The 66,471-nt window shown below is 32.2% G+C and overlaps 3 pseudogenes; all 3 read left to right on the top strand.

Moving 5' to 3' along the window:
• Positions 1-42,746: 42,746 nt before the first annotated feature.
• On the top strand, positions 42,747-45,561 carry LOC134709987 (uncharacterized; annotated as a pseudogene).
• Positions 45,338-47,757, top strand: LOC134709877 (uncharacterized; annotated as a pseudogene).
• A 309-nt stretch (positions 47,758-48,066) lies between these two features.
• Positions 48,067-49,459, top strand: LOC134709985 (uncharacterized; annotated as a pseudogene).
• Positions 49,460-66,471: the final 17,012 nt, after the last annotated feature.

The raw sequence follows: 66,471 nt of genomic DNA on the forward strand, positions 1-66,471 counted from the left end.
TTTCATGGATTTCTATTCACGTAAAATAAAGTTAAAGTGTGAAAACCAATATTAATGTGTCTTCGGACGACGAAACGCAATAATCTTTTCAAGTATCTACATGTATGCAACATTTTTTTTTTAAATCACCCTCCCCCTCCCTCTTTTTCCAAGCTACCCAACTCCAATGTGTCATAACATATTACATTTATTGAACAATCTGAAGAAAAAACTCCAGATAAGACTGCGAGTGAAGCAAAGAATGAAGTCATATTCCAATTTGAAAATAAACACCCTCTTTATAAATGTTTTTACATAAATTTCTATTAATGCAGTTTAAGAGCTTAAACTGCAATATTTTGCAAAAGATCGCTTGCTATGGTGATAAAACTAAAAAAAATCCCACACATTTGTCTATTAAGTTTGGTAAAGTTGTATCCAAACTTCATAACTACAGTGCTAACTTTTCTGTACACATTTGCACTTTTCTGAAAAAAACACCAAAGAAAATTTGATAATTTCGCAAAATATCCCAATTTCAGAAAAGTTGAAAATATGCATTTTTTCGCAAAATTTATGAAAAAATTTACAAATTTGGTTGACATGCATTCTTCACTTAAATGAGACTTAAACCAAGTTCTATCAATGTTACCTATGAAATTTAATGAAAATTGCATGATTCTATTCATAACCAGGCTCTGAAATGTGGTGATTTAGCTAATTTTGAAAGATTTTACTGCGCTTAACAACCAAAAAATTGTGTGTCTGTTACCATTGCAACCATTCAAAATTATTTTTGAGCAGGATTCATTTATTGCTTCTACTAGGCCAATTATAGATAAAATCTGACACCCCCCATGTATCACATGTATATGGCACTAGGCCTGGTTCTTATAAAGAGCTGTACTTAATTTATTAAATGATACTTGTGTTTTCCCAAACAATCCTGTTAACAATTTCCTCGGTTGCCCAGGATGAACACTGAGGTTTCCTGATTAAATTTAAAATCAACTGCCCGGGATGCACGAAGGCTGAAAAAAGTGCACTGTGGTATCAATAAAAGTGGAATTATAATAATCCGGCGGCTACAAGCATATTTCGGAAGAATTGTGTACATCCTGTTACAACCATGAAATTTGGCATAGACCTTTCTCTACAATTACTCTTTTATTAAAGAAAGGGAGGCACTTGAAAAAATGTCTCACTTCCGGTAAAATCCAAAATGGCGGACATCATACTTAAATCAGCCTTATATCGAAGGATAGTATTTGAAAAGGTGTTATTATCATGTAAAAAGTAAAAACACAAAAATACCGAACTCCGAGGAAAATTCAAAAAGGAAAATCCAAAATCAAAAGGCAAAATCAAAGGTCAAACACATCAAACGAATGGATAACAACTGTCATAATATTGGGTATCAACCTTTGTTATATATACTACTTTTGGATATATGATATAGATAAGATTCTTCAAAACCCTACTTCCGGTTAAATGCAACATGGCGGATATATTACTAGAATAAGCTTATTTGTACAGAGGGTAATTGAAATGTGTTTTGATGTATTGATACTATCATTACATTGGGCAGGAACCTTTCTTTTGTGCTTTTCATGGATACAATGAAAAATTATAAGTCATTTCTCTTTAAAAACCTTACTTCTGGTAATATTCAGAATGGCGGTCATAGAATTATCAATTTTCTATATTAATATTCAAGTTTTTTTAGAAAGTAAAGAAAACGTTTTTTGTTGTTATTTTTTGCTTGTTATTAAACTATTGGCTTCTAGTTATCCTCAAAACCACTAATTGTATTATGTTGTAAACTTTTAAATCACACTTCCGGTGCTTCCGGTAAAAAAACCCCACCAAATATTGTGTAAATTTCAAAAATGAGCCTAAATCTATATTTTTTGTTTTAGAGTGTTAGAAAGATTGTTTAACAAAATGAAATTACTGAAGTACTAAAACATTTTTCAAATTATTACTAGCTATAGATATAGTTGGCTCAAAATACATGTTTGTTTTCAAAGTCACAACACATGCAAACAAAGCAGTGCACGGGAGACCCGATTTTCAACATTAACAACGACTGCAACATCCTCTTGATCTGTATCTGTATTTGTATCTGTATCTGTATCTATATCTGTGGTAGCACTCCACAGTTAGAAATTAAAATTAAAAATGAGCCACAAAATGTTTTGTCATCTCCTTTTCCTGGATTTCTAATACATTAACCTTACTGTTTGTGTTGTACATGTGCATATGTATGTAATCAGTATCTTCCATAGAATTGATTTTTCAAAGTTAAAAGGGTGAAAAATAATTCCTTTTATGTGTATCCATGGCAACATTCTGCATTTATTTACAATAAAATATTGCAAAAAAGGGGGTAAACATGTCACATATCCCCCCAAAATTTGGATCAAACTAGAATTTCAATGCCTTTGAGTGATACCTTTTTAGAAACTGTTTGCATAGATCTTCCTAATGATCAAATAAAAAGTGGGTGTCTTTCGCCTCATTTTTTCGTAAAATCTAATCACAAAGTTCGTGCCACAAAAAGTTGGAAATAAACATTACAATAATTGCCGGACCAATGTAGGGTATGGGCATGCACATACGGACTGTCATACAAAAAACAGCCTATATTACATGCATTACATAATCTTGATGTTCATATAAACCCAATACGAAGGCTATTTTAGTACTCAGCTATCCAAAAATGAATTTTATTTCACACTAGCTCTCATATTTTAAAAATCCACAGGGGCCAAAATGCGAAACTACACACCTAACTGTGGAGTGCTACCTTAAGGTGAAATTTTTCCCTTCCTGCCTCAATTTGTAGTGTATTTTCCATGTTCTACTAGCTGTTACGACTAAAATGGTACCTTAGTTTTTAAAATTGGTTCAGTAATAAAGATTTTATGAAGGTTAGCAGTTGATGTTGAAACGCGACAAAAAGTGATTTAAAAATAAATGCTGGATCATAGTGAAAAACTTCAAGTCTGTCTCATTTTTGGGGTAAAATTAAAAAACTTTTCCCTTTTTTCTGTTTAAAATCATAAAACTACATTGAAAGAAGAAAAATTATACAACTTTTAGGTATTTGAATGCACTTATATGTCAATTTTGCTGTAAATAGCATACCTAACCTTGTTTTAGAAGCTCACAGGCAGGGTATAAATTTCTAACAGTACTGGCATCATTAAATTTAATTAATGCCTAATTATAATATAAAATCTTGCTAAAAATGTTTATTTGACTTATTCGCATTCAAAAATTTAAAGCGATACATTCTGAGGATATCATATAAAGCGCAATATTTGGTTACAAGAGCGAAGCTAATGGAGTACAAATTTAAGACCGCAACATGTCTAAGTGTCAAAATGTGTATATTTGGTTTCTAAGGACAGTAAACAATAAAATAATCATGAATTGCAATCCTAGCAGAGTTTTTACATTCAGAACTAAAACAAGAACATAAAAGACTTAAGACTTGTGGTGAAATTTATCTTAAAAAGTGCATTTCTTTGCTTTCTGATGTGCCATAAGGTAGCACTCCACAGTTAGAAATTAAAATTAAAAATGAGCCACAAAATGTTTTGTCATCTCCTATTCCTGGATTTCTAATACATTAACCTTACTGTTTGTGTTGTACATGTGCATATGTATGTAATCAGTATCTTCCATAGAATTGATTTTTCAAAGTTAAAAGGGTGAAAAATAATTCCTTTTATGTGTATCCATGGCAACATTCTGCATTTATTTACAATAAAATATTGCAAAAAAGGGGGTAAACATGTCACATATCCCCCCAAAATTTGGATCAAACTAGAATTTCAATGCCTTTGAGTGATACCTTTTTAGAAACTGTTTGCATAGATCTTCCTAATGATCAAATAAAAAGTGGGTGTCTTTCGCCTCATTTTTTCGTAAAATCTAATCACAAAGTTCGTGCCACAAAAAGTTGGAAATAAACATTACAATAATTGCCGGACCAATGTAGGGTATGGGCATGCACATACGGACTGTCAAACAAAAAACAGCCTATATTACATGCATTACATAATCTTGATGTTCATATAAACCCAATACGAAGGCTATTTTAGATCTCAGCTATCCAAAAATGAATTTTATTTCACACTAGCTCTCATATTTTAAAAATCCACAGGGGCCAAAATGCGAAACTACACACCTAACTGTGGAGTGCTACCTGTATCTGTATCTGTATAAATATATTGTCGATACAAATTCTGGCTTTACGTTATGGTTTAAGAGAGCGCCGCCGATTTACTGACGAAGCGTAAGAGCAGATGTGACGCTCTCTACTGTGATGCGCGCACTACATTGTCGTCTAGCTGATTGGACGCGATCACTGTCTTTACAAAGAATGAGTACATGTAAGTTTTATGGTGTTTTTCTTAGTAAAATGTCAAAACACTAACAGTGATCCTTTACTTGCTTTTTCACAATATTTGTTGCATGGTATTCTTCGAACTTCTTGGTTATTATGTTTCTCTTAGGACGTGCTATGTTTTTAGAAATTCGTCTGGTCCAATAGCGGGAATCATCCCCTAATCCACTTTATACATAAATATCAACTTCTAGCTTGTTCGTCTTGCAATTGTCTGGGGGTCTTGTACTTCCAGTTTGGCAAACGTATTGGAGACACACCCGTCCTCTCTTGACTTGTAATTTATGGTGATAAATCTTGCCTATTGTATCCTTCCTAGCTTTTTTTTTTTTGTTACCATGTAGGGGTCACATGCTAGGTCCCCATTTTCCATCGTTGATCTACGAGCGAGATGTAAGCTTTTTTTTTAAATCTTGTGGGTAGTATTTCAAGTTTCTTCTTTCCAAGCCTAGTGTTGAATTTGCTTTCTTAGCCGCGTTTAATATGTGGGTGGTCCAGTTAAGGTCTTCCGAAATTTGAGGGCCTAGTTACAGGTCATGTTGACTTTTTGTAGTATGTGTCCATTTAAACTTTAAATTTTATGGCTTTTGTTTCTGATGCTTAGGATGTAGCATTTTTTTGGCATTGAACCGCATTCCCTAGTACATCCAAAAGGTACAAGCTTCTGACAAAATTATGAGGCCTTAAAAAGAGTTATTTAAAAGGTATCCTCTTTGTCCCTTCGCAATCCATTAGCGCCTGACCTTGGTAGCATAAGAGTCACATGTCTTGGTATATTGCACGTTTAACTAGATGGAAAGAACTAGACCAAGTTGAGAGAATACCCTCAATTAGTCTTCCATGGGCGCAAATAGTTATTTTCTTTATTCGTTAACCATGTTGATAAATTTGTGTGATCTTACATTCAAACCTCGGTGATTTAGGCTGACTAATCCTCATTTTTTTATGTCAAAGTTACATCTTCAAATGTCATCAATGTCACGCGCAGTCTTATCCTTCCTTTTCAAGCATTCAGAGAACCATGTCACAACTGGTAAAGACACGGATAACATAAGTTTGTGTTATCACTCATTGTCAGGTGCATTTGAAAGGTCATTGATATATATTTATCCACAGCGTTTTGCCCTCTCAAACACAATCTATAGTTCGTCTACCCCTGTCACGGGAATAGAGAAACAGTAACGACTTTTCGAATCATGACTCGTGCAAGTTCGTGTTTCATTGCATCAGACACATGCACCATGAGTCTATTTCCAGCCTCGTAATGTAAACACGGTGATAAAATTGAAATACATCTCAAGGTAAATAAGATAAAAAGAAAGAATATCCTGAGCATTTGTTATAAGCAGCAAGAGATACATTTAGGGGAAAAAAAATACACAGACGAATCTATACAAGATTACGACATAAGAAAGAACTTTTAAGTTTCCAATTGCAACAGCTTGCCCAATAGATTTTGAGGAAAAGTAGCAACAATTGTCAGGATGTTCTGTGATATCCACCATATAATGATGTTCCAAGCTTAGCAGTATGTTCACGCAAAGAGGCTGACACTTTAATCAAGATGCATATGTATTATGCAGTGAAACACAGATTTAACTGAGTCATACCTGGAACATTCGATACTGATGTTGCTGTCATTGCTGTTACGCTTTTCAGTGACCTACGGGCAGACAAACTTTGGCTTGCATTTGGAAGTGGAAAAAGCTTCAGATAGATATCTTTCCATGACCTTTCAAATACTCTAGGCATTGAGAGATAATATGTTTGCCTGAAAAGGAACTGCATTGGCGACATGGTTGGTGCTTAAAGATGTGATCAGCCAACAATACCAGATATGGATTTGACAATGTCATTGATAGAACAATACGTGGTTTTGTTATTAGATCGATCAAACTTATCAGATGGAGTTAGCGAAGCAAGAAAATGTGTTTTTGTGGAGGAAAATGCTTATTGAGGCTACTCCCACGACTCGCTCTAGTCTTTTAACGTAAAAGTAAAACGTGCAATTTACCCTTGCGAGTGCAATTGAGTAACAAGCTTGGTATTGATTCCTATGCTATCTTGTCCATCGCTAATGAATGGCAAAGGGGAAAATATGATCCATAGGAACCCTTTTGAACAACTCATTGTGATGCCTCTTCATCTTATCAGGAGCTTGTACATTACACTAGCTGATGTAAGCAATAATGCCACGATCTTTGTAAATTTGGAAAAATATGCTCTCCGATTGTGAAAAAACATGTATTTACGGCTATAATTAAGTCATTCTAAATTTAAAGATTGAAAAAACTTTGAGTGATTTTATTTTGTTTTAATCAATCTATCCAAAACTCTACATCGAAGATATGGATTGAGGACTCATCTTTGTAATTTACGCCATATTGATTTTTTTTTTCACTGGAAGTGTTAATTTTGTGTTACTAGTAAATCATAAAACAATTTAAAGCTGATTTAGGGGTTTTTAGGATGACTTAAAGCCAAACGTTTAATGACCAGCTAAAAAAAACATTTTATTTACATTTTGAAAAAAATTGAATATTAAAATGACAAATTATCAATAATTCTATGTCCGCCATATTGGACATCACTGGAAGTAAGGGTTTTAAAGATATATGTCTTATACATTGCATCCATTAGAAGTACCAAAGAAAGGTTTCTGCACAATATAAAGATACATGTAGTAACAATACTTTAAAACACATTTCAATTACCCTCCCTTAAAATCTAATTTGACATGATGGATTTCACCGGAATTAAGGTTTTTGAAGTCATCTTATCTCTATCATATACCCAAAAAGTAGCACAAAACAAAGGTTTGTACCAAATATTATGATAGTAGCATGTTTATAACACCTTTTCTCATACTAGCTTTGGGCTAATTAAAGTATGATGTCCGCCATTTTGGATGTAACCGGAAGTAAGACATTTTTTTTCAAATGCCTATCTGAAATGAAAGAGAAATAGTTGAGAAAGGTCTATGCCAAATTCATGCTTTTAGCAGGATGTGCATAATGTTTCACAAAGCTGCCGTACTATAATACTTATAACCTAAATAATATAACCTAATACATATAGTCGAGTGCACCTCTTAATCTTGGATTATCTAATACAAATTAGAGAGACACAAAGGCAGACCACATATCATCGTGACTGTTATCTCCTTCAAGGTTTGTAATCATAATATACAAAAAAATAGAAAAAAAATATTAAACATACTTATATCAGCTAACCGCGCCTCTATTAAGACCACCTCAACAAAAAGCTTTACATACAAATACGGATATTTCTTAGAATTTACGACAATCCTTTAAAAGTAACGGTTATCTTTTGAAAAATCACGGTCATCCTTGTTATATGTTACTGTCATCTTAAAAACATTTCAATAATGATAAAAGCGATTTTTTAAATTGAAACTCCTGTTTCGTGCACATTTCTTCTTAGTAATTTGTGATTTCCGTGTTAATCTTTTATAAATTTACATCATTCCAATGTATGCGTTGTGAAGAAAGGGATAAAGAAACACTTTGAGACAATACATCTATTGACCTAATTTTTCTTGGGATTATCGTGAATCGAGTAACGGTCAATAGCTTAACCCAGGTGTATATTGGTTTGTTTTAATGATTACGTCCTTCTTTTTATATACGGATTTGTTTTTGAAAAAAACAGGCATTTTTCTCAGGGAAATGGTGGATTTAACCTTGTTTTATAGCTAGCTAAACGTCTCAATTGATAGAAAAAGGACGATATGTTCTTTTATATACCCATGGTTCATTAACTTTCTGCTCAGACACTGGTGACATTTACAAATCTGAGTATGAGCTACAAGCTTGAATCTTGAATACATTAGCAAAGAATAGCCGATATGGAGGTGAAGTTGGGTATAGCTACTAAATTAGGTTAGGGAAATTGATCATTTCAAAATTTAAATCGTCTCATTTGTCATAGATTCTAGTACTGAGATAACTATGAAAATTTACAGAAACAACAACATACTAAACGAGAAAATAAGAAAAACATTTTACATCCTTTTTGTCTCTGAAAACTGACTTTGGTCGATCAATCACACAGTTTTTCTGCTTATGAATAGTACGCTCTATCAGAGACCTAATTATTTTGACCTAATCTGACCAAGTTCAACTTCTTTCTGTTTCGCCCATGCTTTATCATAGTCCTGAATGGAATCATTACGTAATTTCAATTGTAAGTTCCGATTCATGTGTTGGGGTTTTCTAAACTTAGGGCCAGGCTATATAACCTCTCGGAGATTTTCATGATAAATCATGTGTAGATCGTCAGTGAATTGAAATATAAGTTTCTTGTGTGTTTTTGTTAGTTATTGGAAGATTATATAATACAAAAAATTTAAGTCAAACTTCAGGTATATTTCTACTTCAAGATATTAAAGAGTTAAGATTTTCCCATTATTTTGATATACATGGACTAGTCCAGAATATGTTTCGTATTGTTTAAGACTGTGTCGTTAACACTGAACTTATTTATATTGCTAACTTTTATTTGAGGAAGGCTTTGTATGTGCCGAAAATTTGATGTATTATTATGTACTGATTAAAATAAACTCATTATAGATACCAGGACTAAATTTGAAAATACGTCAGACGCGCGTTTCGTCTACAAAAAACTCATCAGTGACGCTCGAATCCAAAAAAGTTTTAAAAAGCCAAATGAAATACGAAGTTGAATAGTACTGAGGACCAAAATTCCTAAAAGTTTTGCCAAATACATCTTAGGTAATATATACCTGAGGTAAAAAAGCCTTAGTATTTCAAAAATACAAAATTTTGTGAACAGTAAATTCATAAATATATCTCATGTCAGCACAACAGTTTTTGGTCTAAATATTTGCCACAAAAATAGTTTCCTACTATACATTTTATCATCAAATGTGTTTGTTTCATACTGCAATTTGCAAATGTTGGTCGATGTTCCTTCGTCAGATGTTGAACACATCCTACCCTGATTGAATCTAGATATTGTTTATTCTATTGCTGAAAAGAATATTTTTGGAAAATTATATACATACATATGAGTGAGTGCTGGTAGGTCTTTGAATGCCTCTGTGTGTATTGTTGTGATACTTTGAAAAAATAAATCACTGAAAAGAAATGATATGTGTGCTTAATTAAATGTATACTTCACATTGTCATAAGATTGACTAACGTTCATAACAGAATGAATTATTGGACCGCTCATTGCCAAGGTACGAGTTTTGTAAAATACTCAACGATATCAAATTCTTAAGATCTAACTTTGTATTCCAAGATTATAAATACTATAATCTTAAATTTCCCATCACTATGAAGTAATTTATAAGTACATTTCTGAAATGGAAAACAATAGAAATCACAAGTTTTATCAAGATGTTTTTTAATTATTTCTATATCTATCAAAGGTACCTGGATTATAATTTTATTTTTAGTTCAATTTAAGACTCATCAGTGACGCTCATATCAAAATAGTTATAAAGCCAAACAAGTACAAAAGTAAGAGCATTGGGGACCAAACATTCAAAAAAGTAGTACCAAATACACTCAAGGTAATCATTTAATATGCCAACAATGGATGCACATTCATCACATTACAATACACTCATGAAATGTGTGAATTAATTCGACATTTCCTGATGTTAATTCACAAGATAAGGATGTAATCGTATTCAGAAATCTGTGTTTCAAGCCTACAGACAAAAATCAATATCATTCTCTTCTGAGTATTCATTCATGATCATGATAATGTTACACCAAGAGCATTCCCGACAGCCAGGTCATTCAAATAAAACTTTGTACTCCACCAGTGATACAAGAACTTCGCTTTCACTTAAAAAGTATGGTTACATAATAAAAGACATTGCTACACTTCCAGGATGTCAAACACGCCTTTACAGCTACCTTTTATGCCACTACATAATAAACGGTATTCATGAAAATTATAATCTATCAAAACAGTGTTTGCCTCATTATTTCCAGAACAATTATTTTTACGCATATGTTCAGTAACGTTAAGATATTTACGGTATAAAAGGGACATCATTTGACCCTTATATTCCTCTAAGTGTCCTTTCGGAGTCATTTTCAGTATTGAAGAAATCAGTAATTTTGCTGTCATAATAATTTCAGTTATTTTGCGATACTAAAAAGTTCAGTAATTTTCCAGAACTGAAATTTTCAGTACTGCATGTTTATATATAATTGCCGTATTGTTTTCAAGAAAAGAAAAGATGAAACAAACTTCTTTATGACGCTTTCTGCGTCCGGAGTTTTTAAAATGCCTCTGATATTATGTTAACGGACAATACGACATAACAGGTCGCGATCGGTCACCAATATTTTGTGCTGTTGATTTATTTTGACAAACAAAATTCAGGGCATATGAATAAATGAAATATAACAAACAACTCACACACATATATTATTGTCGATGAAGTATACGGAAACCACCGATGAGAATTGGTAAATCTGTTGTTGATGTCCACTTAAGGATCTCCTAATTTGACATGACATGTTGCCAACTTTTTTAAAGGGAACTTTTATGCATGCTTAACCAACCTTCTTTATGATATTTGAGATCTCCTGGCCATAAGTACAAAGATCTTAATCAACTGATATAGCAACATTTTACTGTGTGGTGCAAAGGGGAACACATCATTCGATAAAGATAATGGAGAAGAAAAATTATAAATGTTGGACCAAATACAATCAATGGAAAAACCAAACTGATCTGTATTGCTGAGTATTTCAAAACAATATGGGGATACTTTAAATTTGTCAATACACATTGTTGTGAAATCCGCGTAAACGTGTTCTATAATAAAAATATTGTTTATGCTTATAAAGTACATCTGCTAGTCTCTTATTGAATGAAATAAAAAAAAAATGAATGTCGAGTTGTTATCGTTTTTCAGGTAATGTTCATCGAACTAATGCAATATGCATGTACATTTACTATTTTTGAACAACGATATTTGAACAAAGATGTTGTTTCAACAGACATCTCAAAAATATATTGATTATATCATCACGTAAGTGTTTCTATACGTCACACTCCACTGTACACATTGATGTCGATGTACATTCATTAATTATGTTTAAGTCAACAAATTCCGTTCAAGATTGTTTATTATTCATTTTTTCTGTCCAATAAAGAAATATTTCAAAACTTTATACATACATTTGTTCAAGCACTCTAAGGTTTTCAAACGCTCCACTTTGTATTGCAGTAATTCGATTTGAAATGAAATCCCTGAAATAGGACAATTGATGCTTATGTATGATAAGATGAATCGTAGTAATAATAAAGCCTATATGAGTAAGAAAATAACCGAATAGAAAATAGGCATGTACCCTAAAAGCAGCTTCTCAAATTGAATATAGAGGAGCATATTATTTTTTTTTAAATTATATGGAGTGGTTCACGTAATTTATTCAGGTAACCGAAAATTGTTGAAGAAAAATATTGATTTCCCCTCTATCCTGTATACATTCAATGTAATTGTGTACCCTTTCGAACCATTTTGAAAATGGCTTTTTCTCGGAAACGAAGTCGGTGACATATATTTTTTTTTTACATTTTCTGATGTATATTTTCTATGTGTAAATGAATTTTAATTTTGAAAAAAATCTATGGACTGGTGATTTACTTATCCTTGGCCTTACTCAAGACTTTATGTAATGCATTTCTTGCAAGAAAAGATAGTAAATATAAAAAAAGATGATGTGGTATGATTGCCAATGAGACAACTATCCACAAAAGACCAAAATGACACTAACATTAACAATTATAGGTCACCGTACGGCCTTCAACAATGAGCAAAGTCCATACCGCATATAGGCAGCTTTAAAAGGCCCCGATAAGACAATGTAAAACAATTCAAACGAGAAAACTAACGGCCTTATTTATGTAAAAAAAAATGAACGAAAAACAAATATGTAACACATAAACAAGGTTTAACTTGATACATACAATTTTTTGAGCGCTGGTAGGTCTTTAAACGTTCCTTGTTGTATTGTCGATATTGAATTGCCAGTAAAATCACTGAAAAGGAAGAATGGTAATTCTATTTTATAGGATTTACTGTAATATTGCAGCTACTACTCATACTTTATAAAACGTCAACAGTGTCTAAGAAGAAGGTTGATGACCAGGGTTATGTCAATGACCGTCTCGTCCTTTTTTAAGTAAGATACGAAGATCTTGCTTCTAAATATTCCGTATCGACGTCACAGATAGATCATAATGGTCTTGAAATATAGATGCTAGGTTCTGATGGGTTTTTTTTATGTTTGAAACTGTTCTTTTTATTTGTCTTCGTGTGTTATGATTTTTTTATATTTTTACTGCTTAGTTCGGTTTTTTTTTTGCAATATAGTGTTGGTATAGCTCATTCTGAAATGTGCGCACGGTCAACGCTTTTAAAACCATACGCTATTGCAAAAAGAAGCATTCAAAACTTATAATTACATTTTTGGCAATGCTCATGTAAACACGATTTCTAGCTTTTATTTACCTGTGCACTTTATTGTTGGACCTCGTGTCATCACAAATGTTACATTGCATGCATTGTGTTATAAAAGTTTACTTTTAGAAAGACACGAGATTGCTGTTAGCCAATCTTAATAACGTGTCATAGTAAACATGCATGCATTGTAAGTATGTATAGTTATGAAATGCAGTGCAAGCTTGCTTAAGTAAATATTGTCAAATCCATTACGATATTTTTTTTATTAGAAAAATTCAATCAGATATATGTATATGCAACATATAATTGAAGAATTCCAATCTCGAACTTTAAAATCAGTAATTTATCTATTTTAAACAATGCAAAGAATAGAAATATACATTCCTAATTGGGTACAGGCCTTCAATGAGGACAATTAGTCCAAACATGATTGCACAGCTATCTTTACCTCAAACGTTTACGATGAGCGTCACTGATAAGTCGTAAGTAGCTGAAACGTTCGTCTGTTGTACTTAATTATAATCCTGGTACCTCTGATAACTAGTACGACAGTTGTTTATAAAAGTTTATAACTCCGTGATATTGACATTTTTTTGTGAGCAACCTAAAAACGACATAATCGGTTATTGCAACAATAGTTTTATACAGAATGACAACAAATGAGACTCTGTGGCGGCGTTGTCTGAGTAGTTACTACAGTAATCACTAGCCAGTCAACACTGAGCTTTTTATAGTTCAAAACCCGTTCATGCTGGTGCACTAGACTCAAATCTTAATCAATTGACTTGGAATGTCAGTATTCCAATCGAAGATTTATGAATTTTCTCCGGGCTTCTTCTACCAGTAACAAATGGTAGTCATGAAATTACCCCAAAAAAGCGGTGCTTACAAAATGCGTTAAAATACCCAAAAAATCGCTAAATAAATCGGAATGATAATAAGAAAACCCACCTTCTGCTAGATACAATACCGAATAACAGCACGAGTCAAACGACTAAAATGGACAAAACAGGGAACAAAGTGAATTAATTGATGAACAACGTCAGGACCTGGAATCTATAACACAAAACCATTATAGTGTAGCTGTGAGGAGACCCATAATATTTCTCATATCTTAACTTTCGCCAACGTCTTTAATGTATTTGTATGTGCATCTTCTTTATCTACACTTATTTGTTTTACTAGTTTCCACAACATCTTTTTCTACTATACATTCTGCCATAAGATGTGTGATATCATACTGCAATCTGCAGTGAAGACATGTCTATCGATGTTCCCTCGTATGGTGTGTAACTGGAAAACACCCAACCCTGACTGACTCTTAATGTGGTTTATTCAAAAAATAAAATTGAAAATTAAAAGCGAGAATGGAAATGGGGGATGTTTCAAAGAGACAACAACCCGACCATAAAAAAGACAACAGCAGAAGGTCACCAACAGGTGTTCAATGTAGCGAGAAATTCCCGCACCCGTAGGCGTTCTTCATATGGTCCAGAACAAATATATACTAGTTAAGTGATAATAAACGTAATACTAATTTCTAAATTGTACACAAGAATCTAAAATTAAAATAATACAAGACTACAAGACTTGTATACATACATTACACTTAGTGATGGTAGATCTTTAAATGCCTCTGTGTGTATTATGGTTACATTTTGGATTGACAAATTTCTGAAAATAAACATGATAAATGATCTGCTTTAGTGTACTAAAGATTTTCGTGAAATACGTACATGAGCCAATGTATGAATCTAATCAAACAGCTTATTGCCAGGGTATGCATTTTCGTAAAATACGGAATATTTCAAGATTATAATTTTCATACACTAGAAATTCGTCAATATCAAGGGTTTTTGAAGTACATTTATTTTATGGAAAACTATAAAAATTAATGAGCTGATTATCACATTTTTATTTTTTTTTTATTTCTTTGTCATACGATCATACATATACACGTATCATGGATGTCCATTCTTTAATTTTTCTATAAATCTGTTTCTATAAGTTAATTTTAACGGAAACGTTTTCTGAAAGGATATTTTGCTGACAATTTTAGAAATATTTAATAATGTAAAGAAAATTACAATATACTGAACTCCGAGGAAAATTCAAAAAGTAAAGTCTATAATTAAAAAAAAGCGCAAACACATCAAACAAATGAATACCAATTGTCATATTCCTGACTTATAACAGAGGATTTGGTTGATTTTCAAAATTAGATATAAAAGTCCGGCAAATTATGTGTATTCAACAATCAAAGGAAAATAACAAAATTTCTAATTTTCCTGGAAAATACACGACGGAAAGTATCTTATCAAATATGAAAATCAAAAGCTCGAACACATCAAACGAATGGAAACAATTGATTTCTCTTAATTGATACAGTCATTTCCTAATGTAGAATAGGGTGGCTCAAACCGGTTTTATTGCTAGATGAACCTCTCTTTTGTATACCAGTCGCAAATACATATTGATAGCAAAACATGTAAACAGTTTATGATCCTTTTCGTTATGCTTCAGATGATGGAAATTTTTAAACGACCTTGACTGGCTACACAGCCCTATCACGGTCGGTTATGCTGTAGTGCAATATGCTGAAAATACTGAGTGCTATATGTCAAATATCAAATTTTCTTACCATGCCTGGCAAGACTAATACTTTACTTTTAGAAGATAAACATGACAGATTAGTAAAATTTCTCAGAATCAAACAACAATTTTGAAACCAGAACAAAATGAAGAAAACACTCGAGGGGACTTACGCGACCTCGATTCAGGTGAATAAGAAGAAGATATCAAAATTCAAAGTAAAAGAAAACAAAATGAATTCCTTAGCCCTCTATACAAAATACTTTAGCAGATATTTTTTATCAATATTGTAATTTATTGTTATTCGGAGAGGAATTCATAAGTATGGCTTACTTGTGTTCAATCCATTTTACTTTGAGTAAATAGCATATTTTTAAACTACACAATCGTTATACATTTCATATATACAATATTTTGCAAATAGTACACATGCATACTCTCACACATTATATTATTACGACTTAAATTTCTTTTTCTGTTTTCCTTTTTTTCTAATCTTCCATTTGATAGAAATTTAATAAAAACAGGGAAAAAAATTAACTTTAGAAGTAAAATAGGACGACGCTTTTTGACATACCCCTGATTTATCAACTTCCTGCTAAGACACTGTTGACGTTATACAAAGTCTTAGTATGCACTGCAAACTCTTGAATATCGAATAAGTCGGGCATGTGTATTCCATATGCAGATGAAGTTGGTATATTACTACTAAGGTGGGCGAAATTTATAATTTCAAAATTCAAATCGTCTTGTTGGTCATATATTCTGGTACTGATATAGCTGTATACGACAAATTCGAGGTATAAGTGTACAACTGAGGCGGCGGAAGGCGTGTCTGTTGTTTCTTTCATTTCAAATACTTGATGATATATAAATGGAGCGCAATCAGAAAAGTTCGGATTGTTAATAAAAGGAACATCATCAAACGACACTGTACACATTTTGGTGGTCGATGTAAATTCCTAAGTTTTGTTTAAGCAACCACTCTGTTAATGAACGACTCAAAATGGTTTTTATTCATTTTGCTGGCAAAACGATAATTCTAAAACATTATACATACATATATTCAAGCGCTGTTAGGTTTTCAAACGCTCCAGTTTGTATTGTAGTAATTTTATTGTAATATAACCTTCTGAAAAATAAGACAAATAATGCTCCTTTATGAAAAGATTGAACAATAGTGTTATGGAAAGAGCCGTGGATAACAACAAATTATTTAAGACACTTTCACTTTACATAATATCTTTAAAATATAGCCATTTTATTCAAATGTTTGTTTAAATAAATGCAATCTGAACTCAATAATTTGGGATTGCTTTCATTGCAATAGCAAATCGAAGAAATGTTCCTTATTGCATTCATTGGGGAATCTCAAATCAAAATCCTTAAAATCTAAGGATGTATGAGTAACAACAGAACAAACACTATCATGTCCATTATTTTGTTTTTTTTTCACCAACTGTAACTCGGGTCATTTAAAGTTAAAATCGGCTTTATTACATCAGATGATGTGTCTGTTTCATAGTTTTTGTAGCAAATGTAATGCAGTGTGTTTCCGTTAAAAAAAATGGAGCAAACCAATTAATTTGGTCGGAAACAATTTCGATTCTGACATCCACGTATCATTAACCTAACGCTGTGACGTCAGTCCATAATTTTATCGTGGTTTCTAAAATTAACGCTTTCTAAATCTGTCGTTGAAAATATCATTCGATTGTTTCTTTTGTGTAACAAAAGTCATGAAGTTCAAAATTGCTAATTTATAAAGTTCTCTTCAACAATGTAATCGACAGAAAAAAAGAAGATATGATGTAAGATAACTCTCTACAGGAGACCAAACTGAATCAGAAATTAACAACTATAGCATACTGTACAGCTATCAGCAATGACCAATTACCATACAGCGTAGTCATTCATTAAAGACCCGAAATGATAAATGTAAAGCATATCAAACGAACAAACTAACGGCCTAATTTACGTAACAAAAGTTAACGAATAACTAACAAATATAAAAACGACAACCACAGAACTAACTGCTCCTAACCTGGGACAGTTGTGTAGCAATACAACTTAATAACGAACTATAAAAGTCAGTTGAAATAGTCTTTACTCATCAAATGGATACAAATAGAAAAACATCTAACAAAAATACATATTGGATGTGGCCGGTTAATTGTATATTCCAACAACAAAACGACACTTAATACTGATCTGGGAGTACTGGCAGTTGTTGACAGCTAGTTAACAGCAACGAACAATTAAAAACAATCAGGCATCTAACACTAAATAATCAATAAGTACGCTTCCAACAATTAAGAGTTTAATGAAAAGACGTCATACACGTGCAAAGTCAGATAAACACATGACATAGTGCAATGCCAAGATACAGGTATCAACATATTATAGATCCATGAATGTGTGTTTGCATATATCAATAATATTCAGTGAGCTTTTAATTTACTGATAACAAAATCAATAATATTTAGTGTGCTTTTAATTTACTGGTAACAAAATCAATAATATTTAGTGTGCTTTTAATTTACTGATAACAAAATTAATAATATTTAGTGTGCTTTTAATTTACTGATAACAAAATCAATAATATTTAGTGTGCTTTTAATTTACTGATAACAAAATTAATAATGTTCCGTGTGCTTTTAATTAACTAATAAGAAAATCAATAATATTCAGTGTGCTTTTAATTTACTGATAACAAAATCAATATCAAAACCAATAAACTAATATATAATGATCTTATTACAGTGTTGGATTTGTAACCTTTTAGAATCAGTTTATCTAAAGAGTCTATAAGTTTACCAGGACCGTTTCTAAATTCAGAGCATGGTAAACAATGTTTCTGTAAAAATTTAGAAAGTGCTATCCCGTTTGAAATAAGCTTTCTACAGGTACGAGAAAACTTCAAAAAATATTTTTATATCTATGGAAGAATTCAGTAAAAGTTTTAACTTATTTGTAATACCGAAATTCATGGTTTTGGTTTTATAATTTTCCAGTAATTCATAGATTACGTTCGATAAAATCAAAAACGTCGCAAAAGACATGGGCATAGCGACTTAGTTGTGAAATATAAACCGTGAGATTGTAACAAGGGAACATCACCATCCAAAAATTTAAAATTATCAATAGGGAACGAAATTTCTTAGTCTAAGACAGGACAGTTATTACCGTTTACATTTGATTTATTCAAAGTTAGTTCCTTTAAGTAAACTTCGGCAATATGTTTATAAAATTTTGATAATTTAACGGAAAAATATCATCAAGAATACGGTTAATGTTGTTGAATTGGTCAATTAACTGCAACGTAGACGTGTCTGTACTTACATGTAGTTTGGTCATAGATTAAAATTCATAAGAAAATAAAAACAAGTCTGCAATTGAAGGGACACAATTAGTGCCCATTTAAATAGATACAACATGTCGATAGACTTTGTTGCCGAAACGTACATGAAAATTATAAGAGAGAATATAAACAGCTGCAATCATCTCATCACTTATCCAGTAAGTATGTCTAGCATATACGCTTTTCTCATTAAAGAGGAAGGCTTAAAATGAATTGCATTCAGAATACCGAACGACGATTTAGTCAAATAGGAAAACTTGTGTTTGATAAGATTGTGAAGAAGTGTAGAGTTAAGAGTAAAAAAGTCAAAACTATCATCAGAATCAAAAAGACCATCAAAAGCACTTAATTTATCTAAAACATTTAGAGATTTTTGTACACTCCAACAACAGTAAATTCCACTTTTTATACATTTTTTACAATAGTTAATGATTAGTTCCTTGATAGTAGTTCAGGAACTTGTTAAAAGGTCTGAAAGACTAGTTATATAACAGTTACTAGACACCAAGGTGAAACAATATTTTACTGGTTTTGTTTGTGTAGTTTAGGTAACCAAGACGTAGTAGGTACGTTCTAATGTTTACAAGAAGCTTTAAGCTCTGATGTGGTTATTATATGATTCTTAAATTTATTTCTTTCCGAAGAGAGCATGGACTTAAATGTACATGATTTAAAAAATTATTCTTAAGAATGTCCGTGTATTATTTACGGCAAAACACTACAACATTGTTGGCTGCTTTGTCAGCCGGTAAAAACACGTACCGCTTTGAAAATCCTTTAAGTTAATTTCTTATTCTGTGATAGGGGTATTATGTACTCTTTTGTTGATAATTGTTTCTGAATTTATTTTCAAAACGAGAAATTATATTATCTTCAACATTTATACATTTATTTAAAAAAGAGTTTAGAGATTTTTTATCAGATTTTCCCTGCTTACACCATTTTTATGTGACCTGACGACACTGTTTCCAATCTATTATAGAGGGTGGAATTTATTTTGGTTCTTTTTTCTAAAATGTTTTTTTTTGTCCTGGTCGTTATTAAGGTCCCCGTAATAACATGGCCATAGGAATTATATCTAAAATTTTGACCATCCACAATCTCAAGTGTTATTTTCTACATTGACGGCTGAAATAAAAAAAAAGCAACCTCAGCTCGGCTTTTTGAATGTGTAAAAAAAAGTCGGTTCTGTGTTAGCAAAATAGGGAGGTATAAGGTTTTGAACTGTACAGTCATTGAATATACTCGATAAGTTAATACTATCAATACCTCAGCTAATATATTCAATTTTAAGAAAGTGCCATTTATGATCTTCAGGTTTGTCAATACGCTGGAACAGCCTTTGGTCACCAAACAACTGTAATTCTACGCGTATATTCATAGAATTGGCTGAAGAAAGAGATGGTGCCACACTACTTGAAAACATCGTGAAATTTACTAATCGGTATTGGACCCATATTACTTAATTGGTTTTAAATATAGATAGAGATTATCCAGTGTGTAATTCGTAGATGTTTAATTTGTTGATAACGATTGATACGTTTGCCATAACACCTATCATTCCATTGTTTTTGTCCACAAACTAATTCATGCCTTGTTCAAGTATATTGTCATTTAGACCAAGGGAAAAAGCTGTCTGAAGTCGTTTAATCCTTGACATTTCGATAATTTTACGGGAATCTTCAAATTGTTCATGCGATTGCCGTTGTTGTTTCTGGATCGTTTCGAGTGGATGAAATCTTATAGATTCAATATTTTGGTTGATCTTACAGTTGGTTGACGTCCAAATCTCTGTTTTCTCTTTTTAGTTATTGTATACTTTTTTTCTGTTTTTTTCTGATCGTCTATGTTAATGTAGATACTTTTGTCATCACACTCTGTTTTCCCGTTTTGCGTCGGGCTATTTTGTGATATTTCACTTATTTGACAAGATTACGATTACATTCTTTTCCCCTAATTTTATATCATATCTATTTATTATGATTTAAGCTGTTCTACAACATATCTGTAAACATCCATATCGAAACAATTGGTATCGTTTGTCCTTTTGTTTGTAGTAACGTGTTGTTAAGTTGCCCTCCGTCTAATGTTTGCTATAACTACACTCTTGCTATTTTTCCAGTATGAAACAGTCACTTCAATCTGATCAAAGCCTCATTTAAGGTCAAGTTACAGTAAATGAGCTATGTCACAGATTTCAGTAAAATTTTGCATACAAATCTGGCTCGTTAAACTTCAACTGAAAATCGGAAATATAATGCATTTATCTCAATTTTCGTTTGAAATATTACTGATTGAATTCTTAAAAAAACGGTCGGTGACCCTATGATTATTTTATATCATTACAACAGAAATGTATGTGTCAAAAATATATAGTTTTTTAAGAAAAATCTATGGAGTAGAATTAGATATTTGGCGATTTTTAGACAAATTTTAGAAGGTTTTTTGCCGATTGTATGTGCTTTCTATACAAATATTCACCCATATTAAAAGAAATCAATCTGCATTTTTTCAGGAAATAAAAGAGGTAAAAGTATTATTTTTTTCGATTTTCAGTTGTACATAAACGAGCCAAGGTTGTATGCAAATTTTTAGCAAAATCTGAGACATAGCCCATTTACTGTTCCTTGACCTTAATGTATTTCCCGCAAGAGAAAGAACGTTGAACATCGTTATCAAATAACGAGACGCTGTTTTGATCAAAATGGACAGTAGGCAATCTAATCCGTTCGCAGTGTTCAGTTATTACATGTATTAATTACACGAGAAATAAGACGGATTGTTCAATTGTACATTTGAAAGTTGATCAGATATTATTCAGAATAAAACAGCTACTTGCATGAAAGTAAGCAAAGCTTTGAAGACTATTTTTTTTTCTCAGGTCTTTACAAATAATTCAGTATACGGGCGTAAACAAAATTTATGGTTAATTATTTTTTTCTGTAAATATGTTATGTTCTTCTTTTTCACACTTTTATTTTTAGAAAAGGGGTGCATGGCTAAATTTGTGTTATTTCTAACTTTTTTGGCGAAATTTCGATTAAGCTAATGTTGTCCTAAAAAGAATTAGAGGCTTTAAAGAGCCTGTGTCGCTCACCTTGGTCTATGTGAATATCAAACAAAGGAAGAGGATGGATTCATGACACAATTGTGTTTTGGTGATGGTGATGTGTTTGTACATTTTAATTTACTGAACATTCTAGCTGCTTACAATTATATCTATCTATAATTAACTTGGCCAAGTAGTTTCAGAGGAGGAAATTTTTGTAAAAAAATACTAAAATTTACGAAAAAATGGTTAAAAATGACTATAAAGGCAAATAACTCCTAAAGGGGTCATCTGACAATTTCGGTCATTTTGACTTATTTGTAGATCTTACTTTGCCAATATTTATTTGTTTTACAGTTTATCTCTTTTTATAATAATATTCAAGATAAAAACCAAAACAACAAAATGTCCTTAAAGTTACCAGTTCAGGGACAGCAACACAACAACAGGTTGTCTGATTCATCTGAAAATTTTAGGGCAGATAGATCATGACCTGATGAACAATTTTAACACCTGTCATATTTGTTCTAAATGCTTTGGTTTTAGAGTTATAAGCCAAACCAATTTTAGCTGTGGCGACCATCTTGGTTGGTTGGCCGGGTCACGTCACACATTTTTTAAAACTAGATACCCCAATGATAGTTGTGGCCAAGTTTGGTTTAATTTGGCTTAGTTGTTTCAGAGGAGAAAAATGGTTGAAAATTGACTATAAAGGGCAATAACTCCTAAAGAAGTCAACTGACCATTTCGGTCATGTTGACTTATTTGTAAATCTTACTTTGCTGAACATTATAACTGTTAACAGTTTATCTCTATCTATAATAGTATTCAAGATAATAACCAAAAACAGCAAAATTTCCTAAACATAACCACTTCAAGGGCAACAACCCAACAACGGGTTGTCTGATTCATCTGTAAATTTCAGGGCAGATAGATCATGATCTGATGAACAATTTTATCCATTTCAGATTTACTCTTAATGCTTTGGGTTTTGAGCTATAAGCCAAACAAATGCATTTTACCCCTATCTTCTATTTTAGCCGTGGCGGCCATCATGGTTGGTAGACCGGGTCATCGGACTCATTTTTAAACTAGATACCCCAATGATGATTGTGGCCAAGTTTGGTTTAATTTGGCCCAGTAGTTTCAGAGGAGAAGATTTTGTAAAAGTTAACAAAGACGGAAACCGTATGTTTAATGCATACAACTTGTTTAATTGGTGATTAAGTCATTGACCATTTAATTTTCGGGGGGTGGATTTTTATGAGGAAAGTTTGTTTTGAAATAATCTTATTTGCAAAAGGTGACCTTTTTTAAAACTCAAGATGCTGTCCAACTGTTAAATCTATTTCATTTAGTCAAACTCAGGTCCAAAAATATTCACCCCCCCCCCAAAAAAAAAAAGTCGAATGATCCGTGCCTTAAACATATATACACTCCTCATAGAAACCAGGACTAAATTAAGTATATACGTCAGACGCGCGTTTCGTCTACAAAAGATTCATCAGTGACGCTCGAATAAAAAAAGTTCAAAAGGCCAAATATAGTACGAAGTTGAAGAGCATTGTGAATCTAAATTCCTAAATGTTTTGCCAAATACAACTAGGGTGGTCTATGTCTGAGGTAGAAAAGCCTTTAAATTAGTATTTCAAAATTTGTGAACAGCAATGTCAATTCATGTTAGCACTAAAAGTGTTGACTACTGGGCTTGTGATAAATGTTATGTTAGAATGAAAACAATAATATAACTATCCGACTGAAATCTGAAAAGCTGAAACCGGCGCAGGGAGACAATTCAAACTATTTTGTATAGGTCCGTGTAGTTGAAAGTTTAAGTTACTTGCGTTAGTTCGTAATTTTCGTTTGAAACTTAAATTTTTCTAGTGACACTGATGAATCTAAGAAGTAACGTTCATGTAGTATTCTATTGCATATTTTGGTTTTGTTTATTCATTATATTGAGTATAGTGTGCCTCTGAATAACTAGCAGATTATTATTATTATTCTTATTGAACAAAAGTTTAAGTTGACACTTACACATCATAGAGCGCTGGTAAGTCTTTAAACGTGCCTTGTTCTATTGTCGTTATTTGATTTGCCAGAAAAATACTGAAAAAGAAGACATACATTAATAATTTTATTTCATAGGATTCAATAAAGCATTCTTTCATTAGAAATCTGTTTGCAGTTACCAGGTTTTTAATTTTTTTCAATTTAAAGGTTTTCTGTTTGGTTGTGTGTCTAATTCTAAATGTATTGCAGTTACCAAACTGTTTGGTGTAAAGCCTTTTATTCTTGAAACCAAAATTTGTGTTTGTATTTTCAACTTAAGGTTTCAAATTCCTGATACCATAGGGACATTCAAACTCATAGGTCAAAAATAAATTGACAAAGGCATGGCTTAAGAATAAAAGACAAACAGACGTACAATTGTAGACAAGATACAACATAAAACTAAAGACTGAGCAAAATGAACCCCACTAAAAACTTTAGGCGGCTTTCATTCATTTTCTAAGTAGTGTTTTTGCTAGGGAACATGCACATTGGTTATTATTGTCTCCATGAATCCTTGTGGGTAACTTCAATTATCCTTTTTTTTAAACACTCTCTCTCAATTACATTGTATTCAGTTCAGTAGATGTCGTTTTCAAATATGTCGATCGAAGTTCTTCATAAAACATTGTAAAATATTTAACTCTGAACAAACCTCACTCATGCAAAGCTCTGATTCCTTTCACGGATTTGGCTATACTTTTTGGACCTTTTGGAATATAGCTCTTCATCTTTTATATGAGCTTTGGATTTCAAATATTTTGGCCACGAGCATTACTGAAGAGACATGTATTGTCGAAATGCGCATCTGGTGCAAGGAAATTGATACCGTTAATTTTATTACTCCTGATTGACTATATAAAATTATGTTGTTTATATTGCTACAGAAAATATATATCAAGTTGTCTCGATATTGACGACTTCAAGTCTAAACCTCCTGATTACACTTGTGCTAGTTCCCAATTCACATATAATCTTGCTGGCCACGTTATTACCGGTGACCTTAACATTGTTAATAACACTTCTCTACGAAACGTGTTATCGAAAGGTCCGAAATATCGTGAGCCTAATTCCATCAATTGGAAATACAACTTCAATATTTTGATGGATTCAGTCGAGGATTATGCCGGGAAATGGGCTAAGCGCGAGAAGGAAGACGTAGACACTATAACCTATACGTAGATGTTATAGATAATGCATATTTTAAGGTTTTTCTTGTCGTAGAACACCCCGTGGGGTGTCAGGATTGATCAAATGAAAGACCGACCGGAGGGAGGTCTTTCTTTGAACATACCTGACACCCCAATGTGCCTTAAAATATGCATTATCTGACTTACATACCGTCAAAAAATATTAATTTTATAAAGATTTGTAGAATTTAGTATCCTTTTTTACCGACAACACTAAAGTGGGATATTCCTTTCTAATGCGTTCAGGTTTTAATACGCCCTGTGGCTCATTTAGAATGTGAAATAAAACTCACTAAATAATTTAGATATAAACCTTTTAAAAATTGTTATCCATACACAATATAAAATATAACTGTATCTGCATAAAGTAAGACACAAATGTATTGTTACAATCCAATAACGGTGTATGACAAATACAAGATACATTGTAAGGTATTTATTGTACCACTTAGCTTATGGAAAAGGGGGAGGGGTATGTTTTTTTTTTCTATTTGTTATGTTATTTCTTTCGCAGAAAAGTTGTTATTTATTTAACCGTTTTACTTGAATCGAATGAAAAATTCAGAAAGATTGTCTTTCGAATAGCAATACATTTTATTAAAAGATAATCAGGATAAAATTATAAACCCTCCGCATCCGACCCTTCCGTGAGTTACGTTAATGTTATTCAATAGAATATAAGATTATATTATTAGTTGATCATTTGATAGAGTAAAAGGTACACATAAATTTAAAAAAGTTAAGAACTGATACGAAGACGAATATAAATACATGCAGGTCACAGTATGAGTTCCTATTAAGTGAGTATCGTTCTGAACATGCATGAAATATTTGCCACTGGACGTCAAACAAGCAACCAACAATTAATCAACCTATTCAGTTTGACTCAATTAGATGTTCGAAATCTCACACACGAATATGTTAAATTTGGATTTATTTTATGAAAGTCTATATTAAAATTCATTTGACATATATGATAATGTTTCTTTATTATAGCGATAAATCAACAAAACTTCACGTTATTTGTTTCTAAAATCAAATTGCGGGTCTACGATGACGATTTCTTTTACATCTATCATCGGTTGAACTTTAAAAAAAATCCAAATCGGCAACAAAAAACTATCAGACAAATAAAATTTTGAAGTAAATCATAGATTGCTTGTTTATCAAGGAAAATAATGACCTTACACAGGTCAATATGTAATGCCTTGGAGCATATACAATTGAAACATGGTATCGTCCGGGTTGATTCTGAAAAAGAATGACCTGACGTTCTGAAAGAAAAGAACTCCATATAGGTATATAAGAGGAGATAAGGTCTCTACGCTATGCTAGACGATGATGTCGTAGAAATTAGTAATAACAAGTAAAATTAAGAATGGAAATGGGGAATGTGTCAAAGAGACAACAGCCCGACCAAATAAAAAAACATCAGCATAAGGTCACCAACAGGTCTTCAATGTAGCGAGACCTTCCCGCACCCGGAGGTGTCCTTCAGCTGGACCCTAAACAAATATATACTAGTTCAGTGATAATGAACGCCATACTTATTTCCAAATTGTACACAAGAAACTAAAATTAAAATAATACAAAACTAGCAAAGGCCAGAGGCTCCTGACTTGGGACAGGTGCAAAAATGCGGCGGGGTTAAACATGTTTATGAGATCTCAACCCTCCCCCTATACCTCTAGCCAATGTAGAAAAGTATAACAATACGCACACTAACATTCAGTTCAAGAGAATTCCGAGTCTGATGTCAGAAGATGTAACAAAAAAAATTAAACAAAATGACCATAATACATAAATAACAACATACTACTAGCAGTCACTTGACATGCCATCTCAAGACTTCAATTAAACTGACTGAAAGCTTATGATTTCATCATAAGAACATCAGGCACAATCCTTCCCGTTAGGGGTTTAATATCATACTATCATAACATATATGAGAAGAACATAACCCGTGTCATGCCAACAACTGTTTTAAAAATAAATGTGTTTAGTTCCGATGCAAAGACCTTATTAGTGACTCAATATTAACGCCAAAATATGCAATCTTTAAAGACTTCACAACAGTATCGTAACTATATCCCTTCTTAATAAGTCTATTCAAAGTTTTTTTTAGTTTCTGAGGTGAATACTGACACGTTTGTGCTTCATAAAGAATATTTCCATAATAAGTCTGCATGTTGAGCTATATTTACGAATGATGTCCTTATACCGATGATAAAATTTAGAAAATGTTTTAACTAGTTTGTGGTATCAAAAACCCTGTTGTAATAAATTTTCAGTAATACATAAACTTCTCTCGTTAAAATCTAAAACATTGTTACATACACGAGTGAATCGTACACGTTGAGTTACATAAACACCGTAAGATGGTGACAAGAAAACGTCACCATCTAAAAATGAATAATTGACGATAGGAAATGAAAAATCGTCTCTTTTATAATAAATTTAGTATTCAGCTTTCCGTTAGTGATATAGATATCAAGATCGAGGAAAGGGCAGTGGTCATTGTTAGTATTAGCTTTATTTAAAGTAAGTTATTATTACATAAAGCAAATACTAAGAATGACCACTGCCCTTTCCTCAATTTTGATATCTTTAACGGGAAGCTAAATAAACAAATTATGATAAAAGAGATGATTTTTCATTTTTTATCGTTAATTATCTATTTTTAGATGGTGACGTTCCCTTGTCACCATCTTACGGTGTTAATGTTGGGTACACTTTTGGGCGTTTATTTTATGATGACTGAATAAAAGTCAAAGACAAATCGTACGGGGCGATTGATTATATAATTATGATGCAGTACACCTCGAAATATAATATATCACATGTCTATAAGGGTACATAAGCATAAAATAACAATAAAATAACGAATGTTAGATATTTCAGATAACAGATATCCTTCATTATATAGAAAAGAAGATGTTGTATGATTGTCAATGAGACAGCCATCTACAAAAGACCAAAAACAACACAAACATTAACATATATAGGTCACCGTACGGCCTTCGACAATGAGCCCGAAAAGCCCATACCGCATAGTGAGCTATAAAAGGCCCCGATAAGACAATGTAAAACAATTCAAACGAGAAAACTAACGGCCTTATTTATGTAAAAAAATTTAACGAAAACCAAATATGTAACACATAAACAAACGACAACTACTGAATTACAGGCTCCTGACTTGGGACAGACACATACATAAATAATGTGGCGGGGTTAAACATGTTAGCGGGATCCCAACCCTCCCTCTAACCTGGGACAGTGGTACAATAGTATACGTACAACATAATAACGAACTATAAAAATCAGTGGAACAAGGCTTAACTCATCAGATAGACAAAAAATACAAGTGGACGTGGCCGGGTACTTATACATCCCGACACAAAAAGACACAATGAACAGATCTGAGGGTCCTCGCAGTTATCTGACAGCTAGTTCAAAGCCACTAACAACTTATAAATTAACAACTAATAAATAACTAATTAGTATTATTTTAATGTAAAAATGAGTCATATCAAGCTATTCTTATTATAAAAAAAATAAAACCCGAACATCAGAGACGCTGGTACAATTTTTAAATTTCAAACACGACGCGAAGACTGCAACGATATGCCAAAATAAAATTGAAATTTACGATAGGAACTGGCAAAACTGTAACATTCCAAAGGAGACGACAGCTTAGATGTTTCAACTACTACGTGGAAAATCAGTCCCAAAAACAAGGTTCTAACCGATCTAAGTTGGTATAATATATCAAATTTGACATCGCTAGAGCAATTGCAACAGAGACTGCATATGTTAGCCTCCCAAAGAAATAGCAGTTTACTATTGATTAAAAAACAATTTTATTAACTGAGGTAACAAAAAAATGAACGTGGCTGCGCATGCGTACCTGGGTATTCATCACAAATAAATGAAGCCCTGTAATGCACATGATATAAACTGTAAATCCAGTACGGAAACCGGAGTTATTGGAAACAATTCAAGTGGGTAAGAAACACAGTGAGTGATGGAAGGGAAAATGAGTGACTGGTTTTATGTTTTTTTATTTATTCCCTCTTGGGAATTTTTTCTAGTCCAAGTTCTATTCCGAGCAACACTGTCGGCCTTCGACCAGCCATCGTTGTGGTCCATGATCGGGATGATCAGGTTTTGGATATCAGGTTGGGCGTGACCAGATGATCTCAAATGACGATTTACGGGGTGGTAAGGCTTGCAAATGTAGTCACGTTGATGACCAGTCTTGCGTTTGTTGAATGGCTGTTCTGTCTTACCAACATAAGGCATGTCAACTTGACACTGAAGAAGGTATACGACTTTCTGGGTTTTGCAATTTGCATGACAAAATACAGTGTACACAGACCCAGTGGAGTGGCAAATACATGTTTGAGCATTTTGTATTTGTTACAAATCAACAAACATCAGTACCTTTCTCCCTAAAGCTATCACCCAAACCACTGTACAAAACATATCCCGTACAGTCACGCCTTCAGAGTAATGTTGATTTGCTCCTCTTAAAAAGCTGTTACTACAAGTACTTATCATAAACGGTTACAGGAACTTCTAAGAATTTTAACCAAACGAGGTTATAAAAATTTGAACACAGATAAGGAGTTTGCGCTTGCTAACAATAACACTCGCAATGACACCAAAAAAGGCGCAATAGTTCCATTTGTTTCATACAATCCCGCCTGTGCTAACCTTTCACGTTTGATCCGTGCAAATTTGCAAAGTATTGGCAATCACCGAAATTATCAAAAAAAATTCCAATCCTCCTGTCTTAGCTTTTTAAAGACCAGCAAGTCTGAAATACTTATTTGTGAGAGCTGACGTCTCCTCAAATAAAAGCTGTTCAAATGCAGAATGGTGCAAGTCGTGAGGAATCAGACGATGTCTGACTTGACAATAAATACTAAATATTCAAGCATTTACGTTCCACTCCACTGGGTCTTTGTACACGATATTTTGTTATTTTGCCAGAATGTTGTATACCTATTTTAGTGTCAATGTGGCATGCAGTTCATTGGCTCGAAAGAACTGAAATTTAAAACTCTGGAATGGTCATCGTAGTGACTACAGCTGCAAGCTTAACCCCGATGGGGGGATTTCAGGTGCTCCAGAAGAGTAAGCAGATCACGCTCCACTTGTGACCCCTGTCGTATTGCGTATGTTGTTACACACCCAGTCAGAAGTCTTATTCGGTTGAATTTTTTAAGGGCTTAATTGACTAAGCTTCATGCAAATAGTTGTGATATACTAGTATAAATTTGCATAAAATGGCGTGTCATGAAAACATTCCATATGATTCAAATAGATATCGATGATCAATTAAAAACAAAATAATGTGTGTTAATCACATGGTGTTTTGTTCACTTGATCCATGTTGGTTGATACAAAATTGAGAATGGAACTGGGGAATATGTCAAACAACATAACCAAATGATAGATACCAACTGAATGCTACCAATGGGGTTTAAACGCAGCGATAAATGAAAATTGGTTCTAGTTCAGTGAATATGGACGTCAAACTTAACTCCAAAACATATAAATGAAATATTGTTTTGTGACATCTCAACCCTCCCCTACACGTAGTCGAGCGTTTTTTTTTTGGTTTTCCCATTTTGTATGGATTGCCCCTTTTGATTAAACTCAAAACTTTTGTTTTAATTATATGTTCTAGATCTGTCAGGTATTTTTGTGTTGATAATCTGTTCTATATGAAGAAAAAGGAGATGTGGTATAATTGCCAATGTGACAACTCTACACAAGAGACCAAATTGACACAAATTAACTATATGTGACCGTATAGCCTTCAACAATGAGGAAATCCCATACATCATAGTCAGTTATTAATTTGCCCCGAAATTACATGGTAAAACAATTCAAACAAGAAAACAAACGACTTTATTTATACCATTATACCATTATTATTGGAGTGACTTAACTATCATTTACCTGTAAGAATCAGTTATGGTACTTTCAGCTGTTCAATATTTTTAAGAAAGAAGAGGGCTATTATTTAAAATTATTGACAGCTAAAGGTAGCATTATGGTTTCTTACAGGTAAATGTAGTCCAAGTCACTGAAATAAAGAACAGGTAAAACAATAGAATGACTTCACAAAAATGTTTGAATTAGAGAAAAAAATGTACATTTATGTTGATATTTTCATGTTTTTAGAACTTCTGATCTGTTCATCGCTGTTAGTTTATCACAGCATTCATTAAATATTTCTAGAAAATAAAACATACTATTATCTATGTATGTGCCTGTCACAAGTCAGGAGCCTGTAATTCAGTGGTTGTCGTTTGTTTGTGTGTTACATATTTGTTTTTTTTACTTAAATAAGGCCGTTAGTTTTCTTGTTTGAACTGTTTTACATGGTCTTATCGGGGCCTTTTATAGCTGACTATGCGGTATGGGATTTGCTCATTGTTGAAGGCTGTACGGTGACCTATAGTTGTTAATGTTTGTAGATTTTAGTCTTTTGTGGATAGTTGTCTCATTGGCAATCATACCACATCTTCTTTTTCATATTATAAAAAAAATAGGACGAAATTGATAAAAAATATATTTTCTACAATTATGATTATTATTTTTTGAATCCGTACATTTTATCAATACCTGTGTGTTTCCATAATTCAATCTGCAGTGTACTAGTTTGAGTCGATGTGTATTCATAAGATATGTAACATGCAACATATCCTACTCCCAAATTACCCAGCTGTTTATAAATTTTTTTTATTTTGCCATATATTACGAATATTTTATACATACAGACTTTGAAGACTTGGTAGGTCTTTAAACGCTCCTTTTTGTATCATAGTTATGTTATTGTAGCTCAAATCTCTGAAAAAATAAAACTATAATGCTTCAAAATAATGTTATTTATATTAGTGCTTATCTCCTAAACTTGCGTGTATTAAAGTAATAGCAACTTCAAAAAGTAGAACATGTTTTATTTACTTGAATTGTTAAATTTTACTCTTAATGAAGTAAACGTGAACCTTATTTTAATAGAACACTAATCATATCACCAAAATCTTCATACATGTACCGATACTGAATTATTGACTCCCCAGACACTTATTCGCTGTAATTTTCCCGTTTGCAGTGACCATATATTCGAAACATATCGTTAAATTTTCGACCAACTTTCAGCCAAAGTGCGAGGGGAAAATCGTGATGAAGAAAATAAACACACGTGCTCTTGGATGTATATGGAAATAACAGATCCAGTTTCTTAAAGATTAAATTTAGTACAACAAATCATTTAACAACAGTCAAGGATAGTTTCATCAAATTATAGAAATTCATGTAAAATATGATAACACAAATGTCGTGTTTCTTTCCATACGCTTATCTGTCTGGTTTATTAATGTCATTATCCGGTAAACATCGACACAAATATCGAAATAATAGAACCAATGCATGCATATATGGTTCAAAGGTGTTTCTCGTTGCTCGTTTCTTGTTGTTTGTATGTATACTACAGTTGGTTTTCCTGTTTAAATGGTTTACATAAGTAGTAAATAGGGACCTCTTATAGCTTGCTGTTCGTGTGAGCCATGCCTCCGTGTTCAAGACCGTACTTTAATCTATAATGCTTTGATTTTATAAATTGTGACTCTGATAGAAAGTTGTTTCATTGGCACTCATACCACATCTTCTTCTAACTATATATACTAAACCAAGTCCTACATGCACCTTTTTTTTATGCGTTTCAACTCTTTAACTTATTCATGTTATTATTGACAAATGCTAGTCGCAAACTACTTAACTTTCGATTTTTACAAATCCGGGTATCAAACTTAAACTGAGGGAACTAGTTATCAACGGTACAAGAATTATAATTTAGTACGCCAGACGCGCGTTTCGTCTTCATAAGACTCATCAGTGACACTCATATCAAAATATGTATAAGGCCAAACAAGTTCAATGTTGAAGAGCATTGAGGATCCAAAATTCAAAATACGACTAAGGTAATCTATGCCTGGGATAAGACAAACCTTAGTTTTCGAAAAATTCAAAGGTTTGTAAACAGAAAATTTATGAAAATGACCACATTTCAACACCAAAATGTTAACTTATGGGCTGGTGGTATCCTCGAGGACGAAACGTCCACCAGCAGTGGCATGGGCCCAGTGGTGTAAATATTTATCAAAGGAAACATATCAAATATAAGAGGAGAACTACGGCACGACATAAACACATTATTAAAATGTAACACATACATAAACGAACTATTATATAACAATAGCCATTTTCTTGAAATTTTAAGAAAAAAATAGGGGGTGAACCTGGTTTTGGTGCATGCCAAACCTCCCGCGTTTATGGCTATTCTGAATTTAACATTTAAATGACAACATTAATGACAGGACTACAATACAAATTAATGGGAGAACATGTAGGACAGAGAAAACATGGTTTGAAATTATAATACACCAGACGCGCGTTCGTCCACACGAGACAAACCAATGACACAAGAAGAAAAAAGTTTGAGAGCCAAAACAAGTACAAAGTTGAAGAGCATTAAGGACCAAAAGCTACAAAATGTTGTACCTAATACATCTAGGGATTTCTGCATCAGTCACGATCAACCTTATTTAGAATTAAAAACCAATTGTTCAGACACCAAAACAATGTATTTTAATATGAAAGTAGTAAAATTAAGTTTAAATTGTCATTTCAATCGTCAAATGAAAGCTTATTGTACGCTGACTCCAATACATTTTTTTTTAAAAGGGAGATAATTCGTTACTTCCGTTTAGAAAAATAATACTTCCCATAATATTTGAATATTTCCCTTACATTTATTCCAAAAATATCTGGTTTTATATACTTTTACGTTAATAAAGTACAAAAATTAGATATTCCGGTTTACACAAGGTTACTCTCGGTTTTTTTTGTTAAGTTTTAAATAGTTTGATACCTATTGCCAAAAGTCTCATGGCTTATCATGTATACATATGAGGTAAAAGCAAAGGTCAAAATATAGAACGTCAAATTAAGCTATGACCTAGAAATCAATTTCAAGGTCATAAACCAAGGACCTCAAATCAAAAGACAATAGGCCTTAATTATATTTGGTTAATGCAATACACCATAAGCCATACACCATACGCGTATTTTTAAATATGAGAGGGTAGAAAACTTCCTGTTACGTTCACTGTACCCTTGCAATTAAAATGTACGTGTTACAACATGTGGCAACTAACAATTTAGTAAAAATAATTTGTCGATATCTTATACAGTTTTTGGAAATAAGTCAAAATAAGCCAAATTAAAAAAATAGAATACGACTTTGAACTTTGACCTTGACCTAATTTCCATTTTTTTTTACCAAGGACCTCAAATCAAAAGATCCTAGGTCTCTATCACTTATGGTTTACAGGATAGAAATGCGTATCACTTATATCAAATGTATAAGGGGAAACAACTCTCATATGGAGCGTTTATATTTCTTCGGTCAAAATAGAACAAATAATGCGCAGGATATAACGAGAAATTTTATAAAATAAATAAAATTGTTTTTATCTTTTACGGTTGCAAAGGAATAGTGAACACAACATGCACAAGTAAAACAGTGTTGGGATGATAACTAAGAGAAGTAAACGCAGGGTAAATTTCAAAGGCGCATAAACTGTTCGATATCATGAACCAAATATCTAAGCGACAAATTGCAAAAAGAATATTTATCGCAAGAACAAAATTACGCAGAAGAAAAAAAAAATAATCAGAAGAAAAACAATAGGTCTTTCCACAGAAAAGTGGGAAGACCTTATAATTCATACTTTTGCAAACGGTATTTTTTTTATGAAATGACTATATAATAGATATACATGATAAGACTGAAGTAGTGACTAACTACAGAATAAAAACGGATAAAACGACCTAAAACAGCACATTTAAATTCACAGCCGAGTTAGTCAAAGTCATAAACGCATCATGTGACGTCACATTTGAATTTCTAAACAATTCTTCAAAAAATAGGAAAGAATTCAAGATTAGATTTGTAACACTGATATAAAATTGAAAAAGGAAATGGGGAATGTGTCAAAGCGACAACAACCCGACAATAGTGCAGACATCAGCCGAATGCTTCAATGTAGCTAGAAAATCCCGCACCCGGAAGCGTCCTTCAGCAAGCCCTTAAAAAATGTATACTAGTACAGTGATGATGGACGTCTTACTAAACTCCGAATTATACACGAGAAACTTTAAAAAGTTTAAAAATCATACAAGACTAACAAAGGCCGGAGGCTCCTGAATTGGGACAGGCGTAAAATTGCAGCGGAGTTAAACATGTTTATGAGATTTAAACCCTCCCCTATACTTCTAGCCAAAGTAGAAAATTAAACGCATAACAAAACGCATATCAAAATTCAGTTCAAGAGAAGTCCAAGTCCGGTGTTAGAAGATGTAACAAAAGAAAATAATTAAAATGACAATAATACATAAATAAAATGACAATAATACATAAATAGCAACAGACTTCTAGCAGTTAATCGACATGCCAGCTCCAGACCTCAATTAAACTGTTTAAAAAAATGATGTTTTCGTTATATGAATATCAGGAGCAATCCCTCCCGTTAGGGGTATAGTATCATACTATCATGAAATATATGAGAAGAACATAACCCGTGGCATGCCAATATGTTTAGTTCCGATGCAAAGACCCTATAAGTGAATCAATATTAAAGCCAAAATATGCAATCGTTAATGACCTGGAACCAGTATCGCAACTATATCCCTTCATTGTATGTCTGTTTACAGGTTTTGTAAACTTTTGAGTTGAATACTGACATTTTTGTGATTCATAAAGAATATTAATGTAAAAGATTGGATGTGAAATACATGAACGCATTAGATATCTGCATGTTGAGTTATATTAACGAATTATTTCCTTATACCGATGATAGAATTTAGTAAATTGTTTGACTAGTTTGTGATATCAAAAACTCTGGTGTAATAATTTTTCAGTAATCAATCAATTTCTCTCACTTAAATCTAATACGTTTCTACATACACGAGCAAATCGTACAAGTTGTAATATATAAACACCATAAGATGGTGACAAGGGAAGGTCACCATCTAAATATAGATAATTAACGATAGGAAATGAAAAATCATCTCTTTTATCATACTTTTTGTATTAAGCTTCCCGTTACTGATATAAATATCAAGATCGGGGAAATGGCAGTGGTTATTGTTAGTTTTAGATCTATTTAAAGTAAGTTCAACAGGATAAATGTCTTTAATATACTTAGTGAAGTTGTCATTATTGAGAGCCAATAATATAACACTTATTAATTACAATGAAAATTACAATACTAATTATTATCTTACCTCCTATACATTTCTAAGAATGTGATTGGTTAAAAGTGTCTTCGTGGAAACAGTGTATATTGGATATTAGGTTATAGGGAGGCGGGGCTTATTTCATACACGGTAAGTAGTGGAGTTACGTCCCTTTATATTTCATATAAGGTAGTAAGGAGGCGAGGCTTATTTCATACACGGTTAGTAGTGGTGTTACGTTTCTTTAAAAAAAAAACAGTACCGAGAAACAAATCTGAAAGGTTTCAAAAGAAATTGATGATGAAGATTGAAATAAATTCATAAAACACATTAAAATCTAACAATTTGTCATTGTTGGCATCTGTTTTAGTAGGATCAATGGAGTAGTTTCTTAATCATGTTAATGCTAACTGTATTGAAGACTTGCTCATTTTGATAGGTCACTGGTCTAAATTTTACACGTTAAGATAGTCAGTAGGATAAATCCGTTAAATAGTGTGCTAGTGATCTAATACGGTTTACATGGGGTCAGTAAATTCCATATGGGGATCCGAGCTTCGCTAGCTATGTCGGTGTTTCTTAAAAATCAAAATATAAACCAAATATATCGATAAATGTAGCTGACTCAGACTAAAATCTAATACTAGTAAATGAACTGGGTGATTACTTTTTATGGCCGATTTGACACGATAATGTTGATATGATGTTCTTGAACCTTATTGTTTATAAGTGGATAAGATATAATACGTTGCCTATCTCATTTTCAACGCTTTCAAAATCCTTAGCTGCAACTGCAAAGAATGTTCACATCGCAGAGGGTATTTTATTTGAATATTACAAGTCAATAGAAAACAAAAAAACTATATATCCAGAAAAAGTCGCGACATTTTTAGAAATGCAAACTTTCGCAATAATAAGAACTCGAATTAGGATATATGATACAGGTATTTGTATTTAGCTTTCCTTAAAAATTGTACTTTTGTTCATTTTTCATAACACAAATCGCAGTGTTTTGAACGCACGCAATATTTTTTGCTGTTGGTGAAAGTACACCTAGAAAATTAGTGCGAAACTACAAATGTAATAACGTGATATATTTTAATATAGTTGACCCTTCTTATTGTATTGTTTACGCAATGGTGTCATATTTCTATTATTGGTTGACAATTTCGTATCTTTTCAAATATGCCGTCGCATGCATCAAGGATAGAAATTTTTCAATAAATTCAAAAATGCTATATATACACCCCTTATACTTACATTGCATATAACAATATCATGTTTCGAAATGCTCCTTCTTCTATTGAGGTTATATGATTGTAAGATAGTAATCTGAAATACAGAAACTTGCTATTACAATGATGTTTTTGTATTGATTAAAGAGGAAGGTACAAACATTTTAATATGTACCATTGTCCTGATTGTAGCTATCAATATATTTTAGATGTCCTAACATGTTTTTTTAATGAATTGATATTTGTTTTTAAGGTAACAGATAACTGAAAAAACATTTTTGACACAAGAATGCACCATGTGATCTGATAAGGGGAAAATGCGTGACAATTGACTGATTTGAAAACCAGTCTTCAGTGTTTGTTTATTTTCTTCGGTTACATCTTCTGACATCAGACTTGGACTTCTTTTGAACTGAATTTTAATGTACGTATTGTTATGCGTTTACTTTTCTACATTGGTTAGAGGTATAGGGGGAGGGTTGAGATATCACAAACATGTTTAACCCCGCCGCATGTTTGCGTCTGTCCCAAGTCAGGAGCCTCTGGCCTTTGTTAGTCTTGTATTATTTAAATTTTAGTTTCGTGTGTACAATTTGGAAATAAGTATGGCGTTCATTATCACTGAACTAGTATATACTTGTTTAGGGGCCAGCTGAAGGACGCCTCCGGTCGTGGGAATGTCTCACTACATTGAAGACCTGTTGGTGCCCTTCTGCTGTTGTTTTTTTATTTGGTCGGGTTGTTGTCTCTTTGACACATTTCCCATTTCCATTCTCAATTTCAACTTTTAATTTTGTAAACATTGTATTGTATTTATAAAGAGGAAAAGGAAGTCATATTTTTGGGACCCCTTATTTGTTCGAGCATTCGTATACTCTTCCGATATATACATGAAATGGTGTTGTGACATTTTTAATCCTTTGATATGTATTTATAGTGACTAAGAGATAGACCATGTATAAATACAGTTGATATTAACACCATTAACATGGACATTTTATCCTCACATCTTTCAATTTGCACAAACCATGACTTATGGAACCCGGTTATGGTTATATGGCAATCCATGAGTCTTTCGTCAAAAAGTTATCAGGCTTATAATTTAATACGCTAGACTCATGTTTCGTCTACATAAGACTCACCAGTGACGTTCAGAACGAAATAGAAAGAAGGCCAAACAAATTTGAAGAGCATTGATGACCCAAGATGACAAATACGGGTAAAGTTATCTATGCCTTTGTTTGGTTGCGTGTGATTAATGTCGACTAAAAAACTTAAGGATACTCACCTGTGAGAAGTCAAACATTTCTAGAATTATACTTTTTCCTAAACCTGATTTTTTGGATTATATAACTGTGAAAAATCAATTGGTGAAGAAAAAATCATAAGGTGGTGCACTTGTTTTTCTGATACGGCTCTTTAAAAGTACACAATTTTAATGATTTTCGAATTTATCATAATTTGTTACCCATTTTTTTACTATTATCGTGATAAAAACACAATTTTACAATCAAACTTTTTGTCATACTCTCAATAAAGATGAAATGAACCAATCGGAATTAATTCAACTAAAAAAACTATAGGTAAGTGTTACTTTAATAACGTTTTATCATATTTTGAGGCTTTTTCGTGTCAAATTTACCGTGCTGCCAATTTTGAACATTTTTCGATTTTTCGCAGTGTTAAGTACAAAATGAATATTTTTTCTTTGTTATAAATGATTGGAAAAAGTAATATGGGATGTACAAGTTTCTGGTAAATTCATTTTTTTTGGTACTCCTCACCCATTTTCTCAAAATTTTACTTAAAAGACTGACTAGATTAGTAATGCAAATTGAAAATTGTATTACTCTTAAACTGCTTAATTAAAATACACAATTTTTTCACAGAGTAAAAGTTTGATTATGAAATTCATTGCTATTTACCACTTATGACCCATGTTTTAGAAATAATTTCAGGAGGAGATTTCAATGAGACTGAATGAGACTGAAACGTCAGAAGAATACATCCTTAAGGTGGTACGCAACACTTTCACTAAAATTAATTTGGTTCGTTTAATTTTCATAAAGTTTCATAAATTTTTAACAAAAATAGAAAAAAAAATAAAAAAATGAACCAACCGTTTTGTCAGAATTATCTCCCTGTATTGTTAGGAACCACCTTAACATGACTGAACAATTAATTGTTTAGACTTTTTGTATGATTTTATATAGACATTACCATATCAAATATCAATGCATGCATATTGATACGCCAGACCAGCTGTTTTGCAACCACTGATAAGCATTCGTGGGAAAGGTTTGTTCGACAAAACGCGATACATGTGTACAACCACTTAATAGTATGATCTCTCTAATAACCGACTATTTAATTTAGAAAGACAACTTCTGCAACATCTGAACCCGAGTGCAACAGAGAACAACTATGACTATTTTCTACTTGTAATGCGTAGATAATGACTATTACGTATCACATTGTGATTTGCAGTTGAAACACATGATACGAGATGAAGATGATTTTTCATGACATTGACTACCTATTAAAGTCTTGCACTGTTGGAAATTAACAAAACCATTTCTTTTTTTTTAGGTCATGGGGATGTATTATAGTCTACGATTGATCTTTTTATATATTGCTTTTTTCTGTACATTTTACAGACATCACTTTTAAGAAGTATAAAATATAAGAAATAATAACTATTAATAAAAGAGTAATGAGAAAGACAAATTACATGCTGTTTGTGTCATTCGGGAAGTCTGTTGGAACTAAAGTGAGTCCTCCTGTTGAACAATTAACAAGAATTGTATTGTTCATTGTTGGACAGGAACAGTTAGATGGACAAGATAACACCCCGTTTATTGACACCAAAATTAGTATTACAACAAACGTCATGTTATAGTACATCGTCTTCATTCTGAAATATAATGCAAAAGTTGTCAAATGTATAATAAAATATTACAAATGCATTAATTTAAATTAATTTAGTATTTGAAATAATACAAAACAATATAAAAGTAACAGGAGCAGGTTCTTTTCGATGTAGAATTATGGAAAAGTTCTCGTAATATTTATATAATTAAGGCCTTAAGCCACTTCTTCTTCGAATAACAGTAATTCGATTTGCAACTTACTGGGCATTAAATTCGACAACAAGTGTTGTTATTAAGGTATATATTCGTTAATCATGATTCGGAAAACTTTATTTAAACAAATAACGAGAGTTAGTATTTATATAAAGCATTGACTGTGTTTTCAAGATTAGTTAGAAAACAATAGAATTAAATATGTTTTCAGAGAGTAAGATAAAGAAAAGCAACAGGAGTACACCGGTAATGAAAAGTCATATGTCAGTTGAAAAAATACAAATCCGGAATGCAAAAAAAACAAACCGCGGGAAGCACGTCATATATTAGAGGAAAATAAAACAACCGTGTAATGAAGGGCAACAAAACAAACGCATTACATATCTAAAAAAAAAAGCAAAGCATGCATTAAAATTATTTCACAAATCATTTTAAAATAATTGAAAATAATTGCATAGTTGTCACTTTAATTGATTTATTTAGTTGTGACTACATGTATATCTTAAATTGAAAAGTATAATATAATTGACATCAATGAAAGACACAATATATAAATATATAAAACTGACGACTTAAACGCTTGTCACTCATTTTCGAAGAAAAACATATTTTCACAACATCTACTTTGATTTCTAATCAAAGAAAAACATGATTCAATTTTTAGAAAATATAGTTTGGCCGTATGCCAAACTAGAACTATATGATTGGTTTCAACTATAATGATTATTGAGTGAGCTTTAATATATATACAAATAGAAAATATTTAGACCGCATACCCTTTATATCTCGATCATTTAATTTGAAAATATGATAAGTGTCTGTTATACATTTTGTTCTTTTAGGTAAAATAATTAGCTGTGTTGCTAGAACATTCTTTTAATTTGCACTATTAATGGGAGACAAAAATTACCCAAAACTAACTGTAGATAATGAATTTATTTTTCATGTCACAATTTTATCGGGATTTCTTTCGCGGCTATAAAGATTTAAATAATCATGTTCAATGAGGTCAGTTTTAATTGATGCGGACAAATAATTTTGTTATTCAAGTCAGTCTGAGGTATCAACACTTCTGAAATTTGTTTAAGGTGGCTCGTGGGTACAAAAATTTTAGCAAAAAATTAAACCTTTATTTTTTTATTACAAATTTTATTTATTACACTATTTAGTTGTTACTTTATAATATGGTACAAAAAACAAACCAAAAAAATGATTTGGTTTGGCCCCAGATGACTTTAAAAATTGAAAAAGCTCCAAATTATCTCCCTTTGGTGCAAAAATGCCATTTTTGGCCTTAAATTTTAAATATCTTTTCTTACTCATCGGTGACCTATATTCTTTATTATTGTTTTCACATAAGCTGTACATAAACTAAATAATTGTAAAATTTAAGCGATTTCTTATATTAGGTTATTTTTTTATTTCGATATTTCCTCTTTTTCTCCTATTAGTTCAAAAGAAAAAAAGGACATTAACAAAAATGTATGCTTCTTCCAGAGGCAGATTTTAGCTTAAATGAACGGTGGCCCCATTTTTTTATTTCATTTTTCTTTTAAGTATACGATAAAGTTCATTTATGAAAAAATATAGCGAAATCCTATATTAGAAAAAAAAATCATTTATACCCAGGAGCCCCCTTTAACTAAATATTTTGAAAAAAAATATGACGAACATGCTGGTTCCAATATTGCTGTCAATTGTCAGTGGTGGATTCAGAGGGGGGCGTAGAGGGCGTACGCCCCCCTTTCCTCGGACTTTTTTTTGGGGGGGGGGGGGGGGGTAAAAAAGATTAATCAGACTAGACTTCCTGAACTTTGCCATTTTCCGAGTATTTAATTTGTATACGATAATTCTTTACTTTTAAAGATATTTTTCGCGGGTATTTATGTCAAAGTCATGTGATTTGCTATGGTGGAGTTGACCAGTGCGTTGAAAAAACGGCACTCGGTCATTATGAAATTCAAATAACCTCATTGGCCAATTAACTTAGGCGGAAGTCCATGTGATTCTGTCTCATTTGTTTAATATCCACTGAAGAGAGCGGACCGTGTCCTGACTGCTCAGGCCAAGTTGGCAACATACTTCAAAGGAAAGGTATATATTTTTTATTTTAAATGGCAAGAGGCCATATGATATAAGAATGACAAGAGGTCATGTAATTTGAGAATAGCAATAGACATAATACATTTTTAAATGGGCAAGAGGCCATGAGATATGATACTGGAAAAATGGCGAGGGCCAAGGAGATGGTTTGATTTATTTGGAGATGGTAATATTTATTTTTTGAAAAGCAAGAGGTTTTGAGATATAATTGAAGAATAATGACAAGGGTTATAAGGTATAATTTGAAAAAATAACCAGGGCCAAGGAGATATAATAAATTTTAGATTGGCCGGAAAGTCCGACACCACGAGGTCGAGTGCGAAATAAATTATATTTATAGGACCAATGTTTTTTAACATTTGTATTGTATTTATATTCTAAACTGGTTGATAAGATATGTTCATTTTCATAGTTTCTCACGAAATTTAATGAGGTATAAAGATTTTCAACAATCCCGTCGTGGCGAAAGGTGCGCTCGACACGTGTTATCATAGATTTTATAAGATTTGATTTATATAATCAAATGATAGACACTTGTTTATATAATCAAATGATAGACACTTGTTTGTTTCTTTAAGATTATAATGATAAATAACATTTGCCTATGTTCGTTTATTATGTGTGGTACATCAGATAGTTTTTAAAAAAATGCCAAAAGGGGATTTCCCTCAAAAGGTGCGCAAGGTCATTTGATGTCTAGACTAGTGTGTAGAGTTGTGTATTTATTTTCAGATGGTTTTACCCACGTGTTTGAAACGGAGGCACTCATTAAAAGGGGTACGGTTAGTGGCAGCTATTAAGAGAATAAGAGGAGGACAACCACAGGGCTTAAAGGAGTTTGCCCGTTTTCAAAAGGACAACAAATTGGATAATTTATCCATGGATGATATGAGGCAACAGGTTTGTAGTACTATTAATCATTTCATTGTTTGACTTATTTTATCTTGCTACTATTTTAAAACCATTTATAGACAATCATATGCAAGTCAAGTGTTTTGTAATACATTATAAATAAACCAGTTTTATTTAAATTTAGCAAGGTTATTAGTACAAGAAGTAAAACAAAAGCTCTGTTGAGTTTTATTTGTCATTTTTTTGTTTTAAATTATTGATCAGGTTCTGGATTTAACTGGTGCAGAACTACAAGATTTACTTCAATTTGCCAATAGAGATAATACAGTTGAAGAAGCCAGGTGGGCCACACATTGTTTGATACTGTATGCAAATGAATATGGGCAACCTAGTGGACAAGATTTAACCCAGTCACAAGATCAAGTAAGTAATTTCTAGTCCTGCACTTTGAATGTAATGTCTTGGCTGGCAGATAAAATTAAATCTATTGAATTTTACATATACAATTCTGCACATTGACTAGGATGACAAGCTTAGAAGACAAATCAATGATCGCACTAGAGAATTTCTAAAATTGTATGCCAATGAGATAATAACCTAAGAAGTAATTGGACAATGCCATCATCTATGGTCTTTGTGTGGCCTTCACTTATGAGCAACAAATTGTACCACATAACGAGCATATAAAAATATAAAATTGTCTTGTTGGTTAATACATAATTACTTGTCTTACTGTGACGTAATCCATACTGGTTGAATCCAAGTATATGTTTATTCAGATTTATAAATGAAAATATTGACAACACTGTGGTAATTTACATAGAATTTTGATATTAATAGTGATTCACTGGCATTGACTGGTGTTATGTAATGTGTGTTAATAATGATACCGGTTTTGTTTCTGTTTTTAAGACCGATTTTGTTTTCTGTTTTTAAGACTCCCAATACTAGTGCTAATCCTGTCAATGTGCAGATGAGTGGTGACATTGTGCAGAGTAGTGGTGACAACAACAACAATGGGACAAATAAAAGGAAGAGAGACGATTTGGAAGACAGGATTGCGACCTTAGAGAATACTACAAAAGAAGAAGGTGTTAAGAACTTAAAGGAGAAGGTGAAGGCACTTTGTCTGCAAGATAATCCTAGTGATTCACTCATATTACTTACTCTGGAGGAACTTGCTAAAGCTGCAAGACGGGTTAATCATGATGATGCCGATACCTTTGAAGAGTTAACACGTCAGGCAAACCGACATCAATTAAAATTAGATATCTCTTCTTTATGTTTGTCCGTACTGGGTTTTAAGGTTGCGGATGCAATCACAAAAGCTGTGTCAAAATGTTTAAAGGCAAAGCAACCTGAAAAGGATACTACTCCAAAACCTGAAGATTCGCCATTGCATAATTTATACCCGCCATAACAGGCTCCTTGTATGTATCCATACAATGCTATGCCTTACTTGCAACCGCCATATCCAGGTGGCTTTAATAATAATTATAGGGGTAGACCCCGAAATTCTGGAAATTTTGGAAATTCTGGAATACGTCAGAGAGGTGCTTGTCTGTTTTGCGAGAGTACAAGTCATCAGATAAGAGACTGTGACAAAATGAAGGCTGCAAAGGGAAAATAATGTTTTTCGTATATTTGTATGTTCAATTAATTGGGGAATTTTAATTTATTGTGAAATATTTTGTTTTTTATTTTTATTTTATTTTTTCTCTATTTGAAATGTCTTCATTTACAATTCAAGGGTCACTGATACCCTAGTGGTTCTACATGTTCCACGTGGATTGTAGGTGAAGGGGTTTCTCCTTTAAGTGCTCTTATGTTGGTTCTTGGATATAGAGAGAGTTTTATTTTTCTCTTCAGAATAGTAATACATTGGGAAGTTTAAATTCATTCAACATTCATGTTCCAGAATGGGAAATGGAAAGTGGTTTTAATCCCGAAAAGGTACAAGTACGCCAGGAACCAGCATGGGTAACACTTGGAGGTGAAATTCCTTCACTTACAACACACGTTCCTTCGGCTGAAGAAGTTCTGAATGGTGCATGTGGTGTTCATTTTGATAGTGGGACTTTTCCTTTGCGTGATCCTGATCTTTTTCTAAGCGGTCAGATTCATCACCATTTGTCTAACTGGAAAGATATTCTTGTAGGGACAGATGATAAAGATATACTAAAATGGCTTATAAATGGGGTTGATGCTGCAGATTTTTTCAGACACTTTAAAGGAAATTTTAAGGGTCGTTTCTATGATTCGGATATCCCTCCAAATCAATATTTTCAAAATTTAAAAAATAAAAATTTGTAAGCAACATGTTGATTTTATTTCAAAAGAATTATGCGAGAAAATTGCTATGGGTTCAGTTAAGCTGTTGGGAGCAGTCGGTGAATGTGAATAGTAATGCCACTTACAGTCGAACCCAGCAAGCCACGTTTATGCCATGATGAACGTTTTTTTAAATTTGTGGGTGAAAGATTTACCATTTCATCTTGAAACTTTGAAAGATATTCCTAGATAAGTACAGAAAGATGCATTAATGGTAACATATGATGAAAAGTCAGGTTATGACCATGTTAAACTTAGTCAACATTCATTTACATATTTTGGTATTCAGTTTGGGGGATTTTACATGACTTACACAACATTGCCCTTTGGTTAGAAAGCAAGCCCATTCATATATCAGTCAATAGGGATGTGTGTAACATCATATTTAAGAAAATCAAATGTACTGAATACATTATATATTGATGATAGGTTTTCAGTAACTCGAGGGGGCCCATTGCAGTCTAGTGAGGAGAAAGAGTTCGAAGGTAGGAGGTTGGTTTATGTTATGCTGGAGGTTTTGACAAGGTTAGGGTATACTCTTTCGCTTAAGAAGTGTTCATTGGTTCCAGAATTTTGTAAGAAATTTCTTGGTTTTTCCGTTGATTCGGAAAAGCAAGCATTTATTTTACCAGAGGATAAGCGGAAAAAATTTATTGAGTTGCGTGAATTTATTTTGTCTTCTAAGGAGGTAGACTTGAGAACTTTACAAAGGTTTTCTGGAAAGTGTATTAGTATGCAATTAGCTGTACCTGGCTGTAAGCTTTTTTGCAGGGAGGTGAATGCTGCTATTTCTGTTTGTACTAAATGTAGTAGGCCTGTTAGGGTATTTGGACCACTTAAAGAGGAGATTGAATATTGGAAATTTTTGGACAAATGGGAAGGCTTCTCAAAATGGAGACCAGAATTTCATAACAAGATTGACATGGTTACAGACTCTTCAGGTTATAGATATGGGGCACTTGTGAATATAGGTGACAAGCATTTGACTATGGGTGATTATTGGTTGGCTGATGATACTAGACCTATTCATGAAAAGGAGGCTGAAGCCATTTTGAAGGCATTGCAATCTTTGGGAAAATCTTTATTAGACTCTCGGGTTGATGTATTAACTGATAGCATGGCGGTAATAGGAGCCTGGAATAGTCAAGGGAGCAAATGTCCGGCCTTGAATTGTATTATGAAGGATATATTTCAGTTGGTCGCTGGGCAAAATGTTGATTTGCATCTAAGTTTTGTTCCATCTGAACTGAATAAGGCTGATGGTCCTTCTAGAATTTTGAACACGGCTGATACTATGTTGAGTAATGCTTCATGGGTTTTAGTTGATTCTCGATTTGGTCCACATACTGTTGATCTTATGTCTTTAGACTCGAATGTAATGCAATCAGTAGACAGTAGGCCACTTAGACATTTTACCCCATGGTTAACACCAGACACCTTAGGCAGAATCTAATATGTATGTATATCCACCCTATGTATTGATTTTTCCTTTGCTATGTTTTTTGAAGGAACAGTCAGTTTCTTGCACAGTTGTGGTACCTGAACTTTATCCAGTTCCTATGTGGTGGCCAATGTTGACTAGTTGTTCATCAACCTCCATTCTTCTAGGAGCTAGGGGTCAAAAAGGGGTTGTCAAAGCACCTTCAAGGAAAGGCTTTGTTGTTGATGAATTTGGTTTAAGATGGCCATTGTGGGCATTCAGAGTTTCTTTTTCTTGATCTTATTTTTGTTTATATTTCATGTGAAGTAATACATTTGTAATACGGATATTTCAAGTGAACTTAAAATGAATTGAATGTTTTTGTATAATTTTAATGTACCAGTGTAGCTAATCTTTTCATTTATGAAAAATATGTAGATTGTTATTGCGTAATGCATGTGCATTGTATTTCTTTTGAGGTTATAAGTCCTATTAAGATATTTTCAATTTTTAATTGTTAAATTTTTTGTCATTGATCTAAAAATGCACCTTATATTTGTCATTGCAGATAAATAGTGACATTGATTTGGAAAAAATTGGGGGAAGAATGGACGAGTTAGATAAACGAATAACTTGTTCATCAGGTCACAAGAGGAAGACAAGTTTTCAACATTCTTTTCTCCAATTTCTCCAAGATTTAGATTGCAAACATTTGTCAGTTTGTACACCTGATGATATTCGAAGATTTTTAATTTGGAAGGATTTTTCTGGAAAAACTACTATTCACGGTGTTCATTGCAAACATTTAGGCCAAAAGGGGGAGTTTGACTGTTTTTGTCCAAAACGACTGGCTTCCGGTACAGTTGAAGGGGTGATTAATCAATTGGTTAATATATTTGATGATAATGGCTTTGGGAGATATTGGGACATTTTTTCTAAGTCTGATAACCCTGCTTGTGCCCCCATAGTAAAATAATATCTTAAACTAATCAGGGAAGAACAAGCCAGTGCACATATATTGCCAAAACAAGCTAAGCCTATATTTTTATCAAAAATTAAGGCAATGTGTTCATACATTGATAGGGAAATTAAAAGTCCTGGTCTGTCATTACGGGAGAGGTATATTCTGTATAGAGATAGAGCTTGGATGAAACTACATTTTTTTGCAGGTGATAGGGCTAGTGACCTTTCTTTAGTTGTTGCTCAGGAGGTAAAAGTATTAAATGATAATAGTGGCTTGGTTTTTCAACATACGTTTGGAAAGACACTCCGAGGAGATAAGGGAAAGAGTAATACATTTGTTATTAAAAAGTGTGATGACTTGTCTATTTGTCCTTTACAAGGTCTGCTTGATTATGTTAATTTTTGCCAAGTCAGTACAGTTGATATGTCAGTAGGTTATTTGTTCAGAATAGTTTCTGAAAAAGGCAGAGTGTTGGATAAGGCTGTCAATTACTCTGTCATGTATGAGAGATTGCGTTATTACTTATCACTGTTGGGAATTTATGAAGGAGAAACCCCCCATAGCTTTCGATCAGGTTGTGCAGTTACCATGGCTTTATCAGGGGCAGCTGAAAATGTAGACCAGGCAATGAAACATATTGGTTGGTTTGGCAGAACAAGTGCCGAGTACTATAGTAGAATTCATACATTAGTTGATGCAGGCAGTATTGCATTGAGATTATCTCAAGTTGCAAATGGGTCTGAAAATATTGAAACTGTATTTAAAGAACAAGCTGACTATTCTAGTTTAGTTCATGTTTTTAACAAAGAGTAAAAGTAATCTTAATTGTGATCTAGCCCTAAGATTGAGGAAGTTTAATGAAGTATTTGCACCATATTCATTGTACTTGCATTGGTTATTAAAAATGTTTTCATCGTAACTATCATTTTGATAAGTTTTATTTGAATAATTGAAATTGCACAAGTTATTATTGTTAAATTTATAAAATACCCATGCATACATTTTGTGAATCTAAGAGCAATGTATAATTATGTTATCTGTACAACACTTGTTATGTAATAAATAATATTAAAAAAGAAGATATGTTTTATTTTGAGTTTTGGGAAGAGGCATTATACTGTATTTGAGATTTTGGGTTTCATCTTCAGGAAGTCTGTAGAGTTTCTGCTACCCATAACTTAATGGAACTGTAGCAAGAAGATATTGGACACTGAGGATATGGTCATAACCTCATTGGCCAATTAACTTAGGCGGAAGTCCATGTGATTCTGTCTCATTTGTTTAATATCCACTCAATGAGGAGGCAAACGTTTGACAGAATAGGCAACGTTTGTACTGTAATGTATGTGTATAGCCTGCAAGTGAAGTTATTTTAATCCCACCTCATCCCACCCATTGTCTGTTTATAGTCGTGTGGTACCAAAATGTGATATACAGGATTGTATGTGAATTGTTGAGTTATTTTTGTTTTTAATTTATTCAATGCAGAGGCACCACAAGTCCTTCTAGTCTTTGATGTTTATTGTCCATCATAATAGGAGTTGAACAATAGACATGATAGAAATCATGACACCTAATTGCTAATTTCATGACATAGGCTTGATTGGTTTTGTTATACTGAGTCATTTGGATTGTTGTTTGCTTAAAAGTTAAGCATTGTCTTGTTTAGAATCTATAGGAAAGGTATATCCCCATTTTGGTACTCCAGGAGTGTTCGATATCATCGCACACCAGTTCCCTGCAGAGTTTCTGCTACCCATACCTTAATGGAACTGTAGCAAGAAGATATTGGACACTGAGGATATGGTCATAACAGTAATACACATTGCTTAGGCTGAGAATGGCATGACAATCAGGAAACCTTCAAAGCGACACAGAATTGAGCAAGAAAGTATTGACTTTGATGTCACTATTCCACCAAACAGAAAGTAGTAGTAAATAGTAATACTCTACAGACTATTACACTCTCATGAAAAAAAAGTTCCACAATATTATTTACCTACGAAATAAAATTGAGAATGGAAATGGGGAATGTGTCAAAGAGACAACAAACCGACCAAATAAAAAACAACAGCAGAAAGTCACCAACAGGTCTTCAATGTAGCGAGAAATTCCCGCGCCCAGAGGCGTCCTTCAGCTGGCCCCTAAACAAATATATACTAGTCCAGTGATAATGAACGCCATACTTATTTCCAAATTGTACACAAGAAACTAAAATTAAAATAATACCAGACTAACAAAGACCAGAGGCTCCTGACTTGGGACAGGCGCAAAAATGCATGTTTAACCCTAAATGCCCCAGCCTATTTTATAAATAACAAAGTTGAATAATGATCCTCAGTCAGAATAAGCTCCAGAAAGATTTCAAGTCTCATGTTAGAACCATGCATTTGATTTGAGGAGGCAGTCTGAGATATTTGAGAGAAAAAAAATGACTCTGATTCTTGCCTTAAACCAAAATTCTGGCCGTTTCTGAATTGAAAACAATAGTCTTGTCCACGTTTTTGCTATTAAAAACGAAAATTTCCAACAAAACTATTAAACATGAAATGAACATAATGAATAAAAACGGGCGTATTTTTGTTATTAGGGTTTGCATGTCTGACTGGAATGTCTGTTTCGCCGGACTTATACATATTGAATACTTTTTTCAAGACAAGACTGTAACCTGCCTGCTGGATGTGACCTTGATGTCTCTTTTTGTCGACCGTCATTCACAACTTCGTTGTCATTTCAGACACTTTCGTAGTCTTTGATGGATTTGGAACCCCTCACTTCGGTTCCCTAAGTAATGTTGGGTGAAACATATCAATCAAATATTTTGATAATAACTGCTTGTTTGTCTTTTTTTTAACTTGTGTAAGTCCTATTGTAAATTTCATCGAATTTCCATGTCTATTTTTACTGACAAGTGTACATCAAATATATCAGTACATAGCTTTGGATCAATACTATAATTTTATGATCATAGACAATTAATAGGGAGAACACAGCAATAAAATGTCCAACCCTTACAATTTACAGCAACTTTAAAATATACATGCCCAAGCCAGGAATAGTGCATATTACACTTATTTTATGTTTATTAGCACAAAAAGGTCCCAAAATTTTTTCGCATCGCTCCGCTCGGTTTACATATAAATCTTCGCCCCCCCCCCTTTTCAAAATCCTGGATCCGCCTCTGATTGTATATCATGGTCCATAATGACATAACATATAACTAGCTGAATTAATACGCTGCTGTATAAATAACTTCATAAAGGGCGAAAATGGTCAGATTTCGTAAGTATCAATAAATTTCTTTAACAAGTCATCCTGAAGTAGCGTGTCTGAGATGTGAGAAATGTTTTAATTTAGAGGTTTGTTTAACTAATATAATAAAAGGACATACTTGAACTATATTTTCGGAAGAAAAAAAAATATTTTAACAATAATTTTGTTAGATTTATTAAAGAAGTGTGATAACATTATAAATTAACTGTAATCGTCAATATGTCAATCGAAAATGACAAGTTGGTTATTCAATTTTGATGTACCTTATCATTTGATGTTTTTTGTCAGTGTATCCAGGATACGATGACATTCTGCGTTAACGCGCGTTTTTTTCAAACAGTAAACGTGCGTTAATGTTTGACAAAAGAAAAGACGCGCCTGTTTTATGCTAACGCGGAGCTAAACGCAAAAGGAAATTCTAATTTACTATTAAAAAATTAAAAGACGCACCGTTTTTGCGTTAACGCAGAGGTAAACGGGAAAGTAAACGCCCGCATTTTAAGTCTAACGCAAGTTAACGCGGTGTTCACATGAAGTGCACGCAAGTTAAGCGTTAACTTTTTCGGCCTGTCTACATGTAGCAGACTTGGGGTAATTGTAATTGTAATCGTTAATCAGCTGCACCCATCTGTATCTCGAAAGTCATACATGTTTTGTTTTTGTTTTATTTTTTTCGGAATGTGTGTGTGACCAAAACAAATCAGAAATATTTTTATATTTTATTGAGAATTCAGATTTATTTTATCATGTCTGAAATGTTCAATAATTTCTTTTTCTATATATTGAGAGCGCTAAAATATCCACGATGTACACGAGGGAAGTAACGAATGAATTATCTGTGGCTGATTCCAATAACATTTCGGAACGATTGTATGTATAACCTCGATGATATCACATGTAGCTATATTTAACATGTAAGTTTTTTTAATTGCTGATAAAACATTTTATTATGAAAAAAATATTCCATTGATGACCAATGATTGCGATGTATGATACACAATACATGTAATATAAATACTTATTTATTGAAATATCTATCAATTCTTCTTAAACATGTTTCCCTGAGTTTAAGTTTGCTACCCCAATTTTGTTTTTTGTCTTTAGATTTACGAGTTTTGAACGGTGGTATACTACTGCAATATTAAAATGATTAATACATGGGATCTAAATATAGTTGAACATAAATAACTCCGAAAGCTGATATCTGATGATCATAGAGATCCGCATTACAACAATTGGAAACATAACTACAACATAATTACGGATTCCATAGGGGACTATGCAAATGGGTACAAAACAAACATGTCTCTCATAGCACTATATGCTTAGATCCGATGAAGTCATATTCCGGTTTTAGACAACATGTGTTTTTCAAAACGACAGTTCGAATTTTTCAGTCTTTTAAACTTAAATGCCTTTGGTCAAATTTAAAGAAGCAATTTAAGAAGCTTTAATCACCTCAATACACGTGTGTTTTTACAGGAAAAATGAAAGCCCTGTTTTTTATTAACTAGCGTATAACTTATCTGGTAAATTAAAAAGATCTTGCGATTTAATTTCAGCAGAATGATGCAATTTTGAATATATTTGTTTGTCGTTTATTTTATTTATATATTTTTTTCAAATAAATAAGGCCGTTAGTTTTCTCCTTTGAATTGTAAACATTGTCTTATAGGGGCCTTTTATAACGGACTATATGCGGTATGGGCATTGCGCATTTTTGAAGGCCGTACGGCGACCTATAATTGTTAATGTTTGTGTCATTTTGGTCTTTTGTGGATAGTGAATAGTTGTCTCATTGGCAATCATACCACATCGTCTTTTTTATATATGATATTCAGCAGCAGTAACCAGTTTTGATGTACCAGAATATGTGTTCCACGCAGAGTTAGGCATGCAGGTATAGAATTACATCATGTGAACTAAAACAATAACAGAATTTAAATTATAGAATATTAAACTATACAAGTAAGTAGTTGCCTACACAGTTTGGGAATTTCCTTCACATATGCACACACAAAGTATTACTTAGCAGTTATATTTTATTCAAATTAAGTATTCTTTTTTATAACTTATTATTACCAATACATACATTTTACTAGATATGAAAATAGTTACTTGAAACAAGTTATTGTTTTACTGAACATGTGTGTCTATTAAAGAAATTACTTTAATTAAAATAAATACAAATACTTATTTTTCTCCCTGAAGCAACAACTCACTGGTTTTAGTAAAAAGCAATTACTAAGAAAACGTCATAGATAAAAAAAACTGCACATATTTATTTCGAATTTTGAAATTACTTCTGATAACGTTGGTATAATTTGTTTGTTACTCAGTAAGCTTAGACACTTCAGAATGTTGTTTGCTGGCATAAGGCACATTCTTTATAATAATGAATGCTTCTTATGAATTTTGACCGCACTATTTAAACATATGTATAGGTTTCAAAATCTGAAAATTGCATAAGTTTTGAACGCAATTTATTTTAAACAGGCTATTCTGCTACCTGTCGATACATTTATTTTTGGTATCGCACAAGTAATGTCTTCTTTGACTATTAATGACGTTAGATACTAAATCCTTGGGATGTGTTTTAGTTGATTTTAGTCTCTGATGCATGATTTTTTATTATTAATTGGCTTTGGCTTTTAACTAGCTGTCAGTAACTGCGAGTACTCACATATCGTATTTTCTTGTTAATTCGACCTGTTGATACTGTTTATAATGCTTTTTTGTTATTTTTCAAATACATGGATCTTGTCTGTACACCAGCTTTGATTATTTGTAATATCTTCAATTTTTCACTTTTTCTTACTACATTTGTATAAACTTCAAGATTATTTTTTTTTTAAACCGTTTTTTTTCTAAAGTGAATTTTGATTGGTTAAATATTTCTCAGTAGTGTCCTGTCATGGCTTAGTTTGAAAATGTCTGTTAGCTTGTTGGTCATGAATGTTTGTCTCTAATATTTAAGTAACTGTGCATTTGTATTCAGATATCGCAGATCACATTTATTCGTTCATTGTGTAATCATACGTTTTTTTTATTGAGTTAAGTCTGCCAATTGATATTTTATCGTGTGAGTCTTATGTAGAGCGCTAAAATATCCACGATGTACACGAGGGAAGTAACGAATGAATTATCTGTGGCTGATTCCAATAACATTTCGGAACGATTGTATGTATAACCTCGATGATATCACATGTAGCTATATTTAACATGTAAGTTTTTTTAATTGCTGATAAAACATTTTATTATGAAAAAAATATTCCATTGATGACCAATGATTGCGATGTATGATACACAATACATGTAATATAAATACTTATTTATTGAAATATCTATCAATTCTTCTTAAACATGTTTCCCTGAGTTTAAGTTTGCTACCCCATTTTTGTTTTTTGTCTTTAGATTTACGAGTTTTGAACGGTGGTATACTACTGCAATATTAAAATGATTAATACATGGGATCTAAATATAGTTGAACATAAATAACTCCGAAAGCTGATATCTGATGATCATAGAGATCCGCATTACAACAATTGGAAACATAACTACAACATAATTACGGATTCCATAGGGGACTATGCAAATGGGTACAAAACAAACATGTCTCTCATAGCACTATATGCTTAGATCCGATGAAGTCATATTCCGGTTTTAGACAACATGTGTTTTTCAAAACGACAGTTCGAATTTTTCAGTCTTTTAAACTTAAATGCCTTTGGTCAAATTTAAAGAAGCAATTTAAGAAGCTTTAATCACCTCAATACACGTGTGTTTTTACAGGAAAAATGAAAGCCCTGTTTTTTATTAACTAGCGTATAACTTATCTGGTAAATTAAAAAGATCTTGCGATTTAATTTTAGCAGAATGATGCAATTTTGAATATATTTGTTTGTCGTTTATTTTATTTATATATTTTTTTCAAATAAATAAGGCCGTTAGTTTTCTCCTTTGAATTGTAAACATTGTCTTATAGGGGCCTTTTATAACGGACTATATGCGGTATGGGCATTGCGCATTTTTGAAGGCCGTACGGCGACCTATAATTGTTAATGTTTGTGTCATGTTGGTCTTTTGTGGATAGTGAATAGTTGTCTCATTGGCAATCATACCACATCGTCTTTTTTATATATGATATTCAGCAGCAGTAACCAGTTTTGATGTACCAGAATATGTGTTCCACGCAGAGTTAGGCATGCAGGTATAGAATTACATCATGTGAACTAAAACAATAACAGAATTTAAATTATAGAATATTAAACTATACAAGTAAGTAGTTGCCTACACAGTTTGGGAATTTCCTTCACATATGCACACACAAAGTATTACTTAGCAGTTATATTTTATTCAAATTAAGTATTCTTTTTTATAACTAATTATTACCAATACATACATTTTACTAGACATGAAAATAGTTACTTGAAACAAGTTATTGTTTTACTGAACATGTGTGTCTATTAAAGAAATTACTTTAATTAAAATAAATACAAATACTTATTTTTCTCCCTGAAGCAACAACTCACTGGTTTTAGTAAAAAGCAATTACTAAGAAAACGTCATAGATAAAAAAAACTGCACATATTTATTTCGAATTTTGAAATTACTTCTGATAACGTTGGTATAATTTGTTTGTTACTCAGTAAGCTTAGACACTTCAGAATGTTGTTTGCTGGCATAAGGCACATTCTTTATAATAATGAATGCTTCTTATGAATTTTGACCGCACTATTTAAACATATGTATAGGTTTCAAAATCTGAAAATTGCATAAGTTTTGAACGCAATTTATTTTAAACAGGCTATTCTGCTACCTGTCGATACATTTATTTTTGGTATTGCACAAGTAATGTCTTCTTTGACTATTAATGACGTTAGATACTAAATCCTTGGGATGTGTTTTAGTTGATTTTAGTCTCTGATGCATGATTTTTTATTATTAATTGGCTTTGGCTTTTAACTAGCTGTCAGTAACTGCGAGTACTCACATATCGTATTTTCTTGTTAATTCGACCTGTTGATACTGTTTATAATGCTTTTTTGTTATTTTTCAAATAAATGGATCTTGTCTGTACACCAGCTTTGATTATTTGTAATATCTTCAATTTTTCACTTTTTCTTACTACATTTGTATAAACTTCAAGATTATTTTTTTTTTAAACCGTTTTTTTTCTAAAGTGAATTTTGATTGGTTAAATATTTCTCAGTAGTGTCCTGTCATGGCTTAGTTTGCAAATGTCTGTTAGCTTGTTGGTCATGAATGTTTGTCTCTAATATTTAAGTAACTGTGCATTTGTATTCAGATATCGCAGATCACATTTATTCGTTCATTGTGTAATCATACGTTTTTTTTATTGAGTTAAGTCTGCCAATTGATATTTTATCGTGTGAGTCTTATGTAGACGAAACGCGCGTCTGGCGTATTACATTATAATCCTGGTACCTTTGATAACTATTTCTATGTTGTGATGTTATGCTATTGTTTCAGAAAAAGGGAGAAGGTTTGGATCCATTAAAACGTTTAATCCTGCTGCAAATGTTTGCACCTGTCCTAAGTCAGGAATATAATGTACAGTAGTTGTCGTTTGTTGATGTAATACGTGTTTCTCGTTTTGTTTATATAAATTAGACCGTTCGTTTTCACGTTTGAATGATTTTACACTTGTAATTTTGGGGCCCTTTATAGCTTGTTTTTCGGTGTGAGCCAAGGCTCCGTGTTGAGGGCCGTACTTTAACCTATAATGGTTTACTTTTTAAATTGTTACTTGGATGGAGAGTTGTCTCATCGGCACTTACACCACATCTTCCTATATCTATTATTGTAAGATGAATTTATTTTTGATTGTGGAATCTGCATACGTATTGCGGAATCTGCATACATTCTTGAGCTATTATTTTATTATACATTCCACATTTATTATGTATCTTAATGTTCTGTGCGGCCAACACCACTTTATATTACCCTTAAAATAACACATTCTCAATAGATGCGCTCAACACTATCTATACAAAATATATTGTATAAAAATTAGTATGCAATGCTTAAAATATAATATAGTGCAGAATACACACGGAACTATTTAAAAAGTTCAAGCACAAGAAATTCCATCATTGAAGCTAATTTCAAATAGAAACAAAAGCTTGTTTTAAGATAATATTTTGAAATGCTTACTCATTAATAAAACTTATTTTCATATCAAAATATCTTCAAATTAGTATTTTTTATATAAATTCAATAATGTGAACTTACATACCTTTGTCATACTTTTTTTGATAATAAAGTATTCATTTTAAATGTACAAACTGTATCATATGTCCTGTATTTAATCAGTTGTTTTTTTTTCGAGACTGAAAACATACTTAGCCAATGAGATAAACGAATCATTACGAGTATTGAAAGAAAGAAATACTCAATAAATATGAAAACAAATACTTACTATTATTAAGAGAAATATGTGTATTTAAAGATTTACTAACTATCATTATAATAAATACGTAATGTATGTCGTAGTTCTACAGTTTTAGTTTGTAACCCGGATTTGTTTTTTCTCAATCGATTTATGAATTTCGAACAGCGGAATATTACTGTTGCCTTTATTCTATGTGTATTAGAAGAATTGCTTACTTTAATAAAGCGAAATACTTCATATGTAATGAAATATTTACTTACGTTTCTTAAAATAATAAATTACTATAATTATAAAAATAACTTAGCTTTTATTAAAGAATTACCAAATATATATATAAAATATCTTACATGTAATGACTAGGATATTACTGGCAATTACATGCAATTTCTAGCAACCACTCATTTTATGACAAACATATTAACTTGGTTTTTTTTTCTTGATTTGAGTAAAATCAACACTTGTTTGAAGTAGATTCAAGTAATTTATGTGTTTGAGTGTGGGTTCAATCAGAAGTCAAATTTGTGACCTTCTCACTTGGCCCCATTCAATCAAAATTGGGAAAACATTTAGTTTTACGTTAACAAAAATAAATTTATATTTTGATGGCTAGGATAGGTTCAAACACTGAATATCATTTATCGTTTTGAGTTTACACTGAAATTCTCATCTGATATTAGCTGGATTCTGCATGTGAGGATTAGATTTGTATCAAATAATAACATGCTTTGCCTTATTTGCAATGCATTTATAAATTTTAAAATATCTTTACTGGACAGACCCCCAAATAGAAAAGTTTTCTTTATATTATCTTTTAAACCATACAATTTATTTGTATGAATGAATTTTCTTGAAAGGTCCGTGGAATACTAAATTTATTATTACAAAAAAACAGGTTTCTGGCTCATTAATCCTATACATGATGGTGTGTGGTGTTATATTTTTTTACAGTCCTTGTATAATTATGTTTGCAAGCAATGTGCATTTACATGGTTTTTAAGAACTATCAATTATGAAGACTGACAACTCTGTATCATATGACAAACACTGATATTCAATTGCATAGTTTTAAAATGATAATGTTCACCGAACAATGATTTATATCATAAAATATTAAGAAAAAGCTATCACTATATAATATCTGTTGAAATGATTTATTTTAATTTACCTTTAAATTAAAATATTTCCTTGTTTGACCGGTACCCACATTTAAAGGTTTTCTGTATATTCACATATACACGCACACATCTTAGTTATTTGAAACCAAACATTTTATTTGTATATAAACCCGAAAGTGTATTCACCATGTTCAGGGAAATAAATCACAAATCCATAAAATTCTAAAGAGTTATTGCAAACTGGTTTCTGCAACCTTAGAATTAAATACTATCTGACCAGCTGTGTATTTTCTAATGAGTTTGCCCAAAGCAGGGGGTATAACGTTATACATGTACTTCAACACAAATCAGAAGTACAATGTTATCAATTTCTTTAACGTTTTATCATTTTTTATATCTATTATCTATAGTACTGCCTTTATTTACATATATTATATCTAACATACCACTAATTATAATAATAAATATATTTCTTATATACGATCAGATAATTTCAGTGAATTTGTTAGCTGTTGTTATTTCATTAAACAGATGATTATGTAACTATTGGATGTAATTACCATAAAACCTAGTATGTAATTGTTATTTCGGAATTAAGGAAAGTTTAGTTAGAAGAAAATACATGCCGAACAAGAAACGCCTAAATAAGGGTTAATAACCTTCAGTTTAGGTGTGGTTTTTAGTTAAAAATTTAAGTGTCTTCTATTCCTTCCGCAACTGTTTGGAAAAATAAAATTTATAAAATTTAAAACCATGATTAAAACTGAAACTACACAAAAATAGAACATGTAAGTTTCACTTTTCCACATTTACATTGCCATTACATACCCGAATTCGTTTTCTTTTGTTATACTGTTGTGTATCTTTCCGACTGATTAGTGAATGCAATTTTGAAGTAAATAAAAAGATTTGGTGTGCTTGCCAATGCAACAACTTTTCGATTCGCAAGAGAAAAACTGACAAAGACATTGACAGCTATAGGTCACTATATGGCCATCAACAATGAACAAATCCTATACCACATCATAGGAAGCTATAAAGGCCCCAAAATCTTAGATAACAACAATGCAAACGAAAACACCTTTTAAATGTACAAAAAAAAACCACGAAAAACAAATATTTAACATAGAAACAAATGACATTCACTGAATCAAAGAATTCTGACATGGGACAGGCACTTACATACAGAACGTGGCGGGTAAAACATGTAAAGGGAATCCAGACCTCCCTGCTAACCTGAAACAATGATATATAAGAACATTATAAGAACTTTACAAATCATTAGAAATTAGCAGCCTCTGGCCTTAACTAGTCTTGTATGATTTATAATTTTAGTTTCTTGTGTATGTATCGGAGTATAGTGTGACGTTCATTATCACTAGACTGAGATGCATTTTTTTTAAAGGGGTCAGAGGAGGCACACCTCCAGATGCGGGAGTTTTTCGCTGCATCTTTGGTCGTTTTGTTGTCTCTTTGACACATTATTCCCCATTTCCTTTTTCATTTTTTTTTTGTTCATCAGTTAGATGGATGCAAATGGAAATGAATATAATACAAATATAGAGTGCACGTGGCCGGGTACTTGTACATACCAACATCACAAATCTGAGAGTACTCACAGTTACTGACAGCTAGTTCAAACCATTGACAACAAATTAAACAAATCATGCATCTTAAACAACAATTGATCAGTACACATCCAAAATCCAAGGGATTTTATGAAAAGACGTCATAAAGACATTATTTTCTCACGTCTCTTTTCCTGAATAGAGTGAAAAAGGACCAACAAATATTGTAACGAACCTGCTCACACTTAAGGGCCTTATTCAATTCTGTTTTATCTCTAAGTTTGAATTTTCAGGGACAGTTGTTCTATGGCCCAATTAATTCGTCGTTTATTTTTTAATGATTTATCTTTTAATTTTAAATCAATGGACCAACAAAACTGAAAATCTTGTTTATTAAAAATATCTGCCGATTTAAAGATATAGCCTTTGTATATTTGCTGTTTCATGCAGTTAATTTCAACAGATCATATTTGAAAAATTGAAAAACGATTACTACTTTTTTTTAATTTTATTATTAGACACAGTATCCCTTTTTTATGCAACTACATTTCCTGTACATGTATGTATTATTTGTCACTAGTTTATTAGTGATATTTCATAGATATATTTTATACTTTATTTATTTGAATAAATTAATCAGTTGCTGTTACTATTATCTGTGCCTGGAATTTGTTGATATGTCATGATGTGTGGCTTTATTGTTGTACGGACAAGTAAAGCTTGTGTAACTTGCATTTGTTGATAAGTATTGACTCTAAATACAACTTTTTATTCAATTCATAAAAACAGTCAAAAATCTCAGTCATTTGTCAAAAGACAAAAAAAATGGCCTGCAAAAAAATGAGGGACGAAAGATACAAGAAGGACAGTCAAACTCATAATTTGACAATTAAATGACAAGGCAATGGCTAAACATGTTTCTGAAGTGTTTCTTGACAAAAAAAAAGACTTATTGTTCTGGAGGTCAAAATTCAAGATTACATGAAGGTCAAACTTTAAGGAACTGAAAGTCACACGAATGACATCATGATAGAAAACACCTAATTTCATGACTATACATCTACATGCTAAATATCTAAGGTCTAGTCTAGAAGAAAAAAAAGTTATAAACGATATGTACTATTAGAATATAACTTATTGAGGTTTGGGTTATTATATTATAGCATTGCATTAAAAACAATCTGACGGTAAAATTGTTAAAAATGTCGCAAGAATAACAGACCGATATTTTACTACAAATGTTTAGTTTTAAAACATATTTTTTTTATAAATGCACTGTATCGTATACATAAAAGAACCATGGAGTGTTGCTACTTAGAAATGGAAAGTTCAAAATTTGAAAGCTTAAAATCATCTCTTTTGTCGTAAAAGTCATCTAGGGCCAAACAGAATCGATTATTTTGGTTGATTGTTAGTACCATAGCATAACGTAATAATTAATTGTAATAGACATAGTTAAGTGTAATTAACAAATTTTGTAATGCGAAACCATGCAAATGTTTGATTTTTTGCTGAAACTTTTCTACCCGTGAGTCTCCTTAACAGGCTTACTTGCTTTAAATAAAGCTTATACTAACAATGACCACAGCCCTGTCATCGATTTTGATATCTTTATCACTAACGAAAAGCTGAAAACTAAAATTTATGTTTGAAGAGATGATTTTTCATTTCCTATCATGAATTATCAATGTTTAGATGGTGACGGTCCCTTGTCACACTCTTACGGTGTTTATATATCTCAACTTGTACAAATCTCTCGTGTATGTAACAATGTTTTAGATTTAGAAATGTATGTACTACTGACAAATTATTACACCAGGGTTTTCGATATCACAAACTAGTCAACACATTTACAAAATTTTATCATCGGTATAAGGACATCATTCGTAGATATAGCTTAACATGCAGACTTCTTATATGTTCAGGTATTTCACAGCCAACTTTTTATGGAAATATTCATTATAAAGCACAAATATTTCAGTATTCACCTCAGACACTTATAAAACTTTTGAATAGACTTATTAAGAAGGGATATAGTTACGATATTGTTGTCATGTCATTAGAAATTGCATATATTGGCGTTAATATTGATTCACTTATAGGGTCTTTGCATCGGAACTAAACACATGGAATCAAAAACCAGTTGTTGCCATGGCACGGGTTATGTTCTTCTCATATATGTTATGATGGTATGATACTGAACCCCTAACGGGAAGATTTGTGCCTGATGTTTATATGATGAAATCATAATCTGTCAGTCAGTTTAATTGAAGTCTGGAGCTGGCATGTGATGAAACTGCTAGTAGTCTGTTGTTATTTATGTATTTTTGTCATTTTGTTTATTCTCTTTGGTTACATCTTCTGACATCAGACTTGGAATTCTCTTGAACTTAATTGTAATGTGCGTATTGTTATGCGTTTACTTTTCTACATTGGCTAAATGTATAGGGTGAGGGTTGAGATCCCACAAAGATGTTGAACCTCGCCGCATTTTTGCGCGTGTCTCAAGTCAGAAGCCTCTAGTCTTGTATCATTTGATTTTAATTTCTTGTGTACAATTTGGAAATTAGTATGGCGTTTATTATCACTGACCTAGTATATATGTGTTTAGGGGCCAGCTGAAGGACGACTCCGGATATGGGAATTTCTCGCTACATTGAAGACCTGTTGGTGACCTTCTGCTGTTGTTTTTTTCTATGGTTGAGTTGTTGTCTCTTTGACACATTCTCCATTTCCATTCTCAGTGTTATTACTTATCGATTTTTTATCCCCGTGATCAGAGATTTTTCTCAATAATGTTTGCCTCTTTGGCCTTCAATTTGCTGTTTCCTTGAAAAATGGAAGTGTTTTTAAGGAAAGGATTCACTATTGGTAGTTAAGATATGTAATGTACATGTATATGTCCAGTTTGCATTTCTCGTGTATATATTTTTTAACTTATGATTTATTGTCCTACATGTAAATCTGTATTTCTTTCTTGATGTTACATGCTATAACAAACGCAAACATAATCAAACATACAGGGATATTTTGTACTGTAAAAGACATTGGCATGAGATGCAAAAAATGCTTGTGGATAGATATGGTAAGAAGTTTTACCTGCGAGAGCGTTCCTTGAACAAAGATGTATGTTTGCTTTCGTCTATTAATCAGTTATCATGATTTAAATATCAAACTCTTTTTAACCTGGCCTTAATTAATTGAGGTTAGCCTTAAGCTTTAGTTGATTCTCATCATAGTTTGCAGGTAAAAGGTTAGACTGTTAGATCAACCTGCACTAGTCTGCAGTGAATGAGTTGGCTTATATTTATATAATATGTGGTTGGTAATCTTAATAGTCTTAAGATATATATGTGCAGGTTTTCTGGTCGCCTGTTGTTGGTTTTCCATCTTGACAAGAAAATAATAAATTGCAAGAAGCTATTCTTACTTTTATTATTGTTTGGTTAGAGGTGTTGTTTCTTACAATAATGATTATGACTTTATTCAAAGCTAAAGCGAATTATCAAAAAAAATGTCATCACCTATATTATGATTTAATTTGTGAAGCTATTCAATTTTACCATGATTCCACACTCCAAATAATTAAATGGTTTTGCAAATAAATCTTAAATATTTGGATTGACTACTCAAAATACATTTTCTATCAAAACAGTATTTCATGAGAAACATAATACAAAAGTATTAACAACATATTATTGAAATGCATAAATTGCAATCTGATTTTTTTGTTATCAAATGTTTGTAAAATTTAATTGTTATAAATAGATATAAAGGTAAAAAAAAAATCCCATTTTTTTTCTTCCATTAATATTAATTTATAAGATTAAAGGAATTGGCAACTAATGTAAAGCAGCTGTAATTGATGATAAACACTTCCTTTTAGTGTGTCCAAGAACAAATGTATACGGTATGAAAGTCTTTACCAAATTAATCAGGCAATTAAAATTTCAAATTTAAGCCTGACAAAGGATTTCACAATTCAATTCGTTGCTTGAGTTAACATACACTTATCATGGTGGATAACTTAAAGAGACAGTGCACATGTTGAAAATGTTATGCGAAATTATCAACATTATGACTTTCGGAACTCATACATAGAAAATTTATAACGTCAATGCTGCAATTAAATAAAAAAAATCAAACTCAACTATCAAGACAAATAGATAGAAGAAGACGCATTTATGAATCTTGTAATTATAAAATAGACGAGGTTCCGATTTCGGAAAAAAAAATACATGCACCTACCTTGCGTGACTGGTGACAGAAAAATTGAGACTTATATATTTAGCTTTGAAGAAACAAGCACTAAACCTTTAATCTGCTGTAAATACATAAACTCATGAAGGTATTACAGATCTGATAAAGTATACAATATCAATAGTAATAGCGTTACTCGGTCCAGCAGACAATATTATTATCAACGATCAACTAACAATAGAAAATAGATTTAAATACAGTGTTGATCATTATCTTTATCAAAAATGCGTGTAATATATACTGGGATATTTCTTTTTAAACAATTGAAACAATGATACACTTTAGAACAATTACAAGGACATTTGTCACTGGTGATGGAATGTGATTAAACATACACAAAGGATTAAGTAAGATAATTTTTATTTTAAAGGCGCATTTATTATTAAAAAAAATAGTACAACGGTTAAAACTGAGAATGGAAACGACGAATGCTTCAAAGAGACAACCACCCGACCACAGAGCAGAAAAAAGTTCATGGCCATCGATGGGAGATACAGCAAATAATACAGCAAAAACAAAACGCACCCGGAGAAAGGCTTTAACTGGTTTCTCGTCATCGGTGTATTCTTGTGCACTGATTTTTTTCTATCAATCTGATAATCACACGCATATACTTTTGACTACTTAATTCTTGATACCTAGGGGAATGGTTATCCGCCAGAAGCGGAATCAACATGATAGTGCAATTCAAAATAAAAATGACACTTTACTCATTTCGTGTGTCAAATAGCATGAGTAGTGCAATATATCATGTTTGCACAGTTTAATATATCAATTACTCTTAATGATATTAATTGCTTATTAGTAATGATTATATTGTTGTCCACTTATAGTTATATGTATCATTTTGAATGCATTTAAAAAAGAAACATTCTATGTCATTGAATAGTTTTCGTTTACACTTTAAGCAAACTGCTGTGTAAGACATTGATGGTTTTCGTTACAGATGCTGTTTCATTTTCTACCTCACAGGATTGTTCAATAATAATATATTCTGTATACTTATTTTAATTTTAGTAAAATGGTTAATAATTAATATATATCTTTGATACTTCTATTCCTTAACAACATTGTACTCAATATACTTTAAAATTTTACAATTTGTTTATAAAATTACAATCGTTCACACAGTTTGATACTGCTAGATAATACTCATTCGTTGTATTCAGTTTATTCATGTATCTATGTTTGAAAAAAAACAATTTCCATACAGTTTTGTTATAAAGCAGCCATTCAGAAATTTTCTCACAAAACATTCATTATTTGATAAAAAAAACAAAAAAACAAGGTGTCAGCAAAAATTTAACAAAACAGATAATAATTCCAAAACTAACCTATTAAAATGATCAGAGTCATATTAATACAATAGGTCATTCATTTAAAATCTCATCGATCTAAACTAAAATGAGAAGTATCC

Source organism: Mytilus trossulus, chromosome 3, assembly GCF_036588685.1.
Source record: "Mytilus trossulus isolate FHL-02 chromosome 3, PNRI_Mtr1.1.1.hap1, whole genome shotgun sequence".
Taxonomy (NCBI): domain Eukaryota; kingdom Metazoa; phylum Mollusca; class Bivalvia; order Mytilida; family Mytilidae; genus Mytilus; species Mytilus trossulus.